We start from the raw sequence: 71,663 nt of genomic DNA on the forward strand, positions 1-71,663 counted from the left end.
CAAATTCTTACTTTTAGTAATGTAACTGAGATCGCTATTAATAATTGAATCAAAGTTATAAGAGGCAAAGCTGATGTGGTTACATTACAAAGACTGCTGCTCACTCAGTACCCAATACTGAGTGAGCAGCAGTTGACTTCTCTGCAAGTACAGTCATGCGGAAAGATGAGGAAACCCCAATACATGTTGGGGTTTTATGGTTTTGCTGTAAAACTGCGCATGTGGGAAAAAGGCAAGTTAAATGTCACTTACTGACTACTATTGACTCTTAGAGGCTACTAAACTCCTCTCTTTCGGCTATCGATGACTAGTTTTCTTTGAGAAAATATTCTGAGGACTGACTAGAATATTTCATCCAGGCTGTTACGACAGAGAGTTAGGGCCACGCTAAGAAAATGGAAATAGTGCAGTTGCAAGAATAAAGTCGTGAAATTGAGAGAGTAAAGCCGTAACATTACGAGAACACAGTCAGAATAGTACAAGAATAAATTCGTGTGGTCAATTAAAATGAGCTGCATACTTCTCATTCTGGTGATTAATATTTTTTGTTTACAGAGACATAGTGTTCTATCTTAATCATGGTTTTGGCTGTGTGTAGGTTTTTATCTCCAATTTATTTACTGTTTTTGGTTGTTGTGTTATATTTTAGACATTTTAGATATCTCCCAGTTTCAGTTTTAAAAGTTCTTTACAAAGTTAAAGTTTGACAGGCCAGACTAGTGTCATTATATCATTATCAGTATTTGACATGAAAATGATCTCAAAACAGCAATATTATTGTTTATCTCAATAGTTACTTGGACAAGTCATCTCCAGCAAAGTTTGTTATGTTTGCATCCTGTGATACATTTTAGTAAAGAACGTCACACCAACAGTCAAACATGGAGATGTGACGGTTTACTGCTGCTGTGCTTCAAGATGACCTGTTGTGATTGACGACAGGCCAATAAATTCTGCTCTCTACCAGAAAATCTTGAAAGTGGCACCAATAACTAGCTAAAGACAACATGCAAAACTAAGGAGGTAGCTAGTCAAAGTGAGGACAGAAAAACGACCTTAAACGAAACGCTCGTCCCTGAAAACCACGTTTAAAACAATTCAACAAATAGTGGGCTAAAAACCCCCCCACTGCAAATAGAGCTCAAAAGATTCGACTACTTGGATATAAAAGGCTTAGTACCAATTTTCTTGCGCACCTGAGGGCAAGTGTTACTGCACCAAGGGCAAATACTTTTTCACATGGGGTGAGGTTGATTTGGATGATTTTCTTGCTTTATAAAGAGCCAAAAACTACAGTTGTTTTTAGTTTTGTTTTTTATTAGTTACTGATGTAATCTTTGCCTGATATATAAATAAGTTTGATGATCTGACACATTTAGGTGTGAAAAGAAAAAAAAACTAAAAGAGAAGAAGTCTGTAAACAGGTGAACACTTTTTGGCAGCACTGCAGATCTCTCCCTCCAACAGGGGTCATAATAAAGATATAATCAGTATCACTCGCTTCACCCGTCAGTAGACATAATGTTATGCCTGGTAGGTGTACATTTTAGGCCCGAAGTGGATTTAAACTGAACAAGAAATAGACATTGGCTTTTTTTTTTGTTTGTTTTTTTTTAAGGTAAGCACACATTATGCCTTCCTAGGATAAGCTGATAGGCTTGTCACCTGCGTTTGACAGCAAATGATAATAGTTGTCACCCATGAAAATGATCACTTTGTCTGTTTTTGACAGCCTGTGGACACGAGGCGTCACGTTTCCAGTTTTCATATTCAACACGATATCCAGCTGATAATGTGTTTGTTAGAGCCGACACCTGATAAGACGGTAAACGCGACGCACTCCCTCCCGTTCTCTGAGCAGTGACTACCACGGATCCTCTGTTCGCAGCACCGATTTCAAGCAACGCCTCCACCCCACTCCTCTCTTCCACTCTTGAACGCGTAGAAGTTGAATGGCATGTGAGCTCCTCAAACACGTGTGAGCCTGCTTCCCCCCTCTTTGAAGAGCGGATTTTATTTGACATTCAATTACGGGCGGGCGCGTCTATACGTCTGGGAGGCACTGAATGAACAAAACGGCTCATCTCGCATCTCTCACATCCTCTCCCGCTGAGATGCTCCTGGAGCAGAGGCAAACTCACCTTTTCATTACGCAACCCCACATACTACAGCTACGTTTTTGTTTATCAGAGAGCGACCACCGCCTCTCTCTTCCTCTCTCTCTCTCCACCACAAACCCAAGTAAATCCAACATGATTAAATCCTCAAGCCAAAACAAACCTGGATGCTTTCTGCTTTGACATTTCTGAGGTCACAGAGTTGTGGCTCAGTGTCACCAGTTTAAAAAAAAAAAACCCAACAAAAAACAAGTAATTTCACATTATGAGCACAGGGGGTCGCTGTTACCACATTATTAGACTTGGAAAGCTGTCCAGAAACGTTCCCAGAGAGTCTGTTATAAAGCAGGGTGAACAAAGTGTGAAGAATGAGGATGGAACGGGCTCATAATGAGAACTATCTCTGTCTGCTGGTAGACTCCGAGGGCGGTAGAGTCTGATGCGTTCTGTTAATTCAGGCTGTTGGTTTAAATACTGTTTAGTGCATGATCTCATGGCATCGCATCACAGACAGGCAGAGGTGCGAACTGCTCGTCTCCATCACACGTAGGCTGTTTGCGTAATTAGGCTTTGACACCACTCTAATAGGTGCAACAAGTGTTAATTATCAGTGCCGAATGACTGGTAACGGAGAAATGAGCCGTAAATTTAGAGTCTGCTACCACCTATTTTAGCTGTCGTCATCATCATCATCATCATCATCATCATCATCATCATCATCATCGTCATCATTAGTGTGTTGACTCTAAAAACTGCTGAGGTTTCAAAAGACCTAAGTTGTGACAACCTGCTAACCTTTGGTCAAGGTCGGATGATTGGTCTGATCCAGGGCTCAGGGTTAGGCTTTAAAAATAAGTAAATAATAGACTTACTGTGACTAATATTTTAATGTTAGGACCTAATTGATACTTCCCAGTCCAATGCACTGCGTGGCATAAATATTATTTGTGGCAGCCAGGAATGTGAATGCTCCCTGCAGACAGACATCTGTAGCTTATTCTCACACTAAGAGTGAGAATAATTTTCTCTGTCCAAGAATGGCACCAAACACACAGCAAATAAAGAAAATGATGGTTGAAGGAAAAAAAAAAAGCAACAAAATTGTGCTATTCATGTTTTTGTTGTTGTTTTTTTGGGGAGGGGGGTAGAAATACAGTCAGAAAAGATCTACTACCACTTCGCCCCTCCAGTTGAATCATATATCTTTTGGGAACAAGAACATAAAACAGCATTGGTTTTCTGTTGAAAAATCACTTTATGCTTTCTTTTCAGGGCTTTTCTTCTTCTTCTTCTGTTCTAAAGAGACAGGGAATGAAGTTCTATGTTTTGGCCCCCAGGAGGCTGGAGTCTCGGAGTGGAACGCTGTGGATCATCACAGTCCGAGGCCTTAACCTTAAAGTGAAGGTTGAAGAGTAATACATAATTTAGATTACCAAACAAATAATATACAGATAATTCAAATTTTAACATACACCTACGCATGTATTGTAAATGACAGGCAGAATAATAAACTTTGTAGCTTCATGCTCTGTTTTCACTGTATTTTTTTTATTTTTTTTTAACCAAAATATTAAATGGAAATTTATTGAAGAATACCATTTATTTTATTTGGAAACTGAAAGCAGCAATTATCCCTTCTGCTGCTGAAAACATTACAGTGTGTTTCTTATTATGATTACAATGGCTTTTAAAGCCTTTGTTTATTGTTATTTTAATGCGTGACTCAAAGCAAAAACAAGGAATTGGAGCGCTGCACCTTTTAGAACCGCACAAGTATAACAAGATCACATTATTTGGGTAATTAGTCAGGCTATTTGTTCTAGTAGAAAGCCAGACATACTGCTTGTAGCTTTCTCACTGTTGAAACAGTCTTAAATTAATAAGAGGGCTGGCTGGTGCTCATTTAGTTTCAAAGCAATGAGTATCTATTTTTGCCATCAGAAATATTTCCAAACAGCCAAATTTGTCCTTTTTGCAATCAGGGAGCAAAAGAAACCCACATACACACACGCACACACACACACACACAGCACATGGAAACAAGCACAACTCTATGCTCCATATACTCCAGCACTTTCTCTGGCATTTCTCTAAAAGGACTTTACACAGAGAGAACAGTGTGACAGAAATTATAAGGGGTTTTAAAAGCATCTCTTATATATATATATATATATATATATATAGCTTCTTTTATGTTGCTTGGTTCTCAGAAGGTCACAGAGGGTCAACACTGCATTGATAGTTGAAGACTTTCTGCCCTGTCAATGGGCAGAAAAGACAAGCATGTTTCCACTCCTAAGGGACATGTTGAAGCTAACATGTTGTTGTTATGGGAGTACGCAGAGATAACCCACAAACACAGGAAAAGTGTAACTTTTCACCAAGTTTGACTAGAATTAGCATTAGAGCTGTTGCTAAACTGAGACGGAGTTTAACTATGTCGATTCATTCACAGCACAAACATACCAGCTTTGCTCTACCAGGCTAGACAAGCGTGTGTAATGGCTGACTCAACCAGCATCCTCAGTTGTACCCAGATTAAGATGTAGAGAGGGAAGCTAACGTTTGTGCTAACTGAAATAATTTCAATAGCTAATATGTCATGTCCTCTAAAAATGTTGGTTCCTCCACCTGACGCTGCCCCCAGGAAACACATAAATACATTTAATTTTACTGTCAACAGATGTTTCTTGCACAAATTTCTGCATTCTTGTCCATTCTTGATTTCTGCTTGACTGTTAGGTTAGCTAAATACGCTAAGCTGCTCTAACACATATGAGAGTGTGTGTGTGCGTGGTCCTCCTATTCCATTCTATACCTCTTTACAAAATACATTTGCTTCATAGCTGGTTTATATTCAACCAGTTGTGTTTATTTTGTACAGTTGAAAATGGCAATCTGTGAAGAATGATGAGGCCCTTTTCAGTCTGGTCAATCAATCTGGGCCACATATTTTAAAGGGGCAGTAGTACGTGTTTTCCAGCCACATTTTGTGGCACAATAAAGTAACTATGTTGCCTTGAGTTTTTTATTAAATTGCGGTATACATCAAATGTATTAAAATGAATTTAACTTTGTAATTTGACGCCTTGAAATTGTTGTCTGTCTCTTTAAGACCCTCCTGCTCTTTCTGAAACTCCGCCTACAGGAAGTTATTACAACATCGCTCCTCTACTAACCCTTTCACAATATTTCTATCAGCTTTGCACTGAGAAGTAGCTTGTATAATGAGCTCAACAGACGCACAGTTCTATCAGATGTTTGCCAATTGCTGCTGGCTAGTGTGAAGGAGCTGAGTGGGGGAGTAGAAGGGGTGGGCTGCTCTGTGAGGTGGAAGCTTGGAAACTGCTGTAAATGCGAACATTTACAGCTGTCTTTAGAATGTGTACGTAAATTAGGATCGAATATGTTTGTTTCGTCTTTGCTGTGCAAAACATCTGTGCAAAACCCAGATGTTTTGCACAGCTGAATGGTTGCTATGGTAGATTAAAGGATTTCTACAACATGCATTAAAGAATCAAGGCAACACTCCAGGTATGTTTATGATGAAGGAATAATATTATCGCATGATATAAAGCTAAAAAGAAAAAAGTCAATTTCACATAATACTGCTCCTTTAATCAGAGCCAATCACAGCAGATCAACACGCCTTCTGGCAAACATCAGAAAAATGAACTAAATCTATTGAAATTCACAAGAAAATCCCTGGAAAACTGTTTTATTTCACCCATCATACCAAAAGGACATGGTCCACATTTAAATTAAGCATCCCTAAAAACACCAGCAGCAATCAAAGGAAACTGATAAACAATTATTAGCAATTATTAGTTAATGGCAAGATTTTCCATGGCAGAAACCCATCATTTGTAAGCTTAGGTTCTTGAGGACGCCTACGCCTCTGAGAAAGGAGTGAGGTAAAGAGAGGCAGGAGGGAAAGAGAGCGCAGAGAGGAGAAGGAGGGGGTGATGTGCATCAGTCCACTGGCGCTCAAATGGGTAACTGCGAGCACAGCAGACTGAAGTGGAGCGGCAGGTCCAACTACGAGCCAAGTGAGACAGCGTCCCCCTTTCCGAAGCGTCACCCGTAGGACCCGGCGCGGCTCTGACCGCTGCAGAGAAACTTGCGTCTGCTCCCGCAAGTGCAAGCGCTCAGTATGCGGACCAACCCCTGCAGCTGCGCAGGCTGACTGACTGAGACCAGTTTAAAAAACGCTCCTAATCCATTTTTTTCCCTCTCCTTCCCCCTGAGGATTACTCCTTTATTCAGTGATAATGGGTAAGTCATTCAGTTCTTCACTGTTTTAGTGACACAGTTTCTGTCTCTTCAGTCTCCTTGTAGCCAGGACGACAGCTGTGATCAGCTTAAACTGAAAGATTTCTACTATAATGAGTCTGTCTCTATTCGTTACCAGTATTTCTGCTACAAAAATAGTTGTTTTTTTTAATATACCTGTTCGCTTAATCAAAACTACATTCGTCTCTAACTTGTCTTCATATGCATCTGTAAATAGTAAAAGTCCCTGTGAACATTTCTTAATGAAGCAGGTCTCAAAAACAGACGTCAAGCTGTTACCCAGAGCATAGCCACTGTTTGAGGAAACGAAAGTCTTACCTTTACTCATTCAATCCATGTTGTTGCATGCATTTTCAGAAACTGAGTCATCCCTTTGATTGCCTGTGCCCCACTCTACCCCCAACAGGTTCTGTGATGTTGGACTGGAGGTTATCTTGTCTTCTTCTGCAGGCAGCTGTTCTGCTGCTGCTCAGCAAGGGGGAGAGGATGTGCCCTGCGAGTTGTCGCTGTGAAGGAAAGATTGTTTATTGCGAGTCCGGCATCTTCCAAGACATTCCAATAAACATCACGACGGGGTGTCAGGGTTTGTCTCTGCGCTATAACAACCTGCTGGTTCTGCTGCCGTACCAGTTTGCCCAGCTCAATCAGCTCATCTGGCTTTACTTGGACCACAACTCCATCCACAGCATCGACGCCTTAGCCTTCCACGGCGTGCGCAGGCTGAAGGAGCTTATTCTGAGCTCCAACAGGCTGAGCTTTCTGCACAACAACACATTCAGTGCCATACCGAACCTGAGAAATCTGGACCTTTCCTATAATCAGCTGCAGTCTCTGCAGCCAGGCTATTTCTACGGGCTGCGCAAGCTGCAGAATCTGCACCTCAGATCTAACGGGCTGAAACAGATCCTCATTCGCACGTTTCTGGAATGCCGCGGCTTGGAGTTTTTGGACTTGGGTTACAACCGCTTGCGCAGCCTCACTCGCACCACGTTTTTGGGGCTCTTCAAGCTGAGAGAGCTACATTTGGAACACAATCAATTCTCCCGGATTAATTTCTACATTTTCCCACGCCTTACCAATCTCCAGGCGCTCTATCTGGCATGGAACCGCATCCGGTCGATAAGCCAAGGGGTTCCTTGGACCTGGCCGAAACTGCAGAAGCTGGATCTTTCTGGGAACGAAATCCAAACGCTGGAGCCGGACGTTTTCCGCTGTATGCCGAGCTTGCAGACGCTTAACCTGGAAACTAACAAGCTGAGCAGCGTTCCTGTGGAGGTGGTGGAGGCGTGGACTGCCCTGACCACAATCAGCCTGGCGGGCAACGCCTGGGACTGCAGCCCCAGCATCTGCCCCCTCATGGGCTGGCTCCGGACTTTCAGGGACCCCAAAGACATCAACATGATTTGCAGCGGTCCCAAGGCCACGCAGGGCGAAAGGGTGGTGGACGTGGTGAGGAATCGCTCGATATGTGCGGACGCTGCAAACATGTTCTCGACCACAACTGTGGTCATTCTGACCTCCACCCAAGCTGTGAGTGTCACGGTTTGGCCGGCAGCCACCGGAGTCCCGGCCCTGACTCGTCCATCACCGCCGCCACAGAAATTTACCCCATCTCCTCTGAGTCCTGGCGGGACACACATAAAGATGGCGGATCCCAAAGCCGCCTCCACCACCACCACCCTGAGCTCTACGCCCCCCTTCTCTCCACAGACCTCCACGCCATTTATCCCAGAGCTGCAGTTTGAACATATGGCTTTCCATAAAATCATTGCAGGCAGTGTAGCCCTGTTCCTGTCAGTGGCATTGATCCTGCTGGTTATTTACGTCTCGTGGAGGCGCTACCCCAACACCATGAGGCAGCTGCAGGAGCACTCAGTCAACCATAAGCGCAGGAAAAAGGCCCGCAAGCAGGAACAGGACCTGAATTCTCAGCTGCAGGAGTACTACCTGACTTACCACTCCAACTCGGAGGCGCTGGACTCGTTGGTGAATGAAAACAGGCCGTGCACATGCACCATTTCAGGATCCATAGAGTGCGAGGTGTGAGTGCTCCGCCTTCAGGAGACATGCGGTCTCGTTTTTCGAGCGGAGATAAATGGATTTTTATTTTTTCTCTGTTGGAAGATAAGGAGGCTTTATCTCTGATGCAAGCAGATAGTCTGCAGCGCTGAAGGAAATACTTGGGGCTTTTGGCACGACGATGTGCACAGAAAGGATGAATTGAATGGGAAGATATATTTGGAGCTAATTATCGCCCCGACTGACATGGGAGGAGTGGTGGGATTAGCTGTGTACGGTCCAAACCCACGACGGGACATCTGCTGCGGCACAAATGGGCTCTGCAGAGAGACTGACCTTGTTCTTAGTCAGAGCATACTCTCATGAACCTACAAAGCCACTGTTTTTACTTACTCATTCGGTTCCAATCATGTAGCTCGTAAAGCATTTAGGACATATGCGCTCTCTGTGAGTTTGTACGTGTGCGAGTGCGTCCCGTTGCCATCTGGTCAGACGACTAACAGCTCTGCACCTTCTTCTCACAGATAGCATTAGTCCGGTTGAGTTATTCCACAGTTGGCAGACGGGCTCAGCCGTAGCAGCCGTACCCAGTGTGTGTGTGTGCGCGCGCATGTGTGTGTGTGTGTATGATGGGGGTGGGGGGCAATCACAAAGAGAGCATCATTTGCATGAAGCCACTCTCCTTATTAAAGATGCTTCTCTTCCATGGGAGATGATCTGTCTGAACGGATAAAAGAAAATATGTACGTTTTCCGTTTGTATCGTCACAATCGACCCAAATGAGGGATATTTAAAGCTCATGAGACTAACCTCAGGACTGAGATGTACAAATGTGTCAGGTCCAGTTAAGGCCTTGGATGACTGTGTGTGCGTGTGTGAGAGTGTGTGCGAGTGAGTGTGAGAGGAGTAACAGCGTTAATTTTCATATCAAGTTTTGTATTCATTATTGCTGTCATTATATTTATGCATTGTTTGTGTAAAGATATATTAATATGTGTGTTTTTGACTGTACAAATTAAAAGAAACACTGATGGTTGATGGGAGGAAAACAAAAAAAAAAAGAAATCACAAGACAGAAAAAAAGTCTGTACTTTACCCATTCATGACAGGAGCAGTGGCAAAAGTGTACACACTCTGGTTAAAACGCCATTTCATGAGGTAAAACCTTTAATTTGATACATGTCAGTTCAACTGAAGAAACAGAGGGAAAATAGAACAAAGAGAAAAGTGCAATAGCCCGGTTGCATAAATTTGCACACCATCAAATTAACACGCACCTTTTGGTTTCATCTCAGCGTGAAGATTCACACCAACTTCATGTTGTTGGGAATCAGATTAAATCGAGATGATGCTCATCTGTCCTGATGTTTGCTCGTTTGCCTCTGTTAGCTAAAGCCCTCGTTTCCAGAGAGAGAGGTCACAAAGGATCAAATGGATCTCGTTGTGTGAAGGTACCAAAAAATTACACTGCAACGTTTGTATGCCATGGTCCATTGAATAAACTCATCAACAACTGAGGAGATTAATTGCAAAATAAGTGACACATTTAATAAAACAAGAGCCGGGGGGCTGCCAAGAGGATTACAGCAACACTTGGAAGAGTTATAGGATTCCTGTTGCTTTCTGGTTGTACTGCAGTAAAGCCTTACCCCTCCCCCCCTTATAAAACCTAATTGTTTTGTTGTCTAGAAGCCTCTTATAGCCTTCAAATTTAATTGTAATTTGTAAAAATAAATAAAATCATAAGACCTTAGGTCTCTGAAAAACGTCTCTAACCTGGTCATCTGCCTCCGGTTCTGCTCTCTCTCCACATGTAAACACAGTGTCCTGTGTTTACATGTGACTGTTGTGTTCTGCATTTCTCTGTCAACTTTGTGGCTGAAAATCACTTATGAATATTTTTCTGGGAAAACCCCCCCCCAAAAAAAACACGAGGAATGACAAGAACTAAATAACACAGAAGAAATGTTCACTAGAATGAAAATGAGGTAAAATATTTAAGGTAATCTATATCCAGTCAGATCAAATTTAAGTTATGTGGAAAGGAGAAATGGCCACTGTGACCTCTTTACCGAGGTCATGTGTGTTGAAACAGCAAACAGTATTGTTTCTCGTGTGATGACGAGCTAAAGTTTCATTTTCTAACGTGTGGTTCAACAATACCATGCACAACAAAACCTTGTGTTAAAAGTTTTTTCAACTAACATGAAAGAAATAAAACTTTTAATATCACCTTGTTGTTGGAACTGAAATACTCAGTTCATTTTTCTCCAGTAGCGAAACAGTTTATTGAGGTTTTACGCTTGTTAGAACCAGAATCAGGAAGACATTGATGCTGTTTGGTTAAGCCTGTGTTTACTTATTGCACTTTGTATCGCTATGACATCATTCACCAACTTTACACAACACCGCAGTAGATGACCAAACTGCAAACAAAGCTGCACTAAATATTCCAAAGAGTAAAAGTAAGTTAAAGCGTTTCAGTCAAAACTAACATTTCTATTTGTGTGATTAAGTATGGCTGATAAACAGAAGAAAATATGTTGGTTTGGTTAAATATTCTGGTAAAACGACTAATGTTGGAGTGAAGTCAAACTCGAACTTTTCACTGTGCATCACCAAAAAAAATAAAATAAAATCCTCCCCACAATGAAGCATGGTGGTGGCAGCATCATGCATTACTGTTCTCCTTATGAAACTGGGTTTTTTTTGTCAAGACTGATTAAGAAGTTCTGGAGGTTTTGGGTCCATTTTGACTCAAAACTAAAGGTGAAGAGAGATCTCATGTTTTCCCATCAAAATAAGCCCAAACAAAAACAACGGCTTCACCAGAAGAAGATTAATGGTTCAGAATGGCAGAGGCAGATCGCCGGACTAAATATAACTGAGCATCTGGGCAAATATTAGCAGCAGAAGATGTAGAGTGCAGATAGAGCAATCTGCAAGCTGAAATTGAATAAAAAGGTGCTTCAACAAAGCGTTAGTTTAAGGGATTCATACTTATGTAACCAGGCTCCTCCTGCTTTTTAAAAGTTTTATGTACCCCACCCCGCCATAACAGATTGCTTCGTTTTTATGATTAAGTGTACTAAGCTAATGTCACATTAAAGGTGAGAATAGTTTTAAAACTATTTATCATGGTGTCTTTTTATTTTATTATTTTTTTTTACATAAAAACAAAACTTAACAAGGGGTATGCACACTTATAACAGCCACTGTGTGGAAAGAAAGAAATGCCTTTTAATCCGTGTGTTTTTGCCTGAAAGTGACACATTTCGGTTGCGTTTCGAAGGCGGCTGTCGTGGTTCCAGATGCCTCCTTTTGCTACTTTTTTTCTGCGAGCTCCTCTGGTATTCCCAAATCCCTGACGGAAATGTTCATTCAACCCGCCACAAGTGGATTACACGCTCCACCTTGGGCTCGGGAGAGGAGAGCCTGGAAATGAGCGGGTTTAAACTTTTAGGTTCTGCTTTCAGAGCCAGAGGAGCTTAAGTAGCAGATGTCTTTGTTTTGTTTTTTTCCGTGGGACGACATGAAACCGATTTGGATGCAGAAACGTGCAGGAAAAGCCTCGGTTCGACGGTGTTCTACCTCTCGGGGCGGGAAGAATCGCTCTGGCGCGGGAAAATGAAGGAGAGAGTGGAGGCGGTGCGGCCGAGGTCGAGACGGGTTAGCTGTAATTTAGTTATCATCCACCTTGCTGCGACCTTTTCTCCCCGCTTCAATTACGTGTTCATTTAGAGAGGGGAACATTATGTGAACGTGTTGGGGCTGATTCTACTCTATACACTTGGATGTTTCTGTTGGCAGCCTTGGTAAAGATGTGTTAAGGCCCAACAGATAAACGTATACATTTCATTGTAGATGTATAAACTTGGAAAAAAATGTGACGTTTACCTCGAAGCCATTTATTGATTAGTAATATTCTATAACGTCAGTGTTTAGTTGTTAGAGCTACAGATGTCACACTGGCTGCTACCCTTAACAATCCCTGGAAAATTAATTAAGAAAAGCATTTTTATAATGAATTCTTACTTTCCCTGTTGCATAAATATGACATGGAAAAAGCATCAATTTCTTGAAAAGGAAAGCATAGTTTTCTTCCTCAGTAGAGAAAATGATGGTATGAAGGTGGAAAAAAATGCCCACTGCTCACTGATGGAGAATGACGAAGGGTGGCCACCACATCTCCATGACAACCATTAGTCACTATCTAAATGGAAAAGGGTCTTCTAGGAAAATTTTTTTTTAAAAACACCAGAGTGAGCAGGTGGAGTCTGCAGATCTCCAAGGAGTTTAGCTTAACTTTTGTCGGATGAAGGACGACAACGAACGCTCTGTGCAGGTTATGAAACCAACCCAAGATGAAACATATGGTAGAAAATCTATGGCGCCGTCGGCTTCTTTTCCTCTTCCAAAGACGTCTTCTCAAATTGCATGAAATTAATTTGCTGAAATAGTGGAGGATTTTAAATAAAAACCTGATGAACTCTAACAGAAAATGTACTGGGACTTCAGATAACAATGGCTGCGCAGTTAGTAGCACCGTTGTCATGCAGCAAGAAGGTCGTGGGTTTGAATCCCGGCCTGGTGTCTCTCTGCATGACTTTTGCATGTTCTCCCTGTGCATTGGTGGGTTCTCTCCAGGTACTCCAGCTTCCTCCCAAAGTCCAAAAACATGACTGTTAGGTTAGTTTGTCTCTCCAAATTGTCCTCAGATGGATAATGATCCAAAACGTTCATCTCCTGCCGTCTCAGCCCCCAGTTGTTAATCCTACAGAGAACAAGTGGAGTAAGCTGAAGAGAACATAAGAAAAAGTCCAGGATGATCTAGAGAGATCGCAGAATAATCCTTCTGGTTAACCTTGTGAAATGTTGTAAGGAAGACTGAATGACCCCTTATTGCCAAAAGCTCTTCCACCATGAAAAATAACAATTTCTAACATACATTTCTCAGAGTAAGTTTATGCTGATATAATAAAACACTTTTTTATTTTTATTTTTAAAACCCGTCTTTCCCAGGGGTGGAAATAAATTTGTCTGGAGCTGCGGAGAGGGAAAAAAAAGCGTGTCGTCGTGAGCGTCTTTTACGGTTCTCAGCCATAAACAAGCGTTCGATTCCTCCAGCTCCTTATCGGCTACGTCAACGGCTCACAGGCCTCCTGCGCCGTACGTATGGAGTTTCTGAGTGGTCAAAGGTTGTTCCGATAAGGATTTATGACCTCCCACTGTCCATATTTAAACATGACTCAGGCTTTCTTTATGCTCCGAGCTGGCAGGGAGAGAGGCATGCTGCCAACAGAATTTATATCCATAAATTCAGTCCATAGCTCTTGCATAAATGATGAATTTCTTTCAGGGTCCACTGGGGAAACCTTCAGGCCAAACAGGGGTGGGGGGGGGGAAATGTAATAAGACGGGCAAAAATGATTTGTTGATATAATTTTGGCAGATATTGTAATTAGTGTTTGACTTGTCATATTGTGGCTGGCGAAAAAGCAATTCCTTATGCTTTGAAACCTTTTGGTGTTGTGTAGCTGGGAGAGGAATGCTGATTAGAGCGCTGTAGTCCCGCATGCCGCTGATCATTACGCAGGGTATTTGTTTTAGGATGAAATATTGTGGGAGTGTTGCAGGTATCGACCGAGCCAAAAACAATGCACAAATAGAACTCCGAGGGCAAAAATATTGCAAAAACTCACTCCGAGACACGGGAGAGATCGTTATACCATGAGGCATATAGAACCAAGTATTCTAATCAGACGAGCATGGAGGGAGGCCAAATGTAGAATCAATAAACGCATGGCAGGAAATACAGCAGGAGAACGGTGCGTTTCCTGGCCAGCTCGCTCTGTGACCAAAGAGTCTTAACATTCTTTAAAAATAAATAAACAACACATGGTGCTCTAGGAAATGTACTGGGTATTTTTGGAAAGTGTGCAAGTCTTTGCTAGCAGTTGCGATTGGTTATTTAACGAGAGAATAACATTTTTGTAAAGCAAATGCGGCATTTCATCATCAGCAGACTGTGTTTATTGGACTTCCTGATGAGCAGAATCTGGTTCCGAGACGAACCTCAGCAGCTTTCCAAAAATGATCGTACTCTCTCAACTTTTTTTTTTTTTTTTTTTTCCCTTTCCAGCCACAGACCTAAATGGTAAGATCACAATCTAATATCCCTTATTGGGATTTCATACAATAAACCAATAAAATATGGTTAATAATTGTATAGTAGCATTAAGTGATACAGGTTTTCAGTTTTTTTAACTATGATCCACATTTGTATTCAGCCTCCCTAACTCAGTACTTTGTAGAACCACCTTTCTCTGCAGGTGCTTTTTGAGTATCAGCTTTAACATTTTTAACACTTTTCAAGCCTTGTCGCTGATTTTCAATTAGACTCAGGTGTGAACTTTGACTGGGCCACTTTAGCACATGTCTGAGCTCTGATCTAAAACAATCCACTTCAGCTCTGGCTTGGAAGATCAAAGTCGTCGTCTGAGTCAGCCTCTAGCAGGTATTTATCTCTGATCCACTCTGACCAGCTTCTTTGCCTCCTGCTGATGAACAGCCTTCCCATAGTTCGATCATCCCTACTCCATGTTTCCCCCATTGGGGTTTATGGCGTGTTCTGGTGAATGTGCATTGTTGGTTTATAACCCCGGATTATAACAAACTGCAAGTGGGATCTCTTGTGGGACTCTTTAAGGAGCAGATGTGTTCTTGCCCCTCTTCCACGAAGCACAGATCTGCGGCGTGCACAAATGGTAGTTGACAGATTCTTTCATCTGAGCTGTGGATCACTGCAGAAAGCCACAGTTACCATCTGGAACCTTCTTCCACAGGTTTTTCCATCTCCCCTGTGTGACTCGATGCAAACTGCCAAAGGGGGCTTGCAGTGGCTCTCTTTGAACATTTCAACAACCTTCCCTATCCGCCATAAGCAGCAGATTTGTGGAGAGTTCAACTTATCGTTGTACCGTTGACAGATTCTCCAAACTATGGTAGTTGATTGCTGCAGCAATCACCTTCTGGATGCTTCTGTGATTAATACCGTTTTGACTCGTCTTCTCCATTTAGGTAGACAGTCGATTGTTGGTAGGTTTGAAGTTGCATCATACTCTTTCCATTTCAGCTGATGGACTGAACCCCCAGTGAGAGATTTTAGAATACTGTTTTCTAGCATAGTCATGCTTTAAACTGGTGTGTTCTTTGGGTCTTCATGATGATGTTTATTCGCTGAAGTGATCAGTAAAAACAAACTTATGCAGCACATTGACTCACTTGCTCTACAGACACAACAATCTGTAGGCAACTAAGGGTGCAACTTGGGGTCAAGGTCCTTGTCCAAGGACATGACGATGTCCGGAAGGGCAGGAAGCTGGAATCTAACTCGCAGTCTTACGATTAAAAGATGGAATTATTAAGTTACACACAGGAAAACTATTTACTAATTAAATGGCTTGTGAAGGCAATCGGTTGTCCTGGATTTCCTTTAAAGGAATCAGAATAATTGGGGTTGGATGCATGTCTCACTTTTTTACATAAAGAATTACAGAATGTGTTAATGCACCATATGGAATGCAAATAAAATAGAGGAATATTTTAACGTGATAAAAAAAGGCACAGTAACTTAGACGAATGAATCTTATGAATCTTGGTTGATTGGTGGTTGACAGGATGGTGTCTTCTTCTCATGTATTTATTGGTTTCCTCCAGTTTCCTGTCATAAACTTACATGTTGGGGTATTTTAAATTTATCTGCAGGACTGACAGTGATTTCGTTGTCTGTCACGTGTTCTGTGACCCTTAATGAATTTGGACAGTGACCACTCACCTGGCCCTTTGATCACTGGGATTAGCTCCAGGGTTCTTGTGACCCCGAACAGAACTGAGCGGTATAAAAAAGTTGAGCGAATAAGCAAAACCAAACCTTTCAGAGTAAATAATGAAACCACCTTGGGAATTTTTGTGCGGCATATTCAAAGATGATGAAATTGATTATGTGAACTGGCTGGCGGGACTCCAGCTAAATCAGGCAGGCTTCTCAGCAGCACTATGAATTTGACTCACGTTAGAATGTAATGGCACACAGCTTCTCAATAATCCTGACGACTCTAAAGTTCCACAAATTCTCGCAGCTCCTGTCCTTGAGCATATTTCACAATTCTATGGCCTACTGCTTCCGTGGAGGGGCCGCCGTCCAATCTCTTCAAGGATGATTGAGCCGTCGAGCCTTACATTGGACAAAATGAGCCCCAGGGACCGGGCGAGTTTCCTCCTTTCTCTCTTGATGAATTTAAGGATCCAACGTGCATTACCCTTAAGCTGGCACATTGAAGTAATGAGTTCCAGGCTGTTAAATCCAAACGATTAATGAAAATAGAATCAATGAAGAATAAAAGTACTCAAAGGGAAGTTGTCACAGTTTAGGAAGAAAAGTTGTTCTGTGCTCCGCGCTGCACAACAAGATCTCTTTGTTACGCTCCCTTTTGTGCAGAGCACGTCACCTGTAAAATCCATTCAAATACCGAGGCGTTGCAGCCTTTTGTCGCATGTCCTGGGAGACACTCAAGGCAGGGACGGAAAAAAAAACTTCCTTATCCTTCTGTTCCTGTGAAACCAGAGGGCGGCAGAAGACCCATGAAGAGCTCACCATAAGGAACTTTTTCCACATATAAGAAACATACCCGCGCCAACAAAAGGACCTCAAGAGAAAAGGACTGCACTGCAATTTGTTCCTTCCGACATCTTTTCAAGGTATTATTTGATCAAAAGTTGAATAGGGAGACAAAGTTTGTAGATGGAAATAACATTAAAATGAAACAGAGAACTGAAGTGTTCAACTGCGGTTTAAAGGACGTGGCCGTTCTTTGGCAGGAATTGTGTTACAATGAAGGTGTTTTGGTTTTTACATGCACTTAGAATGAATGTCTGGGGCTTTTACTTATACATTTTTTGTTTTATCAGGGATGTATAAAATACTCTTCATATTAGAAATAAAGGAGCTACTTGAATTGGTTGCCCAGGGCAACCTGATTTTCAGGTATGGTCCGTAAATGTTCAACAATGCTAAAGTCAGGGTTATTCTAGAGGGCTTTTATTAGCCTACCTTACCCATTTCAAATAAAGTGCACTAATCTCTTCTGTCTCATGCACACTTACACCCGACTCATCCAACTAAGTGGCGAGAAATTATGTGTCAGTGGGTTAACTTCAACCCTCGCCTCAACACTTCGGTCCTTTCACCAGTTTCAAGAGACGGTGAAGAGGCCTCTAAGTGTTTGTCAAACATGCTTTTGTTTCCTGTGTCCACAGAAATTTTTCCAAGCGGTCATTTGGCTTCTTCAAGTAGCCAGTCAGAAACTTTCATCAAAGTTGACTGTACTGACTTCTTGAGAAGGGGATTCTGTTCTCAGACCGAGACAGACTAAGAGGGTGCCAATACCAACACAACAACCGTATCACTATGGATTGTAATCCTGATCTTCCAGGATCAACCAGTTTATTATAGGATTGATCATTACTGTTTTCCCCCCCTGTTTCTGTGTTACTAGGTAATGATTCCAAGCGCACACACATCAAAACTCAAAACTGGATTTGGAACAGATATGGAATGCTAAAATGAACCTTTTGAAATACGTCTGACCGTACTCCTTTGAATATATACTGAACTGGGCTCCACATCCAGGCCCCAGCCAGAAAAGAAGCAAACAATCTTAATGAGCTTTATCATTTTTAATCGGAAAACTGATCAATATCCACCCAGAATTGTGTCAAAAGTAAGATGAAGATTGCGAAAACACGAGATTCTTCCGCACGATGTAATGAAAATTCACAATATGGTCATGCATAGGCATTCAATTCTTGTTTTCAAACTACATTTAAATTGGAGTACTTTCATCATTCCATCCTATAATATACATCATTCAAAGTCCCCAAAATTAATATGACGTTAATGCTGAAGATAAGTGAATGTGGATTACTGCCTGTCACTGTACATATGGCTGCGTTTCCAAGATAAAAGCACAGCTAGCAGTCAAATCTCGCTTTTACACATTTATAGACAGAGAAGGTAAAAATGTCCTGTAGAATACGTTACATTCTAGGAGTTATTTTCTCATTCATAAAGAGCGATCCCAGAGCTACTTTCGTTTACTTAACGTCAGGAAAACCATTTCAAGCAGAAACTCGGCTGACAGCTTGACCTTTCTGGCTGCATTTTTACTTGCCTTTGAGAAAATGTCTACCGTATAATAGTGCCTGAAGTCATGTTCATAAATTTATATCTGACCCAAATGAAATGATCTTGTAACCAATACACGTTGTGGGACGGAGCCTGTGTGATGTACCGGTTTTGCGCTGCATTCTTCTGAGATGTCGCTGTGGAGTTTCACCTGTTTTATTCCATCTGATTCTGCAGCCGCTCTGCTGCCCACACCTGGGAAATCACCCAAAGCTAACAACAGTTAAATGTATAAGATTTATGAGCAGAGGGCACAGTCGTGCTCTTGGTTCTTCAGTTATTAAGCATCAGCATCAGACGTAGCGTTACCCCAAGAACTTGCTAATGTGTTGCAATGTTCCAACTACATTTTTTTTTAGTGTACTTTAATTGGATTTAATATGATGGATCAACATAAACGTACAATTTAATTTGCAAAGTTGCCGGAAAATGATACTGTACAAAACAAACAAAAATGTCTGAAAAATATTCTAAGCTTTAAGCACTAGGAGGATCTAAATACGAGACAAGAGATCCTGAAACAAGCTTCACACTCGGGGAGAGGTTCACGTTACTGCAGAATGATTGGAAATATACTGCCAGGAATACAAGAGAAAAGTTTAGATTAGTACAAAATATTACACTGGGCCTAGTCAGACCTAAAGTGCAGACCTAGGTCCAAATGAAAATCTGAGATCAGACATGAACATTTGCTGATAGAACCTGACGGTGCAGTCTGACTCGGTTTGTGGTGTTTTGCTAAAACGTATTCTGCAAAAAGTTTTTTTGTATAAACTATTTATAATTTTCTTTCCACTTCACAATTATCCACTATTTATGGAAGTCTTTCACATACATCCCAATTAAATACTTTGAAGTTTGTGTTTGGAGCCAGTGGTGGTTTTTGATTATTGCTGTATGGGCTGTTGCTCAGGGTGGCATGAGAAAGGAGGTTACAAGGGTGCACAAGAACCAAAATCAAATATTTCTTTTTTGTTGAAATTGTCAATCTGTCATAACAGTATAGTATAAAACAAATAATCTGAAAACAAATTGAGCTCCTCTGCCTTCTCCCAGTGCTAATTAAAAGCAACCAATTAGAGCCGGGAGGAGGGTCTTAACACTGACAATCACCACTCCATGCGGCGCTGCTCATCCCTCACAGTCTCACCACTCTTACTCTCTGTTATGCTGCAGCTAGCACTGCCCGTCATGAATGCTAAAGCTAGTTAGAACGGCCAAAAATAAATTGTTTTCCTGCAACGGAAAGTTGTTTCTCCACCGTTGGCACGTTTAGCAGTGAGTACATGAAGTTGATTGACAGCGCTAATACCCTCCTCCTGGCTGTGATTGGTTACTTTCGGTCGGGACGACTTGGGAGCGGTGCCTTATTTCAGAGACGGAGTATCCGTCTCACAGCATACTGTCAGTATTTACACTTGAACCATCAGTTCAACCTCATAAACGGTAAAAAGTTCATGGGATGTGAATATTTTTGCACGGCACTGCAACGACACCCTGGCAGTTTTCATAGAGGAGAAACTACATTAAGTACTGAGAAAGGCGTTTTTACCCTGTCTAGATTGTTTTAATGTCACTGCAGTATAAAGTAATGAGAATTAAATCTAGTTTGACATATTACAAAGCAGCAGCAAAAAACGCTTTGTGGTAACTGCACTTAGCCTCCTTTGAAGCACAAGCAACATTAGATCATTCAAATATGAATGTTTATAACATTTTTGCTCTCGTTTTGTTTCTGATGGACGTGGTATGTTTGAGTAAAGTACCTGTGGCTCAATGCAACGGTCGTCTTCATGAAAGCAGCATCAGTCCTGGACATGGCGCTCTCTAAGATAAAAAAATAAAAAATAGTATCAAACTCGTCTCAATAAAGACAGAGAAGGCTCCACGATGAAGGTTGTTAAAGGGCAGAATGGGGGGAAAAATGAAGCTTTGCAGGAATGAATAGACTGTTACATTAATGAGCTTTGACTGCCTTTAACGATTTGATCCTTATGGCAGCTGAAATTTACCCCACGGGGTCCTATCTGATTGCATGGCAGCTGATTCTTTTCCACCCGTCTGTGGAAGTTCGCTGTGGAAATCGGTGGCATTTATTGACCTCTTCCGTGAGACACTGCGGCGGCAATCAACATCAGCCTGGCATGTCTGACGCAAGTGTAAATATTAAAACCCAAGAAAGAAAGAAAGAAAAAAAACATCTGTGAGCAAACGTGAATGACGGACAAAAGAGGCATCAAAAAGCAACTAAATCAGAAATCCATTTTGTTGTGTTTTGCTGGTTTGAAAACCAGAGCATTCGGCCGAAGCTCCATTCTCCGCAAATCTGTCAACAATATATGCCTGATTGTAGCTGGCGAGGCAGTGAAACTTTCTCTTGTTGAGTTCAAATTTCTGCTGTCAAGTAGTGCAATTTGGTTTTTATGTGATTGAAGGTCTGACTCTACCAATCATCATTCATCACAACTATTGTTGACACAAACCTGCCTCTTCAGGGCTGATTTAAATGGTTTGCTCTTGATTGTTTTACACTGGGCTTTCCATAAAAAAAAAGAGTTGAATTTGGCATGGAACTGCACCCAAGAGAAAACAAAATACATAGATTTGGAAATGAGTTTACCTTTACACCAAATGTTTCCTGAAGATTAGAACTATGCTTCTTTCCTTTAAACACAATGTTCCACCCTTACAAATTTCTTTACTCCAAGTAGTTTCCCAAAGATGACTTTCTTTTTTTACAAGGTCAAAGCTTTCCCAAAGACACCTCTGCCTACGTGAGAGCATAACTCCCCCTAAAACTGAAATATAATTATGCCACAGATGGCGGCACAGGAGCACAACTATCACTAATCGCTTACTGTAACTGGCAGTGAGCCTTTTACATCGCTGTGCAGAAATTTTGATCCACTTTGTCTTTGCAGAATAGTTCCAAATTAGCCACATTAAACAGGTTTTTGGGCATGAATGGTTCTGTTTAGGTCAAACTTTAAGGTTGTGTCTTGGATTGTTAATGTTCTGCTTCTTAACTGATTCTGGAATTGCACTGCTCACTGCGGTTCTGTGTTTTAGTTAAAGTGTTTGGACAATTATCCTGGAAGGATTTTTTGTTTTTATCTTACTTCTCTCACTTTTTTGTACAGTGCTATGATGCGCAACCATGGCAACAAGGTATAGTTTTTAACTGGTAGCAGTTGATTAGCATCTCAAAAGCTCAAACAATACCTAAACTATGACCCCAAATTTAAGGAGGCTAGGCTGCAAAGCGTGACCAGAGAGTAGAGAGAGAAGGAGGAAGTTCAAACTGTCTCTTCCATTCATCACGATAGGCAAGGATCAAAACCCCGATTCCAACGTCGCTCTGCCTGGTTTGGAGCTAAATGACCAGACAGAGATTTAGGGTGTGTTCACACTGCAGCCTGAAGTGACCCAATTCCGATTTTTTTTGACGTAATGCGACCTGTATCCGATCTTTTCATGGCAGTGTGAACAGCACAGGTCAGATTCTTTTTCGAATGTGACCCATATCCAATACGTATCTGATTCAAATGCGACCTAACATCCTGGCCGCATTCATCCGTACTGAACGTCACGGATTCTCAACAAATCTCACTATTCTGCGTCCTGATACACACAAGCGGGAAGAAAAACAACAGCTATGACGAACTATATGAGGATTAAGTTGTTAATATGTTTCTCCGGTGGGACAACAACTTCAAATGTGCAAGCTAAGCTCCACCGTTAGCCTCCATGTTTACTTCCTTAAACACTGAGCACTTCTTCTTTTTATGGCGGTTGGCAGAACACTGAGAACGCTGACGCTATTGCGCCCACTAGTGCGCATGCGGGACACTTTCAGGTCATTTGCCCGTTCAACCTGCAGAACACATACAGGTCGCATTTACTGGCAGTGTGAACGGCCCGGCAAAAAAATAATCGGAATTGCCAAAAAATCTGAATTGGGTCACTTCAGGCTGCAGTGTGAACGCATCTGTAAAGAGGAGCAGCAAAAGTAAATGAGGTGGTTTAGCAACTGCTGCCTGGAAATTAACCTGTTAGCATTTCTTCATATTCGCTTTAAGACCGAGTGCCCACAGCATCGCCGTGCACAACAGCTCTGTGAAAATACTTTTTTACAATAATATTAAATTTCCCTTCTGGATAAATAAAGTATTTGTAATTGAATTGAAATATTTAGTATGCTCTGATCTGGAAAAATGCAGGCCAATTTTTTACTTATTTCTTTTCTATACTTGCTCTGACCCTGCTGTGGATGCATGATGGATATTTTCTACTGTTAGCTTCAATGTTAGCAAAACAAGCTATCTTGGGTAACCTTACCCTCGTCTTGGCTAAACATTTAATAAGCACCCAATACCAAAGAACTGTGTCACTTTGAGTTATTTGTAGTTTTATGAAATGGTTTAAGGATGACAAACTCCTCTGTAGTTGATTTTTGCTGCTTAATTTTTCTAATAAATTGCATTGCTTGTAAGAGCGTTGAAATGCTGCATTCACTGCCACGTTCACTGTAAATGCCACTGCTGCACACCAAACAGGAAGATAAAGGGGTCTGTAACTTCCCTATATGTCAGGCGTCTACATTGTACTGCTGTCAAATGTACAGTAAAAGTTTCCTTTCTGAAGGAAGTGATGTCGTCCTTCCTTTTGTTTGATTACATTTGCGACTGACTTGCAGCAACAGCAGCAGAGAGGGTGGAGTCGCTGGAAGAACTAGATGTTCTTTTAATTTCTGCCCTAATTTAACGAAAACTAAACTTTCCCAAAAACGACCCACTGAGGCATCGTTCTGCTAGAGCGGCGGTTTGAAATCAAAACTCCACATTTCATGTTATGCCTAAGTTTTGCCAGCCCTTCAACTAAATGCAAATTGTACCACCTACTGAGAGGCTTAGTTTTGCTCCTATACCAACCCAGTTGAAAGCTTTTTACACACAGCTGCTTATTCCCCGTCTGTGCTGAGTTTCCATGTTTTTCCCTTTAACTCAATGGGGCGCAAAGTCAGTCTTGAAGAGCCGGTGTCCCGCATGTTTCCCTGGGTCAACACACCTGAATCAAATGATGGGTTATTGGTCGGCCTAGACAGGAGAGACAAACCCTTAGACTCCAGTCGGTGAAGACCAGCAACTTTTAAATGTGTCTCTGTGTACAATTATTTTATTCATAGGACTATACTGAAGAAAGGCAAGGATGTTTGTTTAAAAATGTTTTGCACCTATTCAGGGAATGCAGAAAAAGTATGGAAGAAGATGTGCTTTTCAGATTAGGCCTAAAATAAACTCTGACATGCAAAAACATTATGCATGGCGGGAAACTAACACTATCCACATTATGTGACCTGCTTGGAGGCTTTTCGTCAACAGAGACAAGGAAACTGGCCGATTTACACGGGAAGCTGGATGAACTTAAATATAGAACTACAGAGGAATGGTTTTTATTGGAGCATATTTGTGTTAGAGTGAAGGGATTCAGACAATGATTATAAATCATTTCAAATTCTCAGTCTAAGAAAATGCAGAAAAGAAAACATTCCATGACAGGATTAAATAATATCTCAGACTTTGAGTTTGTGGTGAATTAGATTACACAGAGAACAAGCAATTCAGTGAACATTTATCTAATATTTAATAAGAATAACAATAAAAATGGAATCATAATTAACTTCCCTGTTTCTTCCCTGAAATTCTTCAGTTTTATCAAAAGTGTTAAACTGTTGCATGTTTTTACCGCAGAAAACAATGACTGAAGTTAAACAATGAATTAATGCCTTACTTCTCATATTTGAAAATCATAATGTGTCGTGTCATAAAAAAATGTATTGAAAGTTTGTGGTTGTAAAGCGGCAGCATTTGAAAGTGTTCACGCTGTATGAATATTTTTGCAAAGCACTTAAAAAAATTATTATTTTTTCCTTACTTCACAAACTGTTTTCAGTTTTTTGTAAACAAGTTGGTCAAAGTAAATCAAAAAACATTAGCGGTGCTCGGTACCGCTTTGTGTTGCTAAGCTAACGCCTTTAGTTTTTTTTTTTTCTGCTGTGAATCGTTTTAATAGCATTCAATGCGTGTCACTCTGGTTTCTGATGAAACACCAATCTTTTTTGAGGGACTGACTGTCTCCTCTGCGCTGGAACACAACGCGTCAGGCTGCTTTCTGTAACGCTAACGGGTACGCGGTGAATAGCTGACGTTTAGACGGACAAGCTTTGTTTAAAGGCCTTGTTTTCCCTCGCTTCTAAAAGGAGCTGAGGTTTGCTGCGGGACATGATAAAGCTCTATAATTCAGCGTAGTGTTTTCTTTCACTTCCACAACGCACTAATCACACGAAGTGAACGCTGTGTAAATCACCGCATGTCTGAACGGCCGTGGCTATAAAAGGCATTCAGGTCTGCACTCCTCAGGGACGCAAGAGAGATTTTCTAGTTCGACACAAGTTCAGCAATTTCCGGATGTAAAACAATGAATTGCTCTGTTAGCGGCCGTATACAGCGAGTTACTTTTTATTTGACGTTGACTGTCATGTTCAGTTTTGAAATAATGTTACGTTACTGTAAAGACCTTGAAAAGACACACACACACACACGCACGCACACACACACACACACACACACACACACAATTGTATGATTAGCACATTTTCATATCTTACATAACACATAATATGTTTTTTTATTAGAACGCACTGCTGTTATAAACTCTGTTGTGGGTGCAGTAAAACTGATAATGTGATGATCATCTGTATAGCCATGTGCTGTCAGAGATAGATGCTTTGGTCTGTTGAACCACAAAGAGATCTCACCATTTTAAAAAGGTTTTATGCATTCAGTTATTGTAATGCATGTAAAAAGGCACGCGTACATGCCAGAACGGCTAGTAAGCTGCTGCCACTCAGGGACAGTGGGGTTTTATTACTTGCTCTCGGTTAATGCGACTGTTTGACATGTCTGCGGCCCCAACCTTTAAAGGATTACAGAGCGGAGTAGCTGCCGGGCGTTTTAAACACATCCACATGACATGTAGAACATCTATTTGAATTGTAAAGCTTGTGCTCCAATCAAAAGAAGAAAAAAAAAGTTGACTTAGCAAATCTTTACAGAAGCAGAACATCAATCCTGAACTTTACAGTAAGTATTTCCCCCATTGGTTTTGTTTTTTTTCTTCTTCCTCTTTTCTCGTTCCCTCTGGGTTTTCCTGTAACATTCAGGGCTTCGGTTAAATAAAAACTAAGCACAGTTTGGTAGAGTGAAGTTTAGCAGAGCGCAGCGACTCCCGACTTACAGGACACTGCAAATTTTCGGACGATATTTTCAAAGAGAGCAAAATATTTCAGGAAAATAAAAGTAAAAATACGACATCTTAGAAATTATAAAAAATTCTCATGCTTTGCTTCCAGCTTTATTTGAATGGTTGGTGTGTATTCCACTGAAAAATCATCTGCCAATTTCAACTTTTATTTTATATCCAAGGACTTAGAATTTAACTGAATGTTATTTTCTAGAGTACTTCCACTTGTTGGAATAAGAGGGACATTTGGGCCAGAAAATTACCCAAACAACCTCCTGCTGGTAGATATTTAATACTTTTAGTCAAACATTTTCAGCTACATGTCACTAAAGCCATGAAAATAATAATAATCCTCCATTATCTAAACTCAGAAACACTTTGGAGATAATCAACAGAAGCAGCTATGACAGACCTTCAGCAAAACTGAAATGATTGTTGCCCTTCACTTCCTCCTGTTGCTGTTTCATAGCATGATCCAATCATGTGATGCTCTGAAGTGCTATATGTAAAAGAAAACGGACAGTAAACTCGTACACATGACCATCACAGGGTCCTGGGTAATTGGTTCCCCCACATCAAACTTAAACAAAAGGGTTTTTACCACCTGAACAGAACAATACATGGATTCCTTAACTCACTAAATTCTAGAAAAAAGTGATTTTTCTTAAACTGTCGATCTGAGGATTTCTTTCTAAGTTTTTGGTTCCCAAAAGTGGACATTGAACGTCCCCAAGGTTGTTGAATTTATGGTATTCAAGAAACGTCCAGGAACGGCAACTCCTCTTCACACCCCCAAAAGTCTTTACAAAGGATACATTTTTGTCAAATAGCCACATTGTTTCCATGGCAGATTAACCTTAGATTACAGAAAATTACTTTAAATTATAAATAGTCAAAGGGAGAACAAAGAGCTCATTATACAAAAGCAAACTCCCATGACTCATTGTCCTTTATGTAAATAAACTACAAATGTATGAAATTGGAGTCACATTTCCCTGTTTGGATTATTTTGTAGAGTTTTGGCAGTTTGTAGAAAATGACAGTGGTTCATAACTTGTCATAGTGGGAATGAAACACCCCAACAACTTGTTCAAATTTACACACGGCAGAACCAAATATCCTGCGGTGGACTGAAAAATATCAAAACCGCACAGGAATGAAACTGGAGTCACATAATTACTTTTTCAACAGCACGCTATCTGGGGAGTGTACAAACCTTTCTATAAATCCTAACCAAACATCACAAATATGCACATAATTGGTGCAAAGCATCTCGTGGAATGAGGATCAATTTTGTTCTAAAAAGTCGAGTGTGAAAAAAACCCAAACTGCAAAATTACAGAAACAGGGCCATGTAACGTACATTTTCTGTACATGATGAAGAATAATGTTAAGTCATCGAATATCAAACTCACTACCAAAAGTCCTATGGCGTACAGCGCCTGAAAGATGTTTCAATAAAACTGGAAACATGCTTGTTGTTGGAAAAAAATCCAACATGTGACTGTGACTGAAACTGAGAATTTTAATAAAAGTCAACAAGCTACAGGAACAATGTGGAGTCATTAGGACATGAACAATGAGAACCAAAGAGCTTAAATACTGAAGCAGAGGGGAAATGACTGAGCAACCAGAGGAACTAATCAGAGGCAAGAGGGGAACAAATAAAACCTAACATTCAAAAATCCCTCCCTGAAGAACATGCAACCACAATTAAAATAACCATTTAATTTGATAAAACAAAAGTTAATTAGAAGTTTCACTTGGATTAATGCTTTTCAACCAATATCATTTATCCGTTTTCTGTTATTGGGAGGCTTCCCTGTAACATCCAAAGCCTTATCAGATCCTCTCCGCTGATTTATGCAGCCAATCATTAAATTCTCATTAAACCATCTTGATGAAGACTGACCTGCGTGACTGCTTCACTATCAGGGGCTTGTCACACATCAGCAGTCTGAAAATTGAATTTTGCTTCAACAAAGTTGAATTTATGAAACCTTGAGACATGACAGCTTGCTCTGATTATTTTGTCTCAGGACCAAATCCATGACGGGGATGTTTTTAATCGCCACATCTGCTTCCCTGGACTTAAGACGAGCAATAAGGAGCAGAAAGGACAGAAAAATAGATTAATATAAACGGAGTAAATGTATGATATTTACTTTATAAATGTGACATTTTTTGTTATAGTTATGGTGCGAAATGCAACAAAAACCCTGGTCTTTATGGACATTTTCCTCCAATGTCATACTTTCTGTTTGCATAAACCCTTTCAAAGGTTACAACATGTTTCAAGTTAAACACTGCAAGTTTGTTTGGGTCGTCTCTCTTGAACCTTTTCTGTTGTTTCTTTTTTTTTTTTTAACGAGACGGTTCACAGGAAAACTGCTCTGACTGGATGGTTCAGCCTTTGTAATCCCTACTGAACCGGGTAATATTTGCCATCCGTGTGTTTTCAGTTGAGCCAGTCTGGTGTCAAAACTCTTCCTTTTTTTTCCCTCTCCAACGAGAATGGGCAGCTCAGTTTAGCGCTGGCCCATCCGCCCACATCGCTCATTCATATGAATAACCTTGTGGGTGTATGTTTTCATACCAGCAGCAACAGCAGTTTATAAAAGAAGAAGAAGAAAACAACAGAAAAACAAAACTAGAGGTAGGACTTCATGTGTCTTGGTGAGTGTTAGTTCCAGCCATATTTTTTTAATGTTATAACCGTCAAGTCGTCGATGGAGGGGAAAATAAAGTCTGGTGGTCGACATGTTTAAGCTGCAGTGTGAAGGGTTTGTGCTGTGGTCCAGATGCACTCAGAACTGGGAAATTCTGACTTCCAAGCTGGAAAAAAATCACCTGGAACGCTGGGAAACTGGGAGCAACTCCGTTTAGGACATTTAAGGTGGACTTTGCATTTCACGCTTCGCACCAACACACTGAAAGACACAAAATCATACAGAATATTTTTATCAAGTTTCTAGTGCAAATATCTCAGTACACTGGAAATGAGGCAAAACTAACTTTTCAGAAAGATTTAGGAGCTTTCTTTCTTTCTCAGTCAATAATTCCTTAATATTGATGAAAAAGTACTTGTTCCATTGGCAGATTGTTTCACTTGTAACATGAGAAAATATAAGTGTGAAATAATTAAACTAGTTCTTTTTATCAATATTAAGGAATTATTGACTTAAAATTAGGACTTAACTTGTAAGTTAGTTTTGTCTTATTTCAAGTGCACTAAGATAATTGCGCTGGAAGATGGGCCAAATTACTTGATGAGATTTTGTGTTTTTGTAATGTGGTAAAGCTGTGGTGAAAGTATGTTTCCGTTACAAGACACTTAAAAAAAGTGCATCTGAAAACCATTGTTACATGAAACAACTGCAACTCTAAACTGAACAAACTAAAAGTGGTGTTTGCCTATGGAGAGTAAAACTTAAAATCATGTTTGTAAGAGCTATTGCAAACAATGTTTATGGGCGTCGCCATGTTGAAATTCAGACTTCGTAACTGGAACGCAGCATCCGATCCCAATTCAGGAACTTCAGTTGCATTTTCTATGCCCTCATTTCTCACCTCTTTATTAAAGTACCACAGATGTATAACAGGCATAGCACTTAAGAAGCATTTGCTTTCTCTGACACTTGAACAGTCCAACACCGGATGAGAAGGTTAATGGCATTATGGAGGTGTAGCTGTTTTTTAGTGAGTATTAGAAATAAAAGAGTGAGAATTGATGTGGACCGTTTCCTCCAGTGTGGAGACGGATCCGGTCTGTCGCGTGAAGAAAGACCAGAGTAAGAAAAGGGCAGGTCGCGATTTACTGCTCTGCTCTGCTCTGACCCACCTTTGGAAATCCGATACATGGATCACAGCTGAGCTTCCCCTGCAGGGGGGGATGGGGGAAGGGGCAGGGTGCCTCCGTCAAAGTTAAGGCGCTGCTTAACTGCTCAAAAAAGCTATAAAGACATTAACCACTGGACTAATTCAAAACCAAACAACACACAACTCAAATGTGACGAGGCCGTATTCAGAGTTTTGCTGATGACGCCTACGTGATGAGTTTACAGCAGTTACATCAGGTTATTTTCTGTCGTTGGTTTCCTGATTTGATTTCCTCCTAAAATGATCACAGATCAATCTCTATTTTAATGAAACCAAAAGCGGTATGGCCTCTTATAGCAGTGTGACCTTCAACAAATTCAAATCAAATGTTTCAATTTAGCCTCCTTTCTTCTGTCATTGTTGTTTTGTCAATTTGCAACTGGGAAAGTTCTTTGGCTCAACACTAAGCATATTTTGGAGTTACTAAGTAATCCCCTGAACAACTATTTGTGGGATATATATAGAAAAGGTGACACTCTCCAATCAAGCGATGTAAATATGAAGAGAAATTTGCATAAAGACGCTGGTGGATATCTTTTAAAAGGTGGTTTGAGTTGATCGAATGAGCTAATCAAGCTCGACCTTCAACTTCTCTGTTTGCTCTAAATTTCTACCAGAACCTGTGGGGCTGAATACGTCACATTTCCAACATATTTTCTCAGACAGCCATGAAGAAGAAGACCAGTACTTTCAGCTTTTGGTTTTGCCTGTTTCTCTATTTTTTATTCATTTATTTTGAAGGCGTATATGTTATCTGATTTCACATGCGCCTCTGGGTAACACCTCAGTGTCAGGTTGTAAGGACTTCTTGCCCTTTTGTAATCTTTGTGTCAAACTGCTACCTGAGCAAATCAATGGAAACAAAAAATGCTTCAGCTAAGCAGGTTTTGCACTGCTCACAGTCATGAGAGACTATTTCTGTGTGTGGTGAACCAGAGGAAAATTGTAAATACAATTTAAAGCACTTTAAAAAAAGAAAAAGTAGAACAATGGCCTAGATTTATGGTCACAACCAGTTTGCAGTTAGAATTGAGCTTGGCCACATTTTAAATAACGAGATCAGACAGCAGCAGCATGCAAATGAAGAGCGAGCGTCACTTCCAAACCGTGTGAGACGCAAGGTTTTTTTTTTTAAAGCTTTTATTAAGACCGAGGAGGGAACAAAGTCACACTCGCCAATTTGCAGCTCTGACGGAGAATAAATAGCATCAATAGACTGAAAATTAATTTCCACATACAAGTGTGTGGAGGAAAATTGCCATTACTGCACGAATTCTTCTGTCGGTTTCAAGTTAAGAGTGTAGGCGAATCCATTCGGAGGAGCTTCAGCTCTTCAGAAATAATTTCCCTTCCAAATGAATGCCTGCCTCCTATTGACTGATGATACGACGAACAGCGAGGCAGAACGTCTTCCGTCCAATCTCATCCTCATCACCAGTTATTCTCCACCGCGCGGTTGGTGGCCGAGTCCGGCGCGCCTCTCTCTTAATTTGTGTTTTCTGAAAAAGACGACAAAGAAATAGAAAAAATAAATAAAAAATGAGCTCGGAATGGCATCGTTAAATAATAATTCCCTGATGTTTATGGGAAAATAAGAGCAGTCATTACGGCAAAGACTGCGGCTGAGATTTTACTATTTTTCTTTGATCGCAGAATACAGTTTTCCATCCCACTCCTTGCAAGCCAGGCTTAGAGGACCAAACTCTCCACAGTCTCCCTCTGTGTGCCAGACTTCACTGGGTTTAGCACAAGAAGCACAACTTATTGGATTATGGAGTCCACCGTCTATTCTCATATCGCTGCGGGCTGAGTGTTTGTGTATGTGTGTGGGATAAGTGGCCGGCTTGAGAACACAGGAAGAAGAAAAAACAAAAAGCATGGATGGTAAATTCCTCCTTACCTTCTTGTCTTAGATGCCTTTTCATGTCTAGAAGTTGGTATTTTAACGCTTCAAGGCTCATTAGGGCTTCTTGTTTCACATGGATTTAACTGCTGCACTCTAATTTCAGTCCTCGGGAAGTGTTGTGTCTGCACAGACAGGATAAGTTTTTGGCACTCTCTCTCTGTTAGTTGGACTTCCCGCTGATGATATAATGCTGCATAATTGAGCACAACGAGACTGAGATTTGCAGCAAAAGTGATTTACTGGCATGCCTTCTATTTGTGGTCTCAGTCTCTTGTTCAAAGTATTAACCTCTTAACTTTTCACAGATTTGTCTCTAGGTAAAGCGAAAAGTTCATTCCCCCAACCCTTATCCTCCACTGTCTTACTATCATCTCAGTTTTTTTTCCTAACACACAAGATTAAAACATTACAGTGCCCTCTAAGGGACAAGGGGAAAAAAATAATTTCTTTTGCGTACCCTCACAATATTTTTGCATTCCCTCACATTAAGTTTGGCGTTCCCTCTAACTGTGTTTATTTTGTATAAAGTCATGAATGTCAAACATTTCAAATATATACACATATAAAAGCGTTAGTGAAAACATGTTTATTATTAACTTTTTAGTGTAAAAAACTGATTGAAAATTTATTTAATAAATGTATTTATTCACTACGTGTTTATGTCCGTTTGTGTAAGGTTGAGATGGAAACGTCCCTTTAAACCATTCAGGCCACCAACACAATAGACACAATCAAAACTGTCAGATGACTTTATTACCCTGTGATAATAACTCAGAAATAGTCCAAGTTTGAATGTATTTTTTTCTTCTTTTCTACTTATGGAAAGTTTCTGTTTGCCTCATAGGTTTGTGGTGCATTTCTATCCTAAAGAAAACGATATAATACTTCGGATATTTCTCAGCGAGATATTAACATTCATGGAAAAACTTCACGGAAATCTTATATCACAGCAGAAAGTACGATGGCCACTGTAAGAAAGGCTTGCAGTATTCAATTATGACCTATGGACTGATCAGTACATTAGTGCGACGGAACGCAAAAGAAAAGAAAAATCTCCATTCCCTTCAGAGGGCTCCGTAAAACATGATAGCTGATCATTGTGTAGTGAGGAAAACGTGTTGCAGTGCATTTCAGGGCAGCTGAAGACATGAGAAAGTTCTTCCAAAATCACCCAAGTTGGTTGTTCTATAAATAAATATGTGACAATTTGTGGTGGTGACATCCACCAGTAAAAAGCTTTAAATGGGACAAGATGTTCCCGAGACATATGCAATGTATTTTAGCTTTAATCATGGATCATACCCTGAAAAATAACTATTTTATTCATCCTCCTAACCTTGCAGCTGCCAAAGAAAATTATCTTGCTGACGTGCAACCAGTTTATACCATAACTGTGATTATTTTGGGAGGGCGTTGGGGGGTTTAAGGTTTTTGTGGCACTATTAGCCTTTATTCATCAGTAACATGACAGGGAAAAGTACAAAAGGAGAAGGAGACGGCATGCAGGAATCAAACCTGAGAGCGCCTCTGTTGCTGCGGCGCACTACCACTGAGCTACCTGGAGAGTCACCACAAGAGTGGCTTTATCTAAATCTAATATTCTCCTAACTATAAAGATGCACCTAGAAGAGATTTGTGGCTGACTTCCAACCTGTGGTTTTTTTGGAAAGTTATGAGCTGCCAATACTGATATCAGCTGACACTGTGTTTTGCTCAGAATGTTTCAGAATTGCTTTTTCTGCTGTCAGCGGTTTTAATTTTTTCATATTAGGAGCAGAGACAACGTTGTAGCTTGCGAGTGAGAGAGCAGTCACTGTGAAGCAAGGTTTTTACTAATTTAAAACAAAGACAAAAAAAGGTTTGGAGCTGACATTTTAGCATATTTTGATAGCAGTTAGCACAGTTAGCAGTAGGCCACGAGCAGTAAAGCCTCAGTTTTTCCGTGCGTCTTTCATGGGAAATGTAGCTCTTTACTATAGTAGAGATTTCCAAAAGGCTGAAAACATTTTAAAGTACACCTTTCTCCGTGACAAACACAAAAGACTGCAAGGGAGCAAATATGCTGCAACATATTCAGGCTTCGGGTTATCAGACGAAGTTAACTCTGGGTGAGTTTGATCCATCCTAAATAATAATTATGTCAAAATTCTCAATCTACAATGTTCCAGCTAATTCTTTCAAACCATATATTTAAACTTTTGGTTTCAACTGAAGATGAAAACTAGCACTTTTTTTTGACTCAAGAATATTAGAAATGTAGTACAGACTGACATGCGACAAACCAAAAGAAAAATGTCAGGTCTTTGTGTATTTTTTTGTTTGTTATTGTTTTGGACAAACTGTTCCAGCTTTGGAAAAGGCGTGTTTTTAAAAAAAATAGACAGGAAAAAGATTAGAACTATGAGTTTTGCTACTGTGGTCTGGTGAGACTAAAAATCATTTGATTCCAGTAAAAAGCCAATAAAGAAACTTAGCATAGCAGTACTTCTTAAAACTAGCTCAAGGGTAACAAAAATATTCATGCTTCATTGTTTTATTGTATAAAAAGGTAACCGAGAATTTATAAAATAATGAATTCATTACACTTTAATTTTAATGTCAAGGTTAGAAGATGACGGCACCAGATGCAGTTCATCTTTTCTCTGTTAAAAGGACAGTATGGATGTTCTGTGAGACGATACTTGCTCAGCTCTGACTAGCTGAACACCTCAGTGGAAACTTGTAGCTGGTTCTCCAATCTGACTCAGTTTCCTGGAGGATGGACCCCGACTGAGGCCAACTCCACAGAAACCACTTCAGAACTATCCAAACCGTCCCTTTTGGGAGTTCTGAAGTGGTTTTGTTTTTGGGAGAACAAAAAAAGAACTTATTTAGTTCTGATGTTTCCTGCTGTCTTTGTCTTTCGAGGTGGGTGTTATACTCAAAGTGGTACAAGAAAAAAAAAGAAAAGCTCCTTCTGGATGGTGACTCAATTTAAAGATGGTGATTCTCCTTTGTGCAAAAGCTTACTTGTTCCAGCAACAAACAGACTGCAGAGTGGGCGCGTACGGGCAGAACAACTGAACTCTGATTGTCGTACAGATATACAAAGTGAAGAGAAGCAGTAATTGTTCAAATCAAAGAACATGGTGTCTGGCTGTACTTGACTTACGTCTCTTTTCCAGGATCTGACTGAATGCCCTCCTTCCTGCCAGAGGCGACATCCTCATCTTAGAGACTTTCCACCTTTAGAAGACAAATACATCCGTCTAACAGGCTCTCTGACATTGACGCACACGGTGATTCATGACGCTGTGCTATCAGAGCACGGCTGCCGGCAAAAGCCACGATTTCCCCCCAGCCTCTCCTGTCCGTGTGTTGGTCATTTGTTTCCTCCCCTGCTCCGCTGTTTACATGTAATTTGGAGATCCGTCAAGGTGGGTGCGCTCGCCACCCCGTCGTCTGATTAGGTCGCCTTTTGCCAATTCGGCAAAGATGAATGCGAACGGAAGCAGGCCTTGGCTGTGAAGGCTGCCAAAGTCTGGCTGCTTTTCATCCACCGGGATAATTAAGAAGACGCCGGGTGACGGGGGGGAAAAAAACAACAGCAACAAAAAAAACCGCAGGGCTGCTGGGATGCAACAAGTTCAGAGCATTTTCATATCCGCCTGTCTGAATCCCCACCTGTGTTGTGTGTTGTCGTTTTGTTGTTCTGTGATGTCTGTGTGATCCGATCCCGCCTTGTTTTTGTCACGCGGTTCGGTCCCACGCGCCAGCAGGATCACCACCTTTGGGCAGGAAGAAGAGCAATTAGCCACACCTGCTTGTGAGGCAGCCATACTTCGCAGGAACTGCGTTTCCATTAACTATATACAATTACGCAAATTGAAATGAGCATAAATTCACTTAAAGGAAATGTATCAAAAAATACTTACATTTTTCCATAAAAGTTGTTACGCGGGGATGAGCCGCATTCGACTCAATGTATGTCACAGAGCCGTAATGGAAACACTTTTTTTCCCCCCCATTACAGGAGTCACGTGATCAACAGCCGGATGTTAACGCTGGCGAAAACCACGAAGAAGACAACAGGAAGTAGTCTTCTTCTGCGTTATGTTCTTTCTCATAAGTTAGCTACTCAACAGAACCTCAGTGGAACGTGACTTACTTTATTAGGCATTTTGCTGAAGAACATAGGGAGAACAATGCGCTCATACACCACACTTGCTGTTCTTCCACAAAGAACACAAAATAGTACCACTGAATAATGTATCGTTTTTACCAAATACATAACATTCTGGTTTGTAGTTACTCCTTTTTTTCAGACAATGTTTAGCTGACTCCAACAGAGCTTGTGTAGCGCAGGTAATAAAAACTGGTGTGTCATTCGAACATGTTGAATCCAGTAACTCTTCTGTAAAATTCCGGACGACCATTTCTCCAAAACGCTGCATAAGTAGTCATTCCCTTAAAAGCGAGGAGCTTTTAACTCCTCCAAAGCCTGAATAAGACTCTGGCGTCTCCTCTGATGGTTGATGGATAATGAGCGATAGCGCCATTGCTGAATTATGAATATAATCTCATGTAACTGTTTACATCTGTCGCTGCCATGGTTTTTAATGACTTATCGCTTGAACAAGCTTATTCACCCCTGATTTCAATCTCATTTCTTACTTAATGGGAACACCGCAATTGCGAAATTGTGTGTGTGTGGGGGGGGGGAAGTTTCCCCCTATATTGGCAGAAAATAGACAAAGATTTGCTGACACTTGTAATGGAAACGCGGGCTACTGTCAAACAAACTCTGGAACACCATGCAACGCAGACCTGTCAGGTCCTGGCGCCACTCAGCCACTCAGCACAGAGAGCCGGAGGTCATGGCATGAAAATACGCAGCTCAGAGCAAGAGAGGAGGGCGGATCGGGAATTTGCATTCTGATCATGTTTCATACTGAGCGCTACTAATTTGCTCATGTCCTTAATGAACATTATTGGCAGCATCGCATTAAACCAGCGCATAACTTTCCTAATGGCCAACGACACACCCTGTGCTCCCATCACATTGTACGCTCTCCTGTAATCGATGCTCAGCTATTCCACCAAAACCTTCCAACCTTTATGTTCGTTGTCGGATTTTGTGATTCAGATCCTTCAAGTTCAATACAAAATTCAAGCCATCTGCGGCTCTTGTGATAATCTCAATCATTTAACAAGAAATCTAAAAAAAAAAACAAAAAAAAGACAACAACAACTTGTACTCCAAGCACAAACAGCAGCAGCAGCAGCTGTCACGCTGCGGTTTACATCCCCGAATTTGCAGCCGTCAATTCCTCACGGCTGCCATTGTCTGCCGTCTGTCAGTCAGCGAGGAACAACAACCGTGAATGTGTTTTTGTGGGTCTGTCAAAAAAAAAGAAGAAAAAAAAAAGAGGGAGAATTAGGGGAAAACAACTTTTGGGGCCTGTCAGACTTAGTTACTTCTGTTATGCTGCTTTAAAAAAAAACCATAAAGCGAGACAGTCATTATTTTAGACTAGTGCACTTCTGCCAAACCAAATTTACAGCATTCAGAACCCTATCAGCGAGAGGTGAGCCTGCACGGAGGAAGTTGAGATATGCACAGCTTCCCAATAACAAATCACGGTGGACGAATGGCGAAGAAAAAAAAAAACATGAACGGCAACATAGTTACTGAGCTACTCAAGAGCGAACAATATTTAATCTCTGTCATCAGCCGCTTCACACACACACGCACACACACACCTCAGTGCATATTGAGCAGTATCAGTCAGATAAGCACGGCCCTCTTAGGTAGTCCAATGTCTGAAATAGTTGTGGTTTTTTAAAACCAGGAGAAAAACAAAAACATTCCTGTCATGCATTTCCCACGGTGTAAGTCTTTGAGCTGTACTTCTTGAGTTTTCTCTGGCGTAGAACGCATCACTAGCACTTCACGTCTATTTATTGCTGCCAGTAAGCTATATTTCTTCACTATTTGTTTGTTTTATTTATTTACTTCGCTCTCATAGAGCTCATGCCGCCTCCTAAGGTTGAGGCACCCTGTGTGGAGAGCCATATCTCCCATATTAAGAACTGCTACAAACTGGCATGTCTGTCAAGCAGCTGAAGGCAGGCTTTACCGGAGCAGATAGCCTGACCAATATAGATAAATATCTGCTTGATTTTTCTTTTCTGTTTGTTATTTTATTTTAAAAAAGCAGAACAACAAACCATATAACATGCAATAAAGTCTTGAAAACTACTTCTAAAATTAGCAGGTATTTAAATTCCATGACTTAATAATACAAAAAAAAAGTTTTATCATATCGTTTTTAAGTTTTTAATAAAAAATTGAAAGAAGAAAGTGCTGCTATTTGTGATTATTTCTCCTAATTTCCCCTTTTGAATCACAACATGGAGGCGCTGAGTTCCAGTAAATGGAACTTTAAACCCATAAAAGCAGGTTGAAGGAAGTCAGTCTTGTTCTGTAGCTCTGGGAGGGGCCAGGCGCATGAACTGTGATCAGTGAAGGTGTGGCCATAGTTTACAGCTGCTGAGTTTCACCTGAGAGCAAAACAAGCAAGCCTTCTTCCTTCTTTCCCCGGCAGGGACGCAGTGACGGGCCTCGGAGGATTCATTTAAATTGGACTCTTTCCTTCCCACGTCTCTTTAAGGTACATCAGAGCTTCCAGTGTTTTTCTTTCTTCTCATTGATCAACAGATCTTGATATTCTCGTCCAGACAGGACCCTGTTTGTCAGGCTTTTGGTAAATCATTGATTTATTCCAGACCTTACTGTGTGCATTGAAAAGCTAAGGAAAACTGCATCTTGTTTTTGTTTTGTTTTTTCTTTTATTTGTTTCTTGTTCAGCTTCACGTTGAAGGACAAAGCGTTCAGGGATAACAAGCTGTGACTGAAGCGACTTTCAGAATATTTATTTATCTTCTTCTTCCTCTGCTCATAACGTCATGTTTGCTCTCAGGGTTGCGATGGATCCTGTGTGGATGTGGCCGAAGGTGGCTGTGCTGCTGCTGCTTCTCACAGCAATGCAGCCGAGAACAGGTGAGCCTCATTTCCACATCTACATAGACTGCTTTGTGTTTTTCAGATGAGCCCCCCCCCAGCCCCACCTGCTGCTGCTGATGATGATATTTGTTTCAGTCTTGATCTGACTGGTGGATTGCATTCCAGACACTCAGAAACGAAACAAAACCCACATACATAAATGCAGGTGTCTGATGAGCACCTTGAGTAACATTCTTCCCTCTCTTTTTTTTTTTTTCTTCCTGTTGCTAAGGATCAGAGCAATGTGTGCATGAGCAGCGTATAACCCTGAGAGACGGGGGTTTTTCTTTCTTCTATCCCTGAGAGAAAAAATATTAGTTCTTGGGCTCCTTCCAAGCTTTCTATTTCAATTTACAACCCTCACAATGACAGAAGTAAAATGCAGTGAGTGAGCCGCATGCAAGCAGGTATGCGGGTTGAAACGAAGACTAGAACGAAAGCATCCGCACCTCAACATTTTCAAGCTGCTTGATTGTGCTAGAGAAGAAGGCTGGATTGATTAAGTTGTGATGCTCCCTGTGTGGAGCAGTGAAGAAGCGTGTTATCCACGTCAGTGAGGGGAGAGAGTGAGAAGGATTTAAATATGTTCAGCTCTTTGTATCAAGCTTAGTGACTGGGCTCACTGGCAAGAATCCTAAAATAGAGGGGGGGGGGGGGACCACATTGTTGTGCCCAGGGGGGCTGTTTCACTGTGTAAACATCTGATTGACTAGTTTGGGCTGCTTTCCTGCCTCCTCTCATCACGTCTGACATTTCCATGCCTTCGTAAATACCTGCGACACGCTTTTTTTTGGTCTGTTTTCCTGCAGTCTGAAGTGGTGGTTTTATTTTTTGGTTGTTTTTTTTAATGCTGGGTTAAAGACGGAGCGTCAACACAGGAGCGAATGACTTAAACTCAATTTTAATCATTTAGTGAAGGTTGAAGATCTAAATTGTGAGAGATGTATTTTCTCGCAGCTGGGTGTGTCGCCACTTATTTCTGCACCATCACAACTTGTAGGTATTTTATTATTATAATTTTTTTACGCGGCGTGATAATCAAGTCGTTGCTGTAAACGGTGAGTCACCGGGGCGTGTCTGATCAGACGGTGAAACTGCAACCTGTCAAGTGTGTTTTCAATTTTAGTTCTGCTTTTTTTTTTTTTTTTTTTTTCCCCACTGAGTTTATCATCGTCGTTTACCATTGTGTGTATTTCTTCCGGTTAATGAGCCTCCAGAATTATATTAGGATGTAGCTCATTTCAGAGAATATATTTAACTTCAACTATTTTTTTCTATTTTTTTATTTTATTTTATTATTTTTATTTTATTTTGTATTCCAGCTCTAAACCCTCAATCTTCCATTGACTTAAGAGGCCAATTAGTCTCACATCGGTACTCCTTTCCCACCCGGAGCATGCTCGGGAGCGCTGGCCCAGAGCTTGAATATCATTAAGCTGAAATACTTGTTAATGCACTTCTGAGTGAAATTAGTTTTATTCTTTTTTTTTAATTTGTATCTTTTACCCCTCTTATGTGTATGTGGTTTTGATGGAATTCAAATTTTGGAGGGAGGGGGAGGAAATAAAAGTGGATTTGATGAGTTGATAAAGAGATATTTTGGACCTCCTTTCCGTCACAGAGGCGATGGTGATAACATCGTCAGGGTCACAGACTATTCAGAAAGCGGAAAAGGAATCGGTCAACCTGGGCTGCACCTACACACCGGCTGCAGAGGACAAAGGGGAGCTGGACATAGAGTGGTCCAACGTCAGCCCGGACATGACGCAGAAGGACAAGCTGGTGAGCTACAGATGGGGAGGAGGAGGGGGGTGAAAAAAAACCTCAGTTTGGACGTTAAAGGATTTATCTGAGAACTTTAAAAACAACCTGCTAACAGTAAAACTTTGTATCTCAGCTCTTGTCTTACGCAGCCGGCCAGACGCACAACTACTACACGGAGTTTAAAGACAGGTTGAAATTTTCGACGGAACCGAACCAGGGAGACGCGTCCATCACCATCTCAGCTCTGAGGGCCTCTGACACGGGCACTTACCAGTGTAAAGTGAAAAAGGCTCCGGGTGTGGACATGAGAAAAGTCACTCTGGTTGTGCTGGGTAAGGAGGAACTAATGTTTTTTTTTTATTTTTTATTTTTTAGCCGGTTTGACCTGTTTATTATCTCTCCATTTGTCGCCGTCATTCACCTGGAATGTCCAAGCTCTTACGTCACAGTTTTTTTTTTTAAATTAGCTGTAGGTGTGGGCCTCACACTTCTCAACACATCCCCAATGGATTCAGGGAATTACAGTCAACATGTTCTTGCATCACAACTACAAACTTCAGTATGTCTGGGGATTTTATGCGATTAAACAAACACAAAATTGCGAAGTGAAGGTGGCTTCAAGTTTGAGTTTTTCCAACATTTGCCGTACAAATTGGAAAAATGTAATGCATTCAGCCACCTTAACCCTGACAACCCTAAAGGAAAATCCAGTGGAACCAGTTGCTCTCAAATCAAGCAATTGAAGACCTGAGAGGTTCTTTTAAACAACATTGGTAAACGTACAACTTTATGAAGACAAAGGAACTCATCAGACGGGTCTGGAAGAAACTCTTAAGAGACATTTAAAGCAGAGTTGAGTTATAAAGCATCCCAACAACTGCAAACCTGGACTGGGCAAGAGTCACTAATCAAGTTAAAAAGTGTTGCAAAAATCCTTTGTGAGGCAGAAAACCTCTGGACATTACCGTGGTTACCATCCCAAATGTGAAACACAGTGATGGTGATGTGCAGTGTGGCTATACTTATTATTCAATGACTGGAACAGTGGTTAATACAGAATATGGATTGAGCTAAATACAGACTATCTACTCTGTGAGGACTACGACCCGAAACAGCCTGAGCTACAATGAAATGATTTAGATCAAAGTCTGTTCAGTCAGACATAAACCCTGTTTAAGATGCCCGGCAGACTCCGTCCAGTCTGCCGGGCTTTGAGTTATTTTACAAAGAAGAATTGACAAAATGTTCAGTCTCGTTTAAGACTCAGAAATACTTTATTCATCCTGAAAGAAAATTAAATGTCGTAATTCATATGGTTCAAGCGTCTTCACAGAGTCGTCGTGCGCAGGATGGATTTCCAAGACCTGTCGGTATCCTTAAAAAAATAAGTTTAAAAAAACCCGATGAAGCTCAGTTTCTGGCAGCAGAGATGATATTCCACCGTAGCGCTGCTCATCCACCTCATTTGCTTTTGCCACTCCCCTTTAAACCTCTGTTTTGTTCAACTCCTGCGACGTATTCGCCCGTAGCTCAGGTATTACTTGAGCTTTTGATATGCTAATAAGCTGCTCCCAGTTGTAAAAATAACACCTTGTTGCGAAAAAACAGAAGAGCAAAAATCATTCCAGTGGCACAGCATCCAAAACGACCTAAACAATAATGAACAAAACTCTACAGAAAGAGCAAATGTGACACTCCCTGCGTGCTTCTAGCATCATAGTCTACGCAATGGTATGGCGGAGACGTACTCCAAAAGATCTGGAGCTTTAAATGCTGCAACAGGTTAATCAGGAAAGTATAGACTCAGGGCAGCAACACACTTAAACAATACTTTCTGTTGTCCAGTCACATAAAACCCCAATGAAATGCTTGGCGGTCAGTGGCTCTGACCTGTGGAAATGTGTTAAAGAAGTTCTGTGTCTAGTGATACTTCTGGAAGACCTTGCGTGTGCTGAATTTGTTTTGTCTCATCATTAGTGCCGCCCTCCGTGCCAAAGTGTTGGGTTGAAGGTGGTGAGGAAAAAGGAGCCACGGTGACCCTCCGCTGTAAATCCTCCAAGGGATCCATTCCTCTCACTTACGTGTGGACACGAGAGACCGGTGGTGCGATGCCGGCCGCTGCGACGCAAGGTATGCAGACCTACAGGTAACGGCAGACGTTGTTGTTTCTCGGTTTAGGTGTGTCCTAAAACATCTTGCCTTTCATTTAGACGTAGGTGGAGAGCTTGTGATAAAGAACCACACGGACAGCTACACCGGGACGTATGTGTGCGAGGCGAAAAATTCAGTCGGACAAGCACAGTGCAAATACAACCTGCATGCATACAACCGTACGTCAATGAAATCATTGTGCAAATTTTACTCGGAACATGTGAATATCCCGAAGCTACTTTTTAATTTTGATGCTGTTTTTTGTCAGAGTACTCATGTGAAATAATTTTTTTTTTAAATTCCATGTAACCCTCTTGTGAGAGAGGCTTCACAGACGTTTGATGTCTCTGCTCTGTGTCCTCTCTTCCAGCTACCGATAAAGTGGGTAAAATAGTTGGTGGGGTGATAGGTGGTCTGCTGCTGTTGATCCTCCTCCTGATTCTCATCTGGCTCCTGATCGTCTGCTGTCAGAAGAAGCGCTACCAGAAGGAGGCTGCAAATGAAATTAGGTATTACATTACAGCCGGTGAGAGTTTTGGGCCCAGATCGGAGCGGAATCTAATGGAGATGCGCCTTTTTGTTCCCTTGTTCTCACAGGGAGGATGCCCCTGCTCCAGAGAGCAGACCCGCCAGCAGGCAGTCAAGCAGGCACTCCAGTTTCCAATCGATGGCGGGATACCGTACTCACCAGGGGGTGCAGTACAGTTCTGTAAGGGGTCATATGCCCAGTATCCACGAATCGGGTCCCATGTACACCGGCAGCAGCAACTCGCCAAGCATAGCAGGGGACAAAGCAACTTCTCTGAAATATGATGAGCGATACGGATATGCGGTTTAGCTGCAAGCGTGTTTTTTAGCAAGGCCAAAACTGTACAAAATGTAAAATATGAAAAGCCAGGTAAAGGAAAGATGCCATGTGTAATATGCTAGTTACTCAAAGTGCAATCCCAGTGGGAGTGCCACACTGTGACTCTTCTCTGCGTTCATATGAAGGACAGGTTCTTGTTGTTTAAGTCGCTACTGCACACATTTTAGCTGAAACTTTATGTAAAATATATGTAACAAGCATTTGAATAATTCATTAAGGTGTTTTTACCTCTTTCACACAAAAGTACTGTATGTAATACTTTTTTAAATCTGTACATATATAAAAAAAAAAAAATTATCTTTGCACATTGGTTGGAGCTCACATTGTCTCAGATGACTATAAACCAGAGAAACCAAAACCTAGCAAGTTGAGATGCTTACATTTTTCAGTGGGAGGTTCAGACTGGAGGCTACAGATGTATAATCTTGATGTCAGCTGCTGAAGAAAATCTACATTGTTACAATTCTACATTTTCCACTTTCACCGATGGAAGCGATTTTTGGAATGGCAAAGTGGTGGTCAACCTAAAATAACAGAGTTCGGTCAGTAAAAGAAGTTGCTGCAGCCCTCCAAACTTCTTTTATCCTTCAGATCAGCTCTGGAAGTGCATAGAAATATTTACTGAACATGTATGAAGGAAAACATTCGACCACCATGTGCGATACAAATCGTAAGAGTGATGCTAGACTCTGGAGAGCAGTGGAGATGTATGGACAGACTAATCATGTCTTTTCTTCTGCAAAACAGTGGATGAGTCTGGATTTGAAACATCTTAAGACGGGAGTGCCCACTCGGTCCTCAAGGGCCGGCATCCTGCACGTCTTAGTTCTCTCCCTGGTGCTAGTAACAACCTTTTCAGCTTGTCGATGTTCCTCTTAGGCCCTCTAACGAGCCATCATTTGATCCAGGTGCGTTAAACCAGGGAGAGAACTAAAACAGGCAGGATGCCGGCCCTCGAGGACCGACTTTGGGCACCCCTGATCCAAGAGAACAGACGCCTGACCTCACTGTGTCAAGTCTCTATATTGATGTTTTTTGCGATTTTTCAGGAATCTCTTAAGTCTTTTGGATATTTCATCAGAAGTGTCGAAATCGGCTCTCGTTGGCTTAGTTGCATGATGAAAATTGTCATCCTGTTGGGAGGCGTCGTCCTCCGCTTCCTGACACCAGGCTCGTGTCGAACAATTTCGATAGAGGTCTGTGCAAAGCGTTGTGTGCTTCGTCACAGGTTTGTGGATATGTTGTATGTCTTGCTTCAACCAGTCCGCGTCCACTAATCGGTTTTTAGTATCTGCAGCTGATGTGAATACTCATGAGGAATGCTTTCATCGGACGGGGTGACAAATTATGTACATTTATACCAAGATTGCCTACTGGCATCTTTCATGCTCAGCGCCAGCATTATCTCCATGCCATGGACTATACCACCATGTTTTCGTCTGCCAGTGACAAAAACATGGCAGCAGGATATGTCCCCAGGCTAATGCGAGGTGTGTGAGAATACGAACTTCCTGCAATCACGTGACCGTTTGTCAAATAATGAAATGAGTGCTGCAGCTCATTGATGCACACTAAATTCATAAATGTTTATGAATGAAAACTGCTTGTAACATAAGACTGTGCAGAAGAGTCAAGACTTTGTAAATACAGAGGCCATTAGTCCATAGTTGTCCGGGATCCAATTCTTGACCTTTGGACCTTTTGCGACATGTCATGTCTTCTTCTCTCAATGTCCATTTCCTGCCTGATTTCTTCTGCTGCAGGTCACTAGTGCCATAAAATCTTAAACCAAAGTGTAAATCGGTCACAATTACTATCATTCTTTGGAAGAACCAGAGAAACCAAAAATAAGTTTAAAATCCTGACCTCTGAGATTCAGCAAGGGTAAAAGACAAAAAAAAAATGCTTTCAAACTCAAAGTGAGAAAACAGACAGCTCTCAAGTGTGTTTGTGGATCAATGTGAAATTGAACTTTGAGCTACTCGTGAGTCAGAGCGTAAGGATGAAGAGGTGACTGTGGTGCCCAGAATCCTCCTCCCTGTGTTTCCCTCTGAATTTTTTTTTAAGCAAAAGAAAGAGCTGCAAAATTGCTTTCTTGTGTTGTGCTTTTCCTCCAGCATCCCCCCCTAAAACAGCCACTAAACTGGTTATTAGTTGACTGCAAACAGTTGCAGCCCTAACCTGCAGCTGACATCTCAGCAGGCAGAGTCAGCACTCTGCCCGCGGTCCAACCTCTTCTAAAACACCCTGCGATCCCATCTTCAGAAAGTCTGTTGAATTAATAACAGCACCTAGAATGGAGCTGGAAGCTGGTGGGACGTCAGCAAAAAAAAAAAAAAAAACACCTCTTTTCCTGCTCCTCTCAAGGGCACAAGCCATCATGTGCTAATATTGCAGGTTTTATTTGTACTCGTTCAACCTTAGCTGCACCTCTGCTGTGTTTGACTTTGTCAACTTTTGTGCTTCTCTTAAAGGCAAATTGACACTTGCGGCGTAAAAAGATATTTTCCACCATTGGCTGAAATAAAATGTTTTAATAGGAGATAATTACTTTTTGTGTGCTAATACGAAGAAACAAGAACTGATGACAAATATGGCTGCGTCGTTTACTGATGCATACTTCGATACTTTTAATGCATCCCGTCTGGTTGCACACATCACTGATTCAACATGACACTCACTCCTCACTCTTAAGGCTAACTTAAGAGTTATCAGTGAGCCTGTCATACATGCTTTTGGATTATGGGAGGAAGGAAGACACCTAATGAAATCCCATATATGGCAAAAATATATGGAGAGGTTAGAAGCACAGATGATCATCATGCTGTGATGCAAAGGAGAAAAAAGGCAAATTAAAAAGCAAAAAAGATGATTTTACAAAAACAAAAGTGATTAACTTATAAAACCAGAAAATACATAAAAATGACAAAACAATTACAATTTATAAAAGTTAGAAAAAGGTTGTTTTTTTTATCCTGTTTACTTAAAATCAGAAAAGTTTTTTTTTTTTTTTTTTTTTACAGCACTTCAGTTTTCTAGTCTTGGAAACTATTTCTGCATGAGAACAATTTTCAAATGAAAAATATAGTTATGCTGATTTGTGCCAACCTTGATAGACGGCACTCTCAACAAGAGTCATTATCTCTACATGATAACACTTTTAGAAGTATAGCAAAGTGAAATTAAAAATAAATGAAGACAACAAACACACAGGTTCACAGTGGAGCTCATTTAGATGAAGGTTTTTTTTTATTTTGTAATTGGAAACTTCACTAAAGTCCTCAGAGGACCTCTCCCTCTAAAACTATTTGGCACTGGGGCAATCACCCAACATGATACCCATAAACTTGGTAGCTCTGGCATCCCATACTTCATTGTCAACTGACGACCTGCCAAGACTTCAACTAAGATAATAATCAAACAGGCTCTTTGATGAGCTTCTAATATTTAGGAAATATATCTTCAGGGTTTTAGAAGTGAGGCCCTTCAGCTTTCCAACCTGCACAAAAAAAAAAACCTGGGAAGAAATGTGAGCCCACTGAAAAAAAAAAAACAAGCTGGAGTTAAGAGAAGTTCTCAGCTCAGCAGGCCGGCTCCTACTCTCTGGACATTCATGAACCATAATCAATAAAAATGAGTGTCCATATGAAATTTGAACTAAAATAAAATGACCTACAGAACGAATTTTAATAAAGCTGTGATGTAAAGGTTTGTAAAATACTGTTGGCAGGAGCTACGGTTGCATTTTTAATTGAAGATATTTCAACATGGCACAAATCCATTTTTTATTTTCAAACTAGTCATTAACTGTCAGAACAATCTCAGTGTATTCAAAGTTAGAATAAAGAGAAACAGCGGCGCCTACTGCAGGTAACAATTACAAACCATTTATAAATCTGTTACCACTGCTACAAAACATACAAGATTCTTTAAGTAAATTTTGCGGAAATATCATTATATTGAAAGTTTTTTTAAAAATGCTAAAAAAAACAAAAAAAACATACGTCTTACCGCAGTCGTTTATTCAAGAATAAGGGGATTTTCAGTATTCTAGGAGTCACTTGATAGAAACTGACCATCTTCATCTTGGCCCAAAGTTGTTCGTACTTTGGCAGATTTGAGTTTAAAGTAATCTTAATTTCACTAACATTTTTCTGCTGACTGAAAGTAGCGTCAGCGGACCTGGCCAGAACCCCAACTTTAATCTGACAGAGAATCTATGGAGGGAGGTACAGATCAGTGTGATGGCAGCCTCAGAAATCTGGAACTCATCACCAGAGACAAAATAATCCAAACTCTGGTGGAAACATGCAAAAAGCTTCACACATGCTGAAAGACACCAACACAAAAATATAAATCTACCAAAGGTATAAATAATTAACGAATTTGCACAATGACAATGTGATGTCACTAGAAACTACGCCTTTATCTATGGGATGCAAACAAGCGAGCGCTGCAGGACGTCCCCGGTGAAACAGCACCCGTCTTTAATTTGAAAATGAACAATTTCTCATCCCTGTTTGATACAGAAGCTGTTTTCGTACATCCTTGGACATCATTGCAAGTTAAAAAAAAATAATAATAATAAATAAATAAATAAAAATCATCCAAAGAGATAAAATTACCTTCCATTTAAAGAGCTCAGACTTGTTGAGAGTCTGTCCACAAACCTCACCTCCTCCACCGCACGGCGTACAGTGATAAGGCGCCTGCACAAGGACGCCTCCCAAAGGTAATTTTGTGATTATTCGCTTCCCTTATCAGGTAAACAGGTGTGCAGCTGGTCTGTGGTTTGTAAATGTGCGGCGCCGCTGCAGGAACAACCATTTGCATGTGGTAGACGGCGGTCTGCGGGCTGACTGAGCCGTCACGCAGCGCTGATGGACGTACAGTAAGGTAGCCGGACACCCACAACAAGGAAAAATCCAGCCCAGCCAGAGTCCATGCAAATTGGGCCTCACCACTTACCTGAGGTCAGAAGGCATGCAAATTAGATGCTTTGATATAAATCCTTGAGGGCATTTCTGACTCAAAGGGCTTCACCTTTGACAGGAGAATGCTTCACTTGCAGATAAAACTACTAATTTAAAAACTTTTAGAGTTAAAAGAAGTGGGAAATAATTCATCTGGAGCTTCATTTCAGGTAAGAAATTTTTTTTTGCAAACATTCGTTGCCTTATTTACGCTCGATTTGCACGTTACTGTCTAAATTTCTGATTAAACCGTAATGGAAGACTTTATCTAAACCTATTTGGGTCTGTTTTCTGTATTTCAAAAGCCAAAGATGAGGTTTTTGTCCCGAGGCGCCCTCTCTGACAGTGACTGTGGCCAATTTTATTCTGTCACACCAGTGATGAATCGTCTGGTTTGAAGTGTGGGAACCTAATTTTTTATTTTTTTTTTTGCCTCCTTGTCATCTCTCTGAACGCAGCGAAATCGAGCCGCCGCAGAGTTTTCCCTCCTCCCCCTAAACCCAACAAAGACGCCTGACGCGCCGTTATTGAATTACTCTGAGCAGTTTAAGGCTCCTATGCGTTCGGTGCCGAGAGTCCCGATACGTTCGGAATGAGCAAATTGGGCCTGTGGGTGCTGACGGGCTTGACAGCCGTCACCACCGTCTTCTTTAACGTCTACATCTTTCTGATGACTCTGTGGAACCAGACGGGGAAGAAGGACAGGAGTCCCAGCGAAATCATCATCATGGCTCTGGCGGCGGCCAACGTCACCTACCAGCTAATGTGCTACGTCTGGATGACCATGGACGAGGTGGACAGCGACTGCCACATCATGAGGATGTTCTACACCGTCCTGCTGGTGCTCATCACCAGCTTCAAGTTCACCATCATCTGGGACACGAGCTTCCTCACGTTCTACTACAGCACCAAGCTGGTCAGCACGCCCAACCACTGCTACACCCAGATCCAAGCCGCCATCCTCAAGCACGCCACCCTGGCGGTTTTCGTCATCCCGCTGCTTGGCCTGGCCACCTGCATGCCGATCCTGGTGGTGTTCCACATGGACAACCAAACAGAAGAGGCCACCAGCAAGATGGACTGCGGACTTCTGCTGCCGGAGTCCACCGTCGGTCAGGTCTACGACGTGATCTTCCTGCTCCTCTCGGACGTGTTGCCCGGGATGGTCATGCTGAAGTGCTGCATCTCGATCTCCGTCCACCTGGCCATCCACCTGCGCCACATGAAGGCCAGCACCAACGGCGCCCACCCGCCGAAGCTCGGCTCGGAGATGCGGGTGGTCCAGATGTCCTTGGCCCTGGTGGGGAACTTCCTGATCTTCCTTGCCGTCGACCTGTACGTCAACTACGAGGTCGTGGTGAAACACAAGAACTCCCTGGCCATCACGCTCTTCATCACGTCCGTCTACGCGACTGTCACAGCCATGCTCCTCATCTACGGCAAGAAGACTCTGTGGAAGACGATGATACACGACATCAACACCTGCCTGGAAGCGTATCCGTGTTTGTCCTGCCTGAAGCTGCCCGAGCAAAAAGCTCCACCCAGCAGTCCTCCAAAGGTTAAAAACTGAACATGCAGATGTTACGCCACCTGTCTTGTATTTCTGTCATGTTACAAAATCGTGAATAACTACAATTGTAGACAGCAAAAAAACACAAGTTAATTTGGTAAACTCTGAAATTTGCTAAAAAAATAAAAATAAAAAAAAAGGTTGAAAATTGGTAAGAAAAATTCAAATTTTGAGACTAATCTCAGAAATGTTCTAGAAAAAAAAACTGGACAATTTTAGACTTTTCAAATTCAGAAATGTCCATTATTTTTTTTCCTAAAAAACATTTATGATATTAATCTCAAACCCTTGAGTTGTTTCTAGCAATGCTTTAACTTTTCAATTTCTGAAATGGTCACACTTGTAGGTTAATCTCAAAATGTCTTATTTCTTCTTAGCAAATTTTATACTTTTAAACTTAAAATTTTTCTTGTTTTTTTTTCTAGAAAACCTTTGAGATTAATCTTTTTTTCTAGCTACAACGAGTTTGCCGTCGTGCATGACTGTAAATCAGAAGGCTATGGTAAGAAAACTGTAAAAGTCTTAAAGCGTTTCTGTTCTGACCCTTTAATTTTAATCCCCTCGAATAAAATCCAGTTCAACCAAGCTGTCTGTAGGATATATTTTGTAGATAATCCATCTCCACAGCAACTCTATAAGGGCCTTAGAAGAACATCAGTCAGTTCTGCCCAAAATTTTAAGAAAGGTCAAAAATCCACATCATGAACAATCAATCATCATGAAAACCAAAGAGAAGCAGAAGACACTGCAACCGTGTGGAAGAAGGTGCTCTAGTCATTTGAAAACCATTTTTAAATTATTTTTTTGGCCTACATGAAAACAAAGCAACAAAAAAAAAAACAATATATATGGTTGAAAACTAATGTTGAAAATGACTGTGATGGTCAGAGTTAATGAACTCCATAAATCTAACCAAATGTTTACCTGCTGGTACAGTGGGTGAATAAACTTTTGTAGATTTCTATGTGTATGTTAAAAAGAAGAAAAAAAACATGCATCATTTTAATCCCACGCTACAAAACAAAAAAATGCATTTCTTTGTGTTGTTCAAGTTCGCGGTCGTATAATGTGACAAAATGTGGAAAATGTCAAGCTCCATGAAAGGCAGAGCAGCTTTGTGCTGAAGGTCTTTTCTCCTAACTGCTTCAGTAATGACTGATGTCCTGCTGCGCCGCAGGTTCCCGAGTCACCGAGAGAGAGAGAGAGACAGAGAGAGAGAGAGAGAGAGAGAGAGAGAGAGAGAGAGAGTTTGCTTGTTAGGGAAGGAACAAACGCCGACCTTTTTTTTTCTTTTGAGCAGACAGGTAACAGCGCCACGCCACGCAAATCACAACCTTATCTACCTCGGCGCGATAAGTGTTAATATTTCAGTGGGACAAATAATAGGCAGGCCCCGGGAAGTCTATCTGCGAGCATGGTTGGCTGGACATGATGCAAGTCGGTGCCCATCTAACATGTTAAAAAATACATGTGGCCGCGGTGAGAGCACAGAGCATATTAATAAAACAAGACCGCACACACAACCTGATTTTTTTCCTCCTTCTTCTTCCAGGACAGAGTGTTTTCCTCAGCCAGGTCCCCTCTACCTCAGTCGGACCGCTTGTAAGCTGGAAGTGTTCCAGGCCGAACACACTCCGAGTGAGAAAACGGAAAAGTTGATGAAGAAAAGCAGGTCCTCATCCTCCTCTGCATGTTGATTGGCTCCCCTTACTGTGTAGCTTTAAATTTGTGTGTGTGTGCGTGTGCGTGTGTGTGGGTGTGTGTGTTTGTGTGTGTGTGGTGAGAAAACAGAGCGTCAAAGTGCACTCAAAAAACTTTGAGTAAACAGAAGTTTCTTAAGAAAAGAAAAGGCGCGCGCGGCGGACTTGTTTGCGATGCTACATTAGCTCACAGGCTTTGGCACCACCTAGTGAAGTTCAAAGCCGGGAGACAATAATGCGGTTAATCCGGCTACACACAGAGGGACGGGGTGCCTCCAGCAGTCAAGTGGACAGTAAGAAAGGGCATATTTTCCTTTGATGCAGAGGGATTGAGTTGTGCAGAGGCCTCTGCTTTTATAACCAGTCTATGTAGGCGTTCAGGAAGGAGCTGGGCCCAACACGACAGAGGCGAGAGAGCGGGTCAAATGGAATAAAAATGCTGACCAACATGGCTGCACTTCACACAAGTAAAACAAATCCAATCTTTCACTAAATAATAAATAAAAAAAGCATCTGTAAGATCAACTTATAAAATGAATTTTTATCTACATTGTAAAATAAAAATGTACTAAATATTACAGTTACATACAAATAATTTATGGTTGAATTATTCATCCACATTCATTTTTACCAGTGAGCATGACAGATTGATCATTTTAGCATAAATCATTGAGCCATTTTACATTTTCGGAAAGGGACACTTCTAAATGTTGGATGTGTCACATTTTTCTTATGGAGATTCCTCAACCTTGAGTCATTCATTTGGATCCCTGACCAACAGGAAACTCAAGAAGGAGCTGATATTATACAAATATAAGCTTGTTAAAAAAAGGTATTTTAGGATATCCAAGCAATTCATGTTCCAATAATTTACCGTGTGATCCAGAGTTCTACAGATCATCACCAACTTTAGCTCTTATATACTTCAGCTGCAATAACTTCTATTTACAGCCGCTCACCTCCAGCCCAGAACCCGTCAGCAGCGGCTTTAACCCGCCTAGAAATGTTAAGGAGCAGAGCAAACAGTCAGCAGGTGGTACCAGGTGGTACCAGGTGGTACCGGGACTTTGAGCTGCGTCTCGACTCGCGGTGACAGTCGCAGTACCTTGTCTTATATCAGGATATCTGATATAAAGAGAGACATTGTTTATATCTGTCGATGGGACCGACTCTGACTGCCTGTAGCGAACCGGGCATTTAGCAGCCTGATTAAGTTAAAGTCAGAAGTTTTCTCTGCAGCTGAAGTGTTTCTGTGTTTAGGGGCGAATTAAGCGAAATTTGCAGCTATTGTATGTTTCATTGATCTCAATCCAGGTTGGTTCATAAACAGCAGCTTATGGACCTACAGAACCAGGACCAGACTGTACCCCAAACTGCATTAGCTTCTGACCAGGAACCTCCTTCAGAAACCAAGAGACGATGCTACAAAATACTTAAAGAAACAACAACTCTAGGCATGTTTTTTTTTTTTTTTTTTTTATTCACTATTCAATAATTTTTACTTTTATATTGCATAAATGCTGTCATATGATTCATTTTTGTAATGCAGTTTTCTCCAAGGCAGGCCTGCTGGATGCTTCTGTCGTTAGTGTCAGAAACGTTTCCATTTCGCTCTGCCTCGTTAGCTGGAGGAGCAAATGAGCTTGATGAATTTGAAAATAAATTGTGAAAGATGAGACTTCAGCAAATTATTTCAACTTTCAAGATTAAATTTTTTATTTATTTTTTTGAAAATCTTTCCTCCGGCCCCCCTAGCGCTCCCTGGTGGCCCCCGCTTTGAAAACCACCGCTACTAGAAAACCAACGTTTCAGTTCAACCCTCAGGGTTCTGGTCGGGTTGGACGGAAAATACTGTAATAAGGTAACTTCAACAGAATCTGATGATCATCTCTCAGGACACTAACGGCTAGTCGCCACTCTCTCTCTTTCTTTCTGGACGTTAGCGGTTAGCACATAAGTACCAAGCGCTCCGTTTCCACTGCTGGACGGGGTTCTGCTGACTGGAGGATGAGAGGTCACGACCTTTTTCAGAAAACACTAAAAGATCACAAAACCGCAGAAAACAGAAAAAATACAACCACATTTACACTACCTAAACATATAGTGGACGTGATAAGTCAACAGTTTTGGTGCGTTGATCATAAACTTTGGTTTTTACTGGGTGGGTAAAGGTTGGGGTTGAAGTTGGCGAACTTAGCTTTCATGTCTTTTGTTCCAATCATAAAATGAGGATTGGTCTAATGAAGAACAAACTTTGCATGTTCTTCCCATGCGTGTGTGGATTCTCTCTGGGTGTTGTTGCTTCCTCCCACAGAATATGCATGTTAGCTTCATCGGTCACTCTTCATAGTGACAACGTGTGTGTGTGTGTGTGTGTGTGTGTGTGTGTGTTTCTATGTTCCCCTGCATTACACTGGCATCCTATCCAAGATGTACTCTGCCTCTTACCCATTGAAGAGACGGATTTGGATAGAAATAACAAAATTGGAATTAAAAATACTTAAAGGGAAATGAGGTCGAACATTCAGAGTATCATTGCGTGATTAAAGGTCTAATCAAGAGTTCGATCAATGTCTCTCTCCAGTGTTTCTTAGTCTGGACAGATTCTTCCCCGACTTCTCCTAGAAAGTGCAACTTTGTGACATCAGGCACCCATCTGAGAATATGAATTAAGGATTGCATTTCCACTTGACATAAAAGAAAAATACAAGAAAATTCCTTTTTTTTTTTTTTTTACCTTTTTGTTAAGGTTTTCAGGAGGGGATGGTTTCAAAACAAAACTAGATGAGATGATGTTTCTGACTGCAAGCTGTTTTTGCGCTCAAGGTTACCGATATGTAATATTCTAAGGAGAGTTCATTTCAAGTATGTAATCCATGTTATAAAGGAATAGCCACTCAGAAATTAGCGGAGTTATTTAGAAAGCTTACCGAGGTCTGAACAAGGAGAATAAAATCGTTTAAGTAACAACTGTATAGAGATGAATCCAAATAAAAGGTTTTTAACATTACAGTTTTGACGTTGCCAGAAACATCTAGAAAAGGATAAAGAAATATATATATGACATATATATATTTTCCCCTGCAAAAGGATTGCTGGGGAAAAAAGTCTGATTTCCAGGGTTTACAGCCAGTGCAAGTGAGGAAATTTTATACCAAGTGCTGACTAAGAGATTACACATTAATGAATTCCATTCATCTCGAGATTAAATAATACATTTTCAGATCTGAAAAAAATAAAATTAAAATGTTTCAAACTTTCCTACGTGACAAACGTGCTCACGTGGTTCATTCCTCTCTAAGTAAAGCGTCCTGCTCGTTTTTCCCTAAAACGCATCACAGCAGCGCGTTTCTCCATGCAACACACGAAGAAGCTGTGTTGATTTAAAAAAAAAGAAAAAAAGAAAAGAAAACAAAAAAACATGCTGCTTCAGGGAGACAGCTCTGTGTGTTCCTTGGACAGACACAGCACCAAGCTGTGCCTACAGTTTACGAGTAAACACACACACACACACACACACACACACACACACACACACACACACACGCACACGCACGCACACATGAACAGAAACAAGGGAAACAGAGCAGAAACAGCACTGAAAGGCTGTGGTTGAAACCATTACCCTGACCTGAACGAATTTTTACAGAGATGATTTTCTTATTCTGCACACAGGTACCACAAAACCTCCAGCAGAGCGCACATCCAAGATGAGACCGCTGGAGGAAACTGCTGCCCGATAATGAACATTTTTATATATAGGTTCCAGACCAGATTTAATTGGAGACGCTTTTGTTCCCTTTAAAAAAAACAAAATAAAATTTTGGGCTGCTTGATGAGCTTTTTAATCCAGTTTGAATACCTCAATGTGTCGAGAATCTGATGAAATGAGTTGAATGCACATCAGACGATGTAAAAAAAGGACGTAAACGCTACATTTTGTCATGTCACGTTTAAAACAATTTTTTTTTAATCATTTGTCAAATTAAAGGTGTGGTGTGCATCTGTATTCAGGACCTCGAGTCGATGCTCTGCAGAACCACTTTCTGCTGCAATTACAGCTGCAAGTCTTGGGGGTTTTCTTTTTTTCTTTTTCTTTTTTTTTTAACCAGCCTTGCACATCTAGAGACTGAAATTTTTGTCCATTTTCTCTTTCCAGTGATCAGTATCATCCTTGTGCTGCTGTGGCTGTATGAATGATGGGAATACAACGGCTCTGCGAGATGGAAAATAAGGACATACGCATGGAGATAAGGAACTTTAATACCAAATATTTTAGCTTGTTCAATTTGTGTAAAATTCAGCCACAGCCGTTTCTTTACTCACCCGGATGATGCGGCCACGTCTATAACAGTCCCCGCTCACCTGGGAGCGTGTTTGTGGGAAATGTTTGACAGTCATGTCGGAACAGGAAGCGACCATCTCCAAAAGTTTCCTGCAACGGAAGATGCAGTCGTCCAATAGGTGGTGCTGCTTCTGCTGAAGTATTAGAACGTCCCTTTCAGTGGAGCCAATACTGTGACTGTACTAAATGTAAAATAAAAATGATTTTTTTTTTCTCAACTTCTCAGAAAAGTTTGCAACAGTGTTTAAACAAAACACATGTCCGATCTTTAGACGGCGAAGGAACTCAAAGGCACACAACCCGAGCTGTCAAAGAAGCTGGAAAGACACGAAAAGGAATAAAAAGAACGATACTGTTACAAATAACATGCTTTTTTTTTTTTTTTTGATCAATTTAGCATGAAGCTGTAAGCACGTTGCATTATGCAGGCCCATTTCCACAGAGGAGTTCCTGAGCATCTAGTTAAAGCTGGCAGCTACAACACTGCTCTGTTTGCATGAGCGAACATCAGTACAAGTGTTCATTGCTCCTGAGGTTTCCTGGCAGAGTTATCTCCCTTACCTCACAATCTGACAGGAGGGGTACAGGCCATTAAAAATCCTGATTAGCCAGACCCAAGCCCCACCACACACACACACACACACGCACACACACAAACGCATGCATCCTCCATAAACATCTTATAAACCCCACCCCAGTCGATAACGAACCGCGTGTGAATCACCGTGAGCTACAGCGGCATCATTTACCTTCATCTGACCCGTGGTATTTGAAAAGCATAAATCACCTGGGTTGTTTCTTTTATTTATTTTCCTTTATGCCGGCTTGTTGGATGTGTTGAAACTGAATGTGTAATTTGTCACGCTATCAGCATCCAAAGCACTATCCGAGTGCCCACAGAGAATAACCTGTGTTCTCTGTGATTACACATCTGCACTTAAGCAACGGAGAGGAAACACTTTTCAAACAAAAGGAGACATACTAAAGCTTTTTTTATTTTTTTATCTTTATTTTATTTCAGTCAACAGCTTGTTCATTATAAAAAATATCACTATATGTCTGTGGAATCATTGTTCATAAACATTTCTGCTTTTTAAAGAAATATGCACTATACAACGACATTAATCCCTTGTAAAACATCAGACTAAAAATAGAAAAATAACAGCAATGACATGATTATTCAGTTCCATTTGATCTCTCTCAAAACAGCATGCACTCACAGATTTAGCACCGTGAAGGCACATCATTTGTATTGCTTATTTAAAAATAATAACAATAATAATAAAAAAAAAGATTTACAGTGTTCGGTAAAATGACTTTGCTTCCAACATAATGTAAACACCCGCTGTGCAAATCTCTGAGAAGTTTTTTTAATTTTTTTAACAGAAACAACACCTGAATTTTCGAGCTAAAGTGACCTCCAGAGACATTTTGTATTTATGGCTCCGTTAAAAGTCCCAGCAAAAAAAAAAACACACACACATTTGGAAACTTTGCTCATTTACTTTCCTGACAAGAAACTTTTATGCCCCTGCAATAAATATTTACCGGGAGCCTGAAGCAGACATGCTCAGCACGGCGACTGAGGACCCAAACCCTCATAAATGTGCTCATTAACAAGATCTAATTTGGGTTTTATATCATTTTTAAAGGCAGTGCCTCTCAAGCTGTGCCATCTTGGTTTGCCTTTAGCGTGACTGTTAGGAAAGTTTGGTATCAATTACTGTACTTGCACCGAGTTTGTGAACACACCAAGTAATGTAGATGCAAGAGGCAATGAGAGCCAAACAAAAAAAAAAAAAAAGACTTAAGTTCATTTTTGTTCTACATAGAAAGTAGTGGAGAAGAGTACTAGAGCTAACTGATAAGCAGGAAGTAGCTCTGGTAGCTAGCATGTTATTTACCTTTTGTGTCGTACCTTGGCTCTAACTCAACTGTTCTCCTTTGCTGAGTTGGAACACCAGTAAGAGTTGCAGTAAAGTTAAGAAGAAAAATAAAATAATAAAGGAATTGCTAATCAATGAATCGGAAATTCAGGCTAACCGTAGTTAGCAAGGGACGCTAAAAGAAATGCATTTCATTTGGACTTTCAAATACTTTAGCAGTATGTTCATCAACAGAGGTCGCATACTGTTTGTGCAAACAGTTTGACAAGATACATCTGAACTATCAGTCATGCATGTGAGGCAGCCATATTTTATGTTGGAACCTGTGATTTTTTTCCCCACTCAGAATTTCAGCATCTGGAAATCGACTATGGAACTATAAACTTGCAAATTCCTGAACTAAGAAGGTTTTAAAAATAAATTCTCTTATTTCGAGGGTCATACGGGCTGCGATAAAGTGAGAGAGAGCAAGTCTTTCAGCAGAAACAAGAGAGTCTAACAGAAAACGCCAAAGTTGCTATGTTTGATTCTTTAAAGCAGTCAACCTGTCCGTCATGGGAAAGGGTGGATTTGGACATTTCGGCAGCTTTTTGGAAGTAGAGACCTGCATTCTCTAACTGCAGATTTTCTGATGCTAACCATGCTAACTGCTCTAACTGCGAGTAGAAGTTGCGAAGTCGATTTAAAATGTTGATTTGTAATCATTGTGCTTGTTTGCAAATCTTAAAAAAAGCAGAATGTTGCTGCTTTGGCTTCAAATATAAATAATGACTGGTCACTTTGTCCCTCTTTCTTGCGACCACTTACCCATAAACAGCCAATTTCAAAACATTGTATGTGGTGCGTTATCCACTTGCCAACATTTTTTATACATGCCATGTTTTGCACATGGACATAGAGTATATTTCTATTCATTTGGTTTCGCCATAGTGGTGAATTATTGGGATGAAGATTCATCAGAATAAAAAATAAAAGTGCCAAGTTGAAACCACATTTGTGTGCTTTTCCTGAATAAACAAGGTCCATATATAGAGGTGAAATGACAAAGTTCCAGAAAAGTTAGAAATGTATATATTTGTGGTTTGTTACAATGCAACATTGTTTATTAAGAGAAATAGCTAATAGGAAAAATGGACCCAGAAAACTGTTTTTCTTTCATGACACAATAAATGGAAAAAAAAAATCCAAATCCTGTTAAGAGACTATCAACATGTTTGTGAAGAGGATGGTGTGAGAAAGCTAGGGATTTAGCAAGATGGTGGATGTTCTAAAAAGTTGGAGAACCATTGTCTAAAGGCGTATTTAGGGAGCTTCAACACAACTATACATGCCACTTAGAAAAAAGTCCGTCAGGTTTTCAACGTCAGGTTTCGCACCAAGCAGACTAAAAGCATCCGACGTGGACGAATCGCAGTCACAAAAACCAGTTTAGTTTTGTTTGCTTTTTTTGGCTCCGGCTCTGTATTTAAGCAGGTTTGACAGTGGTATCAAGTGTTTCTTTTTTTAAAATTATTTTCCTCTTTCTTTTTCTGACAACACTTCCCAATAAACACCAGCAGCTACTGCAGCGTAGTGCATCATCAACAGGTTGGGTTTGACATAAGCAACAAGCGCAGAATCTGCAGCACATTCAATAATGCCATCCAGTGTCTCTGAAACCTCGGCGGGTCGGAATGAAAGGCTGCGCTAACAACAAATAAAACAGGAACACAATCAACAGACGCAGACCAACTCCGCTTCAGACCAACAGTTACCTTCTGTACATGGTAATCCCTGCATATTAGTCAAGTTTGACATTTATCTAATGCAGCTCTTTGTATAGGGAACGCTGTTAAACAGCTAGAGGGAGAGTGAGTCATCCAGTGTCGCTCCATACACAAACATAAAAATAAAAACATGACGCTGTACCATTATTCATTCCATTTGTTTGCCACTGATTAAACAGAAAATGCACTGCTGTGACCCATCTTGAGGGAATGAGTCTTTCATTACCTTAATAAGCCCACAGAGCCTAAGATTGTACCTTAAATCACATCCCAAATCATGCATCGGGTTCTGCTGTTTTGACGACGGATCCTTCCCGTCCCAGCTTAACGCTACGATAATTACTCAAATTTAAGAGCGGAGGACAGCTTGGAAGTAAAAGTGAACTGAAAAGAAGCAAATTACTCAAACAAAACAAACAGAAATAAAGAAATCAAGCCAGCCCTGCTTCTCCCCTCAACGTTCCGGTTCTCTTCTGTGACCCCCACTGTGGCGTCTCCGTGACGTCCAAAACGAGACGTCTGCGCTTTCATTACAACCAAATCAGGGAATTAATAAAACTCCCAAGGTCGGTGCGTAGGTGTTGCCTTACTGGGGTGTTGCTCTTTACGAGGGGAACATTGACTTTCGAATCTTCGGAGGAGGCGGGGGAGGCTTGTTCTCAATTTTCACGGGTAGCGGAGGGACGAACTGGTTGTGGGGAAAAAACACAGAAGAAGGTTCGTGTTAAGACTTTAAATATAAATAAAATACAATTCACAAAAAAAAACTCCCCAAAAAAACGGAGTATATTCACGTTTACTAGCCATTAAATATGCATCAGGGAGGGGCTGTTATTTCCTCTAAGCAGATGTACCTCTGAAGAGCCGGCGAGGTTGTCAATCTCGTGCGGATGTTTCTTCGGAGGCATAGGTGGGGGAGTCCCTGGGGTGTCGATGGTATTGGCATCGTTGTCGCTGAGGAGCGATGAATAACCTAGCGAGGGGGGGTGGGGGGAATAAAAACTCTTCAGACCACATCCGTCTGTGAATGTGTGTGTGACCTGATTAGCTCTGCAGACCAGAATGTGCTTTACACACCCCAGAAAAAAAAAAAAAAGAAAAGTCTGTCAGGTTCCCCCCCCCCTTTATTGTGTGGAAAAGCAGAACTTTAAGAGGGGGAGAAGTGCAGTGTGGTGCTTCTCAGAAGAGGAAGGAGCTGTTCGCTACGTACTGGAGCTGCGTGGCGTGTTTGGAGTGTGCGGGGAGGCGGCGAGCGGGCTGAGTTGGTTAGACAGGCTGAGCTGGGATGAAACGCCCTGGAAAAGGGAGAGGGTGAGCCGTCTGTCACCGAGCTGCAAACTTTTGGGTCTCTGCTGCTTGTCTGGTGAAACCTGGGTGGTGATGGTGGGGGAGAGAAGAAAAGAAGAAAAAAAAAAGGAGTGAAAAAATAAGAACTCCAAGAAAAGTACAGAAAACCATAAAGAAGTGCTCAGTTTTTCACAATTACACTTAGAATAACTTCAAAGGAGCAAAAGTGCTCACACTTCACCAAACGTATTGGTATTTTATGTGACAAATCAAGACCAAGAGCCAAACGGATGGCAGATGAAAAGCGAAGGGATACATGGTTCTGAAAATGAACAACACAAAAGTGCAGCATTGCACTTGAGCCCTGTTTCCTTCTGGACCCCTAAATAAAATCCACTGAAACCAGCTGCCATCAGAAGTTAGGGTAACACTTTATTTGAAGGGGTGTGAATAAGACTGTCATAAACATGACATAAAACTGACATAAATTTGTTATAAAAGTATTACTGATTGCACTTTAAAAATTAGGTAACTTTATGTTAGTAAAGGTAAAGTTTAAACAGTAATAATTTATTGGTTAATGTCAAATTGTCATAACAAAGACATTTTGAATAATGTCAACTTTGTATTAAAAGTGTCATAATTTACCGAATGATGCTTTATGACAACAGTCATAAATATTCATGAAGACTTATTCATGTTCATGACAGTGTTATGTCAGTCTTATTCACCCCCCTTCAATTAAAGTGTTACTGAAGTTAGTTAAACGTGTGTAGCTTCATCTCATAATAAAAGACCCAGATTCAGCTAGAGGGACTATTTGGGCGCTCCAGAATGAAATGGAGAGATGTAGAGATATTTATAGCAGGGTAAAGTTATAACAGGGTTTCTATACCTCAAATTTAAAACTTTAAAGACCATTATGAGCACAACTTAAGAGCTATATAAATGCACCAACTTTGTCCAACCGACTGGCGATAAATGTGTATTTGCCCAAGACAGTCGCAAACAAAAAAGCTAGCTAGTTAGCTTTTTATTACTAGCAAGGGTATGTTAGCAGTGAGTTACCGTCTCAAATCACAGAACGCAATAAATAAGTCTAAGCGCGACTCAAACTTTTGCCTGACAGAAATGTTCCACAAGAAAGAAACAGATGTATATGTAATGTGAAATATTAAAATATTTAAGATCTGTGATGAGCTTGTTAAAGGCCAACTTACTTTTTGAAAGAATTTAAGACATTTTCAGGCCTTGAAAAGTCCTTAAGACTTTTTAAGGATGGGCGGAAACCCTGGCTCTATAAACCCGCCACATAACTCTGAACACAACACTCCCTTGGTGAAACTTGATTGTTACTAAAGCTAATGGGGTTTGGTTTTTTTTGTCAAAACTTGCCATAAACTAAACACATAATTCCCCTAAGCATTGTGGGACATTGTGGATTACAAGAAATAAAAAGAAAAAAAGAAAACTCATACTCAAGCGGCACTATATGGACGAACAAATCCCAATCTCAGTCGTGTAAATACAGACGTTTGAAAAACGACCTCACCGGTCTCAGTCTCTTCTCCGTCATTATGGTTGTATTGTCTGAGTTGCTGAATTTTGAAGCCTAACTTTATAATTAATGTTGTCGTGTTCTGCTCCTCAGTATAATAGTTCAGTGGCACCAGTTCAAATCCAAATAACATTAAAGTGTTATGAAGGCCCGGTCAGACTGCAGATCTAAATCCAACTGAAAGTCTGAGGCAAAACTCGAAAAGTGGATCTTATGAGGCATTTAATCTGACTGAGATTGAGCAGGCAGATTACAGGAGGAGGTGGAGGAGAAGGCAGTATTTTAGTCTCTAGACATGCTAGTTGGCAGATGCCCACCCCAAATGACTTACAGCTGGAATGTAGACAAAATGTTGAAAAACAAGTAAGATCTTCTTTTTAAGCTTTTTTTTTTTTTTAGCTATTCGCTACTTTCTGTTGGTCTGTCACATAAAATACACAAATGTATGCAGTTATCACACAAAGTGTAAAATATCCGGAGGTTTGGATAATTCTGTAGGGAACCAGAGCTCAACATGCAGCAACCATAAAAATGTATTCATCCCCTTGGATCTTTCACCCCTTTTTTTGCTTTAACAAGTCAATCATGATCAAAACAATTTGGCATTTTTAACAACAACAAAAAAAAAGTACCAAAAGCAAAGATGAAAACTGATTTCTACACAGTAATGACAAGTAAAAATATTTCACATTAAATAAGTGACTGCATAAATATTCACCCCTTCAAGACAGTATTTAGTAAACATGCTGCCAATCAATGTGTCTCCATTCCTCTGTGCAGAACTGCTCACTCTCTGCCGTGTTTCGTGGTCCTGCCACAAATTCTCTACATGATTGAAATCTGGGCTTTGACTAGACCAGAACATCCGCCTCGCTGTCGTCATTCATTTCTATGCTTTGGGTTTTTGTCTCACTGGAAAACAAAAATTTTCTGAAGCTGTAGTTTTTTTTTTGCTGCATTCATTTTACCCTCTACCTTTACGAACCTTCCAGGGACTGCTGCCAGGACACGTCCCCACAGCATGATGCTGACACCGCCGTGCTTCACAGAGGAGATGATGCGTTTGTGGTGACATGTTTAGTGTCTGTCAAACATAGCGTCTTGTCTGATAGCCTTGGAGACTTTTTTTGTGTCCAGCCCCTGACTTATACGTTCCAGTAAGCTATTCTCCGATTTGCTTGGAGCGTTCCTTTGACTTCATGCTGGGGATTCCGATTAATCGGAGATCGGACCTTCCAGTCATGGGTGTTTTTATAATACAGTGTCTGCACTCAGGTGATTTCCATCCACACATTGTGAGAATATTTCTACCAATTGGCTGGACCTACGTTCAATTAGGTCAGTCACTTTAAAGGGGGTTGAATATTTATGCACTTACCTCGTGTTAAATCTTTTCATTTAAATGCTACTTTGCAGATTTGTTTTCGTCAAAAAAGCCGAGTTTTGCCGCCTGCGATTGATATGTAAAAGCAAAACGAAGGGTAAAACATCCAAGAGGGCGAGGACTATTTATAGGCACCGTGCAACTGTATACAGCACAGTAGCGCAGACATAAGGCCTCACCTCATCTGCATCCGACTTCTTCTCCAGCAGCACTTGAGACTTGCTCACGCTCCACTCCTTTCTGTTCTTCCGAGCGATCCTGTTGTCTTCCTCGGAGCGCGACAGAACAGAAGCCCTGCGATCACTGGGACAAGCCGACGAGGAGCAGTTAGCGAAACCACCCCGGGCACGGAAACAGACGCAGGAAAATGTGAAACAAAGGGGACAGATGACTGTTTTATGCGAGAACAATAAAAGAACACGTCTGATTATCAGTCGGGGCGATGTGAGGAAGTGGCGGCACTGACTCTTGGGAGGAGGGCCCGTCCGAGGAGCCGCTGGAGAGGCCCGAGGACGTGCTCGACAAGGTGGACGCGGTGGACATGCGGCGCAGGGTGGAAGACATGATGTAGGGCAGGACGACCGAGCCCACGCGGCTCTTCTTCTTCTCAGTCAGAGAGCAGGGCTGGGACACACAAATGGGATTAAGCGTCACCGGGGTGCGGGTGGAGAAGGGAGAGAGAGAGGGGAGATCTTGGCAGGAAGATTCAGAATGACAGGCGAGGCACAGGTTGCAAAAGCCTGGCTAAAGGAAGATTTATGGTCCTGTGCTAATATAATGTACACTATCCCTTTGAATGAGAAGCGCTTGATAGGAAGGCAAGAGAGCCAATGGTGAAAGTTGGCACCCCGCTGCACGAAATCGAGTTTGCAGCTGGCAACGCACCAAGGTTATGACGCCGTACAGCTTCTCCACTTTCTCCCGCAGATCTTGGAAGCAAGTGACTAAACGATTGTGTAAGGGCTTCAGCTGCTCCGTCGCCTTCTCCCCGTGGATGCGAATCCCATCTTCCAGGAGCGGGATCTGTTGGGAGCGAGGGAGGACATAAGTAGAGCACAGGTGTCTGGCAAAAAAGAGGAGAGGAAAAAAAAGGGTTCTTGACAAAGATGATGGGAAAATGTACCTGCAGGGCGATGACCTGCTTAAGAACCCCGATGAGTTCGCGGTCACCTGGGTGCTTTTGGATGTAGGTGTCGGTGAAGAACGCCTGAAGAAGAAGATGGAAACTGGGTGATGACTGGGCGGCGTGTTGAGCGCGCTCATTAGAAAATGTGGCTGCGAGCAACAGAGAGCCGGCTGCTACGGCGACACAAAGAGGCTCTAGTGTGAACGGGACTCCACAACTCAGAACGGAAACCAGAAACTGAGTCAAACAGAAGTGGGCAGCCATTGTTAAATGTCAGCTAGATGACGATAACTGTCATAGAAATCGTCAGTCTTATGCACACCCCGTCAAATAAAGTGTTACCACAAATCTCATTTTTTATTTCCCTGCCTGAGATGAAAAACTAAACTTTTTGTATTTTAGGTTAGTTTTAATGACCAAAATTATTTCCATTTGCTGAATGTCTGAATAGTGACAGAGAGTAGGGCTGAGCAACATGGCTTAAAAATTAAATCTCTAATCCCCCCATATGAGATCTAATGTTAATTAATAAAAATAAAAAAAACGGAAAGATATTACAAATGACAAGAAACATTCTCAAAATGTGGCTTTTATATCAGTCGTCCCCCTTCTGTGTGTTGTATGACCGAGTATTAGAGCCAGGCTATTTAATTACGACAACACAGTTGTAATATTAGCAACAAAAGACGCACCGTTACCAGGAGAAAATCTTAAAACAGTGAGGGAAAAAAAAGGGAGAAATGAAGAAAAATCTTAGATAATTTTTTGTGTGTATGTTGGAGTTCTCATAAGGTTATTATGTTATTCTCCAAATATTCCGACTGTATTATTTTAATATTGTAACCTTATCTTCACATTGAAGAAAGAAAAAAATGGATTGATCCTTATATTTTGTCGTAGAGTTGGCCTGAATTCAGTTGAAACGGTTAAACAAGATGGTCACCGTGGAAGTTGGAACTATAGAAACCCAAAGAGAGAATTAGTAGGGAAAAAAAATTAAATCTTCAAAAACCAAAACAATATTAATAAAATATAATCAATCCTAATAGAATAATTTTTTAAGACATTTAATTAAATTTTCCTCTTGTAAAACAGTCTGGATATCCTTCTGCAAGCGTCTGACGACCGTGTGCTGGAACACCGACCCGTTCCTCCCGACTGAACCGGAGTCAGGTGCTCACACACACCTTCACACCTCCCACCACATTTTGTTTTACAAACAACAGGATTTTGTGACGGCCACTAGAAAAAAACGACTAATTTAATGGTAAACATGCGGTCATTGTCCATTAGGAAGCTCCATTTGTGCCGGATCTTTAACTTCCTGGCTGAAAGTCTTCAGTATTTCCACTTAATGTTTTTTTCTTCATGGTGCCATCAAGTTTCTTTGCCTCCAGCAGGAAAACACCCAACATTATCAGGGCGGAAAGGTTCCTCTTTTCCCCTCCAAACATAATGCTGGTCATTATGGACAAACGGTTCAATTTTAGTTTTATCACACCAGATATTAATGCCTTTGTCTCCGAGTTCATTTGCAAACTGCAGCTCGTCTTTCTGCAAGCTTCTGTTGCTTTTTGAACTAATGACTTCTTCCTCTCTGACTGGCTCTCCAGGCACTTCTCTTATTTTTCTTTTTTACTGAGGATAAAAACTTTTATTGTACTTTTATTGTACTGCCGGCGTCTTTATAAGGCCTTCTGCTTTCGTTCTGGAGTTGATGCTCACTTGTCTCATCGTGATACTTTCACCTCTGGGAAACAAAACTCGTTTCCTTCCTAAACCGTATGAAGGCTGGATATTCATATGTGGTCTACAGCTGCATATTATTATTATTAGAACCGTTTAAGCAGATGTGGCGTCTTCGGCCAACAGGAAGTAGCCAAGAAGCCAAGGATGAAGTAGTCTTCTGCGCAACTGTCGTCTCAATATCTCAACTTATGTTTCTTTAGATTTTTTGTCATGTCACTTAAAAAAATTGTATATTTAAAGTGTTAAAAAGTACATAAATTGTTCCTATTTATATCTAAATTTATCATTCAGGAACTTACAAAAGTCGTGATTTCGCTATCTGGGCTTTCGTAGAATATTTCCAGTCATAATAGTCTTACTATATGAATACTTCAGGATTAAAAAGAAATCCCTGCAAATATGGTCATTACTCAAAGATTAAGGAAATAAACTGTGAATCCTAACAAACCAAAAACCAGAAAAGTTTGGGCTGATTTACAGTCAGTAACAAAAAAAAAAAAAAAAAAGTTATATCTTTTTATACATTAAAAATAAATACCTGGTTTCAACCGTATGCTTGGTCGAAAAAAAACAAAAAACCCCCACAAGAAATCTAGGTTTCAGTCTTCTTGTTCTTCATCCAGAAATCTTCTCCTTCACTTATTATTCAGCAGAGTAAGAAGGAGAAAGTGTTCACTGGAGTAAAAGCTTCTGGCATCGAGCGGTGGTTCGATATTGTTGTGGACATAAAAACATTTATTATAAAGGGAAGCGGAGGATGTGAAGCTGGAGGAGTTGGAGAGGACGTTACTGTCTGCTACTGTAGCGGCAGAGTGACGCAGCGGCAGCTACGAGATCAGTTCAGAGAAATAGTTTTGTCTCAGTCGATACATTTCTATCAGGAAACAAAAGATAAAAATATAATTCTGCCAAAGCAGATCTTAAGAGACTCAATAATCCTCTCCAGTTATTCACTACTGAGTACCTTTTTACTTTACTCCCTTAGCAGAAAAATATTAATCTAAAAACATGCAAGGATTTTACAAAAGAACAAGCTGACAGGAAAGTTCAAATACAGGATGGTGTAAGGAAAGACTGAGGGCCCAGATTAAACATCTGAGTGATCAATTCGTGTGTTTGCTTATGTCTGAGCAAATATGAAATAAAATTGGATTGAGTCTAGTCACCAAGCTAGATTTAGAATTGGAAATATACGTTTTTTTTTAATGGTTTGTTTTCTTCACCACAATTAAAAAAAAAGAGTAGAGGAGCTACTCAGAGTTAAAGTAAAAGCGTAAATTATCTAGAGAATACACACCGAGCTGCTATTTGCAGGCAGTAACGCTAATCATGCTAATTGATAAAACAATAGGCAAAAGACGGTTTGAAATGTCTCTAGTATGAACCGGTAATTGTTTTAAAAATAAACGACATCTGTCAAAATGTTTTTTTTTATTGCTTAACAGACTAGCAGAGTCTGCTCATGTAAAGCATTGAGGATCCATCACCGCAGGCAGATTCCTGTTCAGGTGTAAATAAATTAATCCTTTCTCCGTGTTACGCATTTGAGTACATTTTAGTCTTGTGAAAGGGAATGCAATTCTTTTTTAATCATGTTGTATTTGCATAGATAAAGCACCTGGAAGAGTTTATTGTGTTTGCAAAACTGTAACCTAGGCCTGTTTTTGAGAATAAAAATAAATAAATTATATGTTTAATTTGCACATTGCAATGCAAAGAAAAGTATTTTTGATTGACAGAAAAAAGGAGTTAAAATCTGAGAAGTTCACAAAGCCAAAGATCAGAAAATGGACACCAAATCTCTAATCTAATTATATCTAATTGTTAGAAAAATTGACAAAAATTGAGGAAATTGAGAATCAGCAGAATAGGATGAAGAACATGACATTGAAAATATTGTTAAAACCTCGAAATTAGGCAACAACATTTCCCCCCTTTGAATGAAAAAAATGAATTGTGATGATGTTGCATTGATTTAGTTCTTAAAAGTTAGTTGGTTATACGACACCCGTAATATTTATTTTGGAAAATATTGAAAATCATGCAACTTTTGCATTAAAATCTGAATATTTCATAGCTAATTTAAGCCTGTGATGATCTTAAAATATTAAAATTGTATCAAGTCCACCAGTCCCCATGGAGGCCAGAAACTATTTTTGATTAAATCTGCTGTTGTTAGTAGGCTCACGCGTCATAACGTACATTTAATTATTGTTCATTAATGACACAGAAAGGCACTTAATAGCAACAAAACATATAATGGGAGCGGATTTCACCGCTCAAAATGCTTAAGGCCCATCTGTTTGTTGGCTAAACACTGAGAAATTACTCATTTTGTTACATGGCACCTATTTTCTTTTTGGAAAAAAAAAAGAAAGAAAAGTGTTTTGAGTCAAAACTGGGCTACAGGATGACTCAATTAAGTTACGCATTTGGTTTGATGCAGTCCAAATTAAAATTAGCACCTTGCGGCGGCAGCGGCATGCCTCTCCAGTTCACACTCGGTGCCACTCAGTCTGACCTTTTGATTGCTAAATGTCAGCGCATTATGATTCTACCCAGGCAGACATCCGCGTGAGATCGTGTTATTACTACCTCACGACTGTTTAAGACTCAACCAAAAAGATGTTTGGAAAGGTCAAAGTGGCAGCGCCCTTTGACCACCAAAGTCAAGTGTGTGGAGTCTGAAGACGAAAAAAAAAAAAAAAAAAAAATAGAATCAATTAATAAAAAGTCACTCGTGTTTGTTCTGTAGATATTGAATAAAAGAAAGGATATGTGCATAGATGACATGAAATATTTAAGAATCCAGTCGCTGGAGGCAGAAAAAGTGCACTCTGCAGCAAATCTGTCAAAATAAATCACAAAGCCAGACCTTCTCGTAGTTGGAGAAGCCGCCCATGACGGCGGGGTCGACGATGCCGCTGAGCATCATGGACAGCGGGTTGATGGACAGTGACCGGTCGCAGGCCTGCTGCTGCACCAGGTTGCTCAGCTTCTCGTTGGCCGTCTCCATCGTTTCTATGGCGTTCGTCAACGGACTAATCTCCTCCTGACACGTGGATGAGCATTCATCATTAATAACTTAAGAAACTACAATACAACAAAACAACATGATTTAGGAATGAGGGCTGCTTCTCACCACCGAGACGGATTTGACTTCAAACCATTTGAGGATCCCAGGGAAGCAGTAGGCGGTGATGTAAGTGGTTCTCTCAATCCACATGGTCTGTGGGGCGGAATATTAATACAATGCTCAAGGGGTAAAACGTTCATTGCTTTATTCATTTAAAGATTGTTGTTTTTTTTTTTTTGCTGCTAGAAATTTGTGCTTTTCCATCGTCTTAGGGTGTTTTCACACCTGATAGTCCGGTTGACTTGGTTCAATTGGTGACCAAGATTGCAACGTTTGTTACATTTTCAGCTGCGCTGTGTCAAACGGACCAAATGAATCGACAACATTGTTCTCCTCCCAGTCTGTGGGGGCGCTGCACCAAAAACTAACTAAGGAAACAACATGAAAATCTCTGAAGAAGACATGAATGCATCATCACAAAATGTAAAGAAAAATGGAGTAGCATGGTTGCTCAGTTAAATAGTTATAGGGAAAGAAAAAAAACATTTGATTCAGACTCATTAAGAGAATTTTAGGAAAGAAAAAGTAGTATAAAAGTAAAAAGGTGGTAGTAGTGAGACAGTGATGGATGCAAGCTGCCGTTAAAAACTAAAAGAAGAAGAAGCAGTGTCGGATTTTAGCGGCGGTTGGGTTTCTTTTTGCCTTTGGTAAAGACACAAGCAATTTCTCCCGCTGGCTTTAGACTCTCACTTTTGTTTTGATCGTATTTACCCAGAATACCCTGCAATATAGTTCACTTCCTGCTTCTGGAGTGGTCTCCAGTGCTATGGCATCCAAACATACGCATGCAAACCGGGACCAAGGTTTTTAGGCGGAACACGGTTCGCTTTTTTTGGTCTGCATCAGAGTTGAGTTTCATTGTTCACGCTTCCCAAAGCGAAGTCTAGTAAAACAAACTGCAGTTCAATTGAAAGGGACCAACCAGGGCCTCAAAAATAAATGTAAAAAGTGCTCACAGCAAACTCGTTGTCCGGGTCCTTTTCACCTTTCCTGAAGGGCCTGGAGTACTGGAACTGGTCCACTTCATTGTGTCTATAATAGCTGCAGGGGAACGAGAGAGGACAGTGATGAGTTAGCACTTTGTCCACAGGACTACACCCCCACCTGCGCCCCCACCCTGGGATTGAATAGGAAATAAATCAGCCTTTAAATGTTGTGTCACGCACTTTAATATCTGCTCTGGAACCCCCTTGTCTTTGAACCGTTGTGGCACCGTGAGAACAGGCTTCACAGTGAAGCACTGGATGTCTGTCCAGTTCAGTTAAGGATAAAAACCAGAAACAACGGGCGAGACGAGACAAATTGCTCTGAATCATTCTGTGTGTTTTTTTGTCCTTTTTCTTTCTCGTTGGAAGTTGCGAGGCTGCAATTAGATAGAGTGGTACTCGAAGCTGAATGCTTACAAGGGAAGCTTAACAAACGTCGTACCGAGCTGGTACAGTTTATTCTGAGCACAAAGCCTCGTCAGGATTCATCCCTGTTCGGATTTTTCATATTTTGTCACGTTACAACCACAAACTTCAACTTATCTTTTTAGGATTTTATTGTTTTTGGGACATCGTTTGTCTGTCAGGGTTTTGCTAGAACTGCTTT

The 71,663-nt window shown here is 40.9% G+C and overlaps 4 protein-coding genes across 5 annotated transcripts in view; 3 read left to right on the top strand and 1 right to left on the bottom strand.

Moving 5' to 3' along the window:
• The first annotated feature begins 6,061 nt into the window (after positions 1-6,061).
• On the top strand, positions 6,062-11,079 carry LOC103469683 (leucine-rich repeat transmembrane neuronal protein 4-like). Of its 2 annotated transcripts, none has more exons than XM_008417535.2 (2): positions 6,062-6,392; positions 6,817-11,079. In XM_008417535.2, the coding sequence occupies exons 1-2, from the start codon at positions 6,389-6,391 to the stop codon at positions 8,454-8,456; spliced, it is 1,644 nt and encodes a 547-aa protein (XP_008415757.1). In that variant the 5' UTR covers positions 6,062-6,388; the 3' UTR covers positions 8,457-11,079. The 2 variants fall into 2 exon arrangements, with proteins under 2 accessions (XP_008415757.1, XP_017162415.1); XM_017306926.1 differs by having other exon boundaries at positions 6,861-11,079.
• A 27,158-nt stretch (positions 11,080-38,237) lies between these two features.
• vsig8b (V-set and immunoglobulin domain containing 8b) lies at positions 38,238-43,952 on the top strand. Its single transcript, XM_008417534.2, has 8 exons — positions 38,238-38,415; positions 38,725-38,804; positions 40,429-40,589; positions 40,705-40,903; positions 42,549-42,701; positions 42,782-42,901; positions 43,093-43,231; positions 43,320-43,952. The coding sequence occupies exons 2-8, from the start codon at positions 38,732-38,734 to the stop codon at positions 43,558-43,560; spliced, it is 1,086 nt and encodes a 361-aa protein (XP_008415756.1). The 5' UTR covers positions 38,238-38,415; positions 38,725-38,731; the 3' UTR covers positions 43,561-43,952.
• A 2,658-nt stretch (positions 43,953-46,610) lies between these two features.
• tas2r202 (taste receptor, type 2, member 202) lies at positions 46,611-50,231 on the top strand. Its single transcript, XM_008417533.2, has one exon. The coding sequence runs from the start codon at positions 49,156-49,158 to the stop codon at positions 50,131-50,133; it is 978 nt and encodes a 325-aa protein (XP_008415755.1). The 5' UTR covers positions 46,611-49,155; the 3' UTR covers positions 50,134-50,231.
• A 7,319-nt stretch (positions 50,232-57,550) lies between these two features.
• dock5 (dedicator of cytokinesis 5) overlaps positions 57,551-71,663 on the bottom strand; it is a 68,386-nt gene continuing 54,273 nt past the window's right edge. Inside the window, exons 41-51 of the mRNA XM_008417532.2 lie at positions 71,237-71,318; positions 71,027-71,111; positions 70,077-70,163; positions 69,810-69,986; positions 65,183-65,266; positions 64,945-65,082; positions 64,526-64,683; positions 64,239-64,362; positions 61,041-61,200; positions 60,685-60,803; positions 57,551-60,518 (exon numbers count right to left, since the gene is read on the bottom strand). Coding sequence (XP_008415754.1) covers positions 60,435-60,518; positions 60,685-60,803; positions 61,041-61,200; positions 64,239-64,362; positions 64,526-64,683; positions 64,945-65,082; positions 65,183-65,266; positions 69,810-69,986; positions 70,077-70,163; positions 71,027-71,111; positions 71,237-71,318 — 1,298 coding nt within the window. The 3' untranslated portion in view covers positions 57,551-60,434. The remainder of the gene's footprint in view (positions 60,519-60,684; positions 60,804-61,040; positions 61,201-64,238; positions 64,363-64,525; positions 64,684-64,944; positions 65,083-65,182; positions 65,267-69,809; positions 69,987-70,076; positions 70,164-71,026; positions 71,112-71,236; positions 71,319-71,663) is intronic.

The sequence above is a fragment of the Poecilia reticulata genome, linkage group LG9 (genome assembly GCF_000633615.1).
Source record: "Poecilia reticulata strain Guanapo linkage group LG9, Guppy_female_1.0+MT, whole genome shotgun sequence".
In the NCBI taxonomy this organism is placed as follows: domain Eukaryota; kingdom Metazoa; phylum Chordata; class Actinopteri; order Cyprinodontiformes; family Poeciliidae; genus Poecilia; species Poecilia reticulata.

What these genes read in the sequence shown, in the direction of transcription:
- vsig8b (XM_008417534.2), top strand. Translation starts at nt 38,732, where the DNA reads ATGGATCCTGTGTGGATGTGGCCGAAGGTGGCTGTGCTGCTGCTGCTT. An exon ending in AGTCACTCTGGTTGTGCTGG is followed by an intron (nt 40,904 to 42,548) that starts GTAAGGAGGAAC and finishes TCTCATCATTAG; the next exon opens with TGCCGCCCTCCGTGCCAAAG. An exon ending in GAGGCTGCAAATGAAATTAG is followed by an intron (nt 43,232 to 43,319) that starts GTATTACATTAC and finishes TTGTTCTCACAG; the next exon opens with GGAGGATGCCCCTGCTCCAG.
- tas2r202 (XM_008417533.2), top strand. Translation starts at nt 49,156, where the DNA reads ATGAGCAAATTGGGCCTGTGGGTGCTGACGGGCTTGACAGCCGTCACC.